Raw genomic sequence first — 72,089 nt, 5'->3', positions numbered from 1 at the left:
TTTTATTGTGTTCAAAGAGTGTTCTCCTGCGTCAAAGTTGACATTTCTTCAAGTTCAGCACTCTGTGATAGCTAGCCTTGTTGTTGTGGAACAGGTAAGTTTTCCTAGATTTGGAGTGGTGGAGGATGTGGCTCGATTGAAAGATCGCCACTTTATTGATTACATCCCTCCCACATCTGCCCAAGACTTTCCAACTAGGAGATGTAGAGTCTGTTGGCGAAGAGGTTTTGCGGAAGGAGACTCGTCTTTTCTGCCCCGAGTGTTCTTCTGACCCAGGGCTGTGTGTGCCTGCTTGTTTTAGAGTGTATCACATGCAAAATAATTTTGTATAAAAAATCCTAAATGTGATGGTGGTGTGTGTAGGCTGGTGCTTGGCTGGCGGTGTGCGTGGACTGGCGCTTGGCTGGCGGTCTGCGCGGACTAGCGCTTGGCTGGCGGTCTGCGTGGACTGGAGCTTGGCTGACGGTGTGCGTTGACTGGTGCTTGGCTGGCTGTGTGCGTGGAGTAGAGCTCGGCTGGTGTTGTGCGTAGACTGGTGCTTGGCTGGCGATGTGCATGGACTGGCGTTTGGCTGGCGGTGTGCGTGGACTGGCGCTTGGCTGGCGGTCTGCATGGACTGGTGCTTGGCTGGCGGTGTGCGTGGACTGGCGCTTGGCTGACGGTGTGCGTGGAGTAGAGCTTGGCTGGTGTTGTGCATGGACTGGTGCTTGGCTGGCGGTGTGCATGGACTGGCGTTTGGCTGGCGGTGTGTGTGGGCTGGTGCTTGGCTGGCAGTGTGCATGGACTGGCGCTTGGCTGGCGGTGTGCGTGGACTGGCGCTTGGCTGACGGTGTGCGTTGACTGGTGCTTGGCTGGCTGTGTGCGTGGAGTAGAGCTTGGCTGGTGTTGGGCGTGGACTGGTGCTTGGCTGGCGGTGTGCATGGACTGGCGTTTGGCTGGCGGTGTGCGTGGACTGGCGCTTGGCTTGCGGTCTGCGTGGACTGGCGCTTGGCTGGCGGTGTGCGTGGACTGGTGTTTGTCTGGCGGTGTGTGTGGGATGGTGCTTGGCTGGCAGTGTGCATGGACTGGCGCTTGGCTGGTAGTGTGCGTTGACTGGAGCTTGGCTGGCAGTGTGTGTTGACTGGAGCTTGACTGCCGGTGTGCGTGGATTGACGCTTGGATGGCGGTGTGCGTGGACCGGCGATTGGCTGGCGGTGTGCGTGGGCTGGTGCTTGGCTGGCGGTGTGCGTGGACTGGCACTTGGCTGGTGATGTGTGAGTAGTGACTTAATGCTGGTCACTATACACACTGCTAGCTGAGCGCTACTCCATGCAATCCATCAGTTTGTGTAGTTGCTGTGTCAGGAATGTGAGCGTGTGAAAGTGATGGGCCCTTGAATGGCGCTGTCTTCTAGTGCGAGTGTTGTAATGTGATGGGCCCACGGCTGGCGGTGTGAATGTTTTGTATGTGCCACACGTATGAAAGGTGTATGAAGGGCCTGTAAAGAGGTTAGTGCCTTGTCGTGGCATCACAGCTCACGAGCTGTGAGTTTCTCGTCCTTTTAATTATTAACAGTTCATTTCATTTTTGTGAAATCACTCATTAATACAACTGTATATACTGAACCATCACTCACCCTCGTGCCAAATCCAACCATTATGGGTGTGCTTGAGGATTAGATGGCTGTGCAGTAATATTAGTCTTTTTTGTCTTCCTGAAGCAGGGTGTACCTTATCCCTTTTTGTGAATGTTTTAATGCGTTGGTTTTGTGCCTGGTGGTGTGAATGGTCTTGTGTGTATCACGTATGAAAGGTGTGTGAATGGCTTGTAAAACGGTTGGTGCCTTGTCGTGGCTTTACAGCTCACGAGCTGCGAGTCACTTGTTCGGTTTTATGTGCATTTAATTATTGACAGTGCATTTCATTTTTGTGAAATCTCTTGTTAATCACATTTTATGTACTGAACCATCACTCGCCCTCGTGCCAAATCCAACCAGTATGTGTGTGTGTTTGAGGAAAAGATGGCTGTGCAGGAAACTTTGTCTTTTGAGTCTCTCTTCCAAGGTGTACTTTCAAACTAAGAATAACGTACCGACTGTAGATATTAATGTTAATCCACGGAGTACATGGTGATGTCTCTCTTTTAAAAAAATCTTTTTATTGTTTCAAAACATCAAAAACATACCAGGGTCTCATATGACTCCAATACATCCCATACTTCCAAGTACATACATTGTAACATTGAGATACCCAATCCTACCTTACATAGTCCCCCTCGTTTCCAGGCATCTGCTCACCCACTCCCACTGTCTTCCATGAGCAAACTACCGGATTGACTCTGATAGCAATCAATCTTCCTTCACTTCCCCAAAATCAAACTTCAACTCCCACCCTCCCCCGGCTGCTGGTGCTGCTATCTCAGAAAATATATATCACAAACCTACCACTCTCGTGCCTTAATTATACAGGTTAACAGCTTATCTACAATAAAAGTACCCTGAACCTTCCATGCTACAGGGAACCCCCCTCCTCCTCCCATCAGCCACGTATTGCCCTCTACGCCTGCTCCTCCCCCGCTAAGGCTCCTGAATCCGAGTCAGTGTCCGTATCTACCATCCAGAGTTCCGCTACCAAGACCTCCCATGCCCTTGCCGCTTCTTACTCTCTATCACTATGGGACCTATGCACCTGATGCATCCTAAGCGTGCCCTCGCTACACGCCCACAGCAGCAAAGCAGTCTTCCACCTTTCATAACTAGGGCCGGCCGTAGCCTTCCAATGGGACGTTATTTCTCTCTTAGCCAAGATGAGTCCTAAGTCCAGGAACTTGCTAGTTATTTTATTTTTGCTAGTGTTGGGAAACCAGTGTAACAGGCACGCCCCTTGGTCCATATCAATCTGCCGCTCCGTTATCCCACAGAGTGTCCCGGTCACCTCCGTCCAGTAGACTCCCAACCGTGGGCAAGTCCAGAGCATATGCACCAGGTCCGCCCCTTCAGCTCGGCAACGGAGGCAGGTCGCCACAGCCCCTCGAAAATACTGATTAATCTTAGCGGGGTGAGATAAGCCCTATGCAGCACGAAGAATTGAATCAGTTGGAGCCTAGCGTTCCGAGTTCCCTTCCATGCTCGATGAAGAGTTTGGGACCAAGCTACATCTGGGATATCTTTTCCTAAATCTGCCGTCCATTGATCTCGCAATCTCTGCAGAGGGGTTAATCCTACCCCCGAACATTCTTTTGTACAAACATGTGATTGCCTTATGCGTACCCGCCGCCATCACCAAGTATTGACACGTTTTGTTAGTGGGGGGTTCAGAAAGACCAACACCCCAATATTTCTACAGAGCAGCACTCAATGCCGCATGCAATAGGAAATGCCCACGCGGAAGCCCAAACGACTTTTGTAACACACTATACGGCAGCAATGCTCCGTCCACATACAGGTCGCCCACCATCTGTAGACCCAGTTCCTCCCAGTCCGCCAGGCCAGCCCAGTCACCACCATGTGGCAACGATGTACACATACCCAATGGTTTCTCGGGCGCATAGGGTCGTGGCACCCCAATCCTGCTATGATATCGCTTCCAACAGTATCGCAGGGTACTCTCCGCCATAGACAACTCAGCTGACCTTAGTTTCTGCTGCAATACTATGAAGGACAAAGTGTGCCTCTGCACATCTGGCATGGTCTCCCGTTCTGGACCACGAAACTCCAGGGCCACTGCCTGGGTAAAGACCTGAAACTGTGCCACCAAATAGTACAACTCAAAGTCAGGAGCTGCGCGGTCCCCGTCCTCATGTGACCTCTTCAGCGTTACCAAGGCTACTCTGCGCCTCCCCGCTCCCCACACAAACCCACTCACCGCCGAACGGAGTGTTCGGAAGAACGCAACTGGTATCTGTATCAGCAAAGTCCTAAAGAAATACAATAGTCGAGGAAGTGCCACCATTTTCAGAAGCGCAACGCGTCTCATTACCGATAAAGGCAAGGATACCCAGAACCGCATACTATCCCTCGGACCCCTCATTGCCCTCTCAATATTACCTTCAAACAGATCCGCCTGTGTGTGATATATCCGTGTTCCCAGATAGGGAAGGCACCGAGGTTCCCATTCCAAACCAGGCGGCAACGTCGGCGGGCTGCATGTGCTAGACACGGGGAAAATACAGGTCTTTGTCCAGTTAACCCGCAGTCCCGAAATATACCCGAAGCGGTCCAGGAGCTGCCTTGCCCCGCTCAGCGCGTCCCCAGCAACCGCCAAGAACATAAGGAGGTCATATGCATAGAGCGAGATATGGTGGTCACAGCCCCTGAGCCGAAGGCCCTGGTACGCCTCTCCCAGTCTCGCGCGCACGGCTAACTGCTCTATCGCAAGAGCAAACAATAAGGGGGAGAGCGGCCAGCCCTTTCTAGTGCCGCATCCTACCGGATAGGAGGAAGAAACAGCTCTCCCCACCCGCACCCTAGCTGTAGCCGACGTGTACAATATTTTAGTCCAACCAATATACCCGGTGCCAAGCCCGAACGCCGCCATCACCGAGAACAGGTAGGGCCATTCAAGGCTATCAAACGCCTTGGCGATGTCGACCGAGAGAACGAGTGCTCCACTGCTCTCCTCACCCGCCGCGTCCAGGACCCCAAGCAACCTACGAACGCTACTGGCAGAATTACGCGCCGGGATATGGTGATGTCTCTCTTGTAAATTCCAACAAGTTATTTTATCCACAATGTCCTGCAAACTTAAAAATGTCTGTCACATTTTCCTTGCAATATTGTGCCAAAAATATCACGCTGCAAAAATAAAAACATAATTATGTCTAAACGATTTGGTTTTGCCAGGGTCGTCACCTGAGTTGTTGATCCCATGCTCGGTGGCCATCTAGGGAAACCTACCAAATCCATACACTTCTGAAAACTAGACACCCGGGGGCTTCCAGGGAGGTATAGCATTCCTTACCCAGAATCCCTTGCAAACATTTAGCTGAAAAAAAAAATGTTCACACATTTTTGGTTGGGAAAGTGTGGCATCACCCGGCACACACAAATTTCCTACCACCCAGTGTTCCCCCAGGTCTCCCAATAAAAATGGTGCCTCACTTGTGTGGTAGGCCCAAGTACCCGCGACAGGCAATGGCCCAAAACATATTGAGGTGACATAAAAATTGCCTATATCAAAATCACCTGCTTTGCAAGAGGTCATCTGGGTTTTTGACCCCGTGCTCGGCGTCTATCTAGGGAAACCTACCAAGCCCACACATTTCCTAAAACTAGACACCCAGGGGCTTCCAGGGAGGTATGGTTTGCGTGGATCCCCCAACGTTTCCTTACCCAGAATCTCTTGCAAACCTCAATTTTAGCTGTAAAAATCCGTTTTTTCACACATTTTTGAGTGGGAAAGTGTGGCATCACCGGGCTCACACAAATTTCCTACCACCAAGCGTACCCCCCGGTCTCCCAATAAAAATGGTGCCTCACTTGTGTGGGAGGCCCAAGTAACCTCGACAGTAGATTATGTAATCTTGCCAATTCTGCAGGTACAAAAATTTACCCTGATAAAACCTGCAACTAATTACCAGATAGTGTCGAACATGTGGACCCAAATTGTATTTTAACTGTAATAAATGTTTACAATAATATAGGGAAGGGCCAGCTGGGGGACATTTTGAGACAGCTTAGTGATGATATTGGTAAATTAAGGATTCCAAAGGATACAGATATGATTACTATTTGGGGGGGGGGGATTATATCGTTAACCTATGCTCAAAAGTAGACGTCTAGTCTGTGGCCTAACGTCAGAAGAGGACGACCCACTAACACATTTTGATCATTCGTACGGGGTCTCATGACTACGGTTTTGCAAACCGGTTGTGCTCCCCTAGAGTGGACTTTGATTATACCTTTATAGGTAGGAGCTTCCAATCTATAATAGATTTTAATTGTTCCAAATTGTTATGCAACCTGGGTAGCAAATTATAAAATCCACCCAAATGTTATGAGTGACCACTTGCCCCTAAGATTTGACATAGTACTGCAAGATGTCATTGATCAGCAAATAAATAATGGACTGGTTTGGACACAGGGAGTATCCCTTTCCCGCCAAAATGGATACACATTGCGTTGGGACAGTTGTGATTCGGTCAAGCTGAATAAGCAAATCATATCTAAGGCTTATGAATCAATCTTAACATGCTTGCAGGAAGGTACCTCACATGAAATAACCTTGACTGCCTTTTTAGAGATCACTACGACTATTCAAAATCTGCGCAGAGTTGGAAATAAAGGCACACAAGATCGCAAAAATGGGTGGCTTGACTCAAATTGCACAAAATCATATTCTCGATTAAAAGAGGCCCTTCATAGGACAGAGAGAGACCAAGGCGAGATTAGAGAATGTAGAAAGTCTTATAATTTGGCACGAAGAACAAGAAGGAAAGAGCTAAGAAATAAAGCATGGGTTCCACTCCACAAAGCATCACTGAGCAAAGAGTGCTCCTTCTCTTGACGGGCAGTGAAAGCGCCGACTTTTAAAACTAAGGATGTTACAATTGCAATAGACAAAGAAACATGGGTAGAGTTCTTTTCAAAGGTCTATAGCACTCAGGGGAACGAGGAAATTATTCCCGACTATTTGAATCAACAGGTGGAAAATTCTACTACTTTCACACCCATTGATCTCCAAATCACCCATTATGAGGTAATTGGGGCAATAAATGCAAGCAATGGTGGTAAGGTCCCAAGGTCCGATGGGCTCCCTATTGACCTATTTAAATCTATCCCACTACTCTGGTCACCGCTGATAACAAGGGTCCTTCAAGCTAGTTGCGTGAAGGGATTTATGAAGACCTGGTCGGAGTCAGTAATAATACCGATTTTTTAAAAAAGAAAACGAGAAAACCTGACGTGTTATCGCCCGATATCCCTACTTGATTCTTTAATGAAGGTAATGGGAAGGGTCGTCCCGAACAAATTACAAACCTAGGCAGACGAGAATAATATAATAAGTGATGTGCAATATGGTTTTAGACAGGGGTTAGTGACAAATGAGCAGGTTATAAATCTTAATATTTTAATTGAATAGTACACTCAGGCAAAGGTTGGGAAACTATGTGGCATTTGTAGATCTCACAGTCGCATTTGACTGCGTCATATATAATAAACTGTGGAACGATCAGGTACTGGTCAAGTTTTTAAAACAATTATAATCTGGGGGCACTGCTAAGCTGTGATATGGTTCCAAAGGGGAATGTACCATGCCATTTAATCTGGATAGGGGGTGAGACAAGGCTGTGTTCTTGCGCCATTCCTTCACTTTATATACCAATGCTCTGGAACAGGAGCTTGAAGGAACAGTGCAAGATCCCCCGTATGACAACAAACGGCCAATAGTTTATTCTCCTCCACGCAGATGATGCAGTACCTATGGCCTGCACACAACTAGGTTTGCAGAAAGCCCTTACTAAATACATAAGCTTTATGGATAATTTAGGATTAAAATGATATGCAAAAAAAAATCTTCGTTATGACCTGCTGGCGAGGGAGAAATAAATGTAACAGCTTCCCCATGTTGGATAAAAGGTAGACTCCACAAATATCTTTACCTACCTGGGCGTCTTATTTTCAAAAAGAGGCTCTTGAGGCCCAGCGGTGAAGAGTCGGAGTCTACTATTTATGAAGTCGACTGCCGCTGTTGTTAACTTCTCCAAAAACATGGGAAAAATGCCCCCTTGTATACTTCTTAGGATTTAGCAGGCAAAGTGTATACATTTTGTGATCTTTGAGGCGTGAGTGTGATGAGTCCTCGATCCAACGTGTGGAAAATGCCTTTTTAAGGTTTATTTTAGCAGTACCAGCAAGTTCCTCAGTTTTTAACTGTCACAGCGAGTTGGGTATCTCTTACGTCTCTGATATTATAAAAATGCAACCTGTAATGCTTTGGCATTGAATATGGACCTTTAGTCGTACAGGACTAAATAGAGAGATAATCAAGGACTCAATGAATCTGGACCACTCCAGTAAGATCACTATGCTGAATTATGTTTAATAATTCATGATTGATATCAGGGCATCCAGATTATTACACTTCCCCAGAGAAAATGAATGTTATTTCCAGGAAGGAGATTAAATTGATCTGCTTGACCCATTCAGAGTCACTTAGAGCTGCCCTGGAGATGAACAAAGGGATGGTAGCCCAACGTCAACTGACTTTTTTTTGCAGAGTTTTATATAGCGCAAACTTGACCCGAACCAAATCAGGTATCAGATTATATAGCACCAGTTACGTTACATGAGGACACACATTCATTTTTGTTAGGCACAGGGAGATTAAGTGATTTGCCCAGAATCACAGGATGTTTATCGTCGTTATCGAGACTCGAACCCAGGTCCCCAGGTCCGAGGTCCAATGCCGTAGCCATTAGGCCAACTGCTCTCTCTTTGATCATGTAAGATATCCAACCGTATCTCCTATGCTGTACCAAGGGATATGACAGATACCTTTTAACTCGATTTAGGTTAAATAGCTTCCATCAACTGGTTAGCTACCCAGGGAATATTGATTGGTCCAGAGAACTCTCTCCTTGCCCTTGCGATAATGTGTCACCACAATCATGCAAGGGAAGAGCTGGATGGATCCTATGATTGCTAAAGCAGGTAGGTTGGAGGCGATATAGACCAGCCTTTTTATATTTTCAATTTTTAGATAGTACTTTATCTGTATGTGCCATGTCTGGATGGATACATTTACTTTGAACAAAGTCTCATTTGTCCTAACGTCGTAGGTTATTTGACTTTTCTTGAATGCACTTTACGCACTTTGTGATACTTAATGTACCTTTTAAACTAATGTATATATCAAATGTTCTTACTTTTTTTTATGAATTTGGATGCTTTTGTGATTTTAAATGACTAAAATCGAATAAAGTTTATTTTGACGTTTGACTTTGAACTACTTTTAATATGCAGCCCTATCTTAAAATTGTTTTAAATGCATGGCATAGGTTTGTTCTGACATGTTTAAGACTGGACATATTCCATCGATTATGTAGTTTCCCTACTATGAATGACTGGTCCACAAAAATGATTAACTGTCCTTGCAATGACAGAACACTATGAACGTGGTTCTTTTTTGTAAATTTTATACCCAATATAGGAAACAGTATGTCTTTCCGATGAGGATGATTTGAATGCTAGGAAGAATATGTAATTAGTTACTACCTAGAACTCGGCATAAAGAGTATACACTTGAGGGGCATAGGTAGTACGAGCCACAGGAGTAAGAGAATTTGGATCAAATATGAAAAACATCATAGTTCTGTATTTATTAACTGTAGGAATATATTTTAAAAACCGTTCAATGAAAAATCAGGCAGGTATATGTTTTATTAATCTGAGCTCATGTCTATATTGCTTTTCAATGTACATAATTGTATTTTATCAGATGTAATGAAATAAAATGTATGTATGTTTTCTCTTTGTACAATTTGTTTTATGGATGTTTTCTTATGAATCTGAATAAAGATAAATATGACTATGACTATGTTATACTTAGCTTGTGTGGCTTCCCTGCTGCTCAGCTGGTGTGGGTATTGGAGTGCCTGATGTCATCATAGAATCCGGGGTGCCTGGCTGGCGTGTGGAGAGGCAGTTGATGGCAGGCAGGCTGAGTGGCAGGGAGGCCACTCCTGGTGGGGTTATTCTTATCTTATACTCAAATACTTGGAACTTAACCTGGAACTAAGCTTAATTAAATCCTGCTTATTAAATGTACCTGGCTCAAGGACTTCGTTATTTACAACATTTTTGGCGACGTTGGAGAATCTTCAGCCTAAAAAAGGCAATACATATAAAAGAACCTACAGCGTGCAGGCAAGAGAAACAAGTAAGGAAGCTACTAAGAGAAGAGACTGGGTATATTAGAGGTTCGACGCTTTCATGAAGGAAGACTGAAACTAAGGAAAAAGGCATTTTTAAAGCACTGTGAAACGCCCTGGAATACCCCACCAGTGTCCTATTCAATCTGGACAGCCTGAAGTAAGGGCGTTTTAGTGTTAACTGCTCTGATTTGAGTCAAATAACGTGGGATGTTTGACATATCTCATGAGTGAAGTCTGTGACTGATAAAAGTGGAGTTTTCCTATGAGTTCAGAGGTGCATGCCTTCGACCTAATAGGCAGCTGTCTGGAGCGACAAGCAGCCCGTAAAGGAATAGCTCATTTAAGAGGAGTGTTTTCATGAGACGGTGGAGAGCAGCACAAGTTATCAAAGAAAGTGGAGTTTTCCTACGATTTCAGATGTGCCGTTTTCAAGTTAATAAGCAGCTGTCTTGAGCGAAAAGCAGCTCGTGATGGAATAGCTCATCTAAAAGGATTGTTTTCATGAGACGGTGCAGGGCCGGCCCAAGGCATGTGCAAAGTGTGCACCTGCACAGGGCCGCCAAACTCCAGGGGCCGCCACGACAGGATCGAATCATACACATATTCGTGGCACTGGCGCCCCCTGGCAGTATTTGGCGGCCTCCGATCCCGGCTGCTTTAGTTTCAGTTTTTAACTGTACAGGCACTGCAATCATATAGCGCTTGGTACTGGAGTTGGCTAGTTTTGATGCGCTCCCAGTTTTAGCCTGCAACGCATGCAGCGGGGACAGGATTTAAGCGAATTTTGTGGGATCTCGTTTTGATCGGGCATTTAATAATTGATTTCATCGGAGGGCTCTGTGTTTAAATGCGTTACGTGTACATATAGTGCGGTGTCATTAATAGCATGGTCATGTACGCTGTACTTGAAAATTTATATTACATTACATGATGCTGTTTCTATAGCGCTCTGATAATATAAAAATACTTGGCGCTTTGAAGAGGTGTGCGGATTGTGTGAGACTGGAAATAAAGGGGCAGGAACACTTCTCTTCTTTTGGGGACATGACATGATGACTTCGGGATGACGTGTTTTAGTCAGAGGCTGAGCGCGTGCAAAGACCTGTGGAAACAACTTCTTAAACGCAGCGCACCCTTCTCACAACAGCCGAGCTCAGATCTCAGACTGGGGTCTTGCGCGGATGTTGCTATCACCTCTTCACACACCACAAACCTAATGGAAGGATATGTGTTTTTATTGCCCGATTTATTGCTGATCATGTTATCAGTCCAAAGCGGGTGACCTGCTGAGTTACAATTGTCGGGAGATTAAAGTGTAGTTAACAAGTGATATCTAACTCTCTGCAGCATGCACCTATCCTGCTGAGCTGTTTAACTGAGCGGTTGGGACTGGTGCTAGCATTTTAGACAACAGACTGTGGGTCCTGATGTTTTTAAATCCCGGCTCTCCCAGTAGGCCATATTGTGTGTGTCATCCTGGGCAAACCATTTATCTCTCACGTCTAAATTCCCATAAATACCAGTTAGGAGGGTGTAAACAGTTGCTTATATTAGCAAATGCTTGCTGGATCAAAATTTAAATAATTGGTCATTTTTTATAGGTGTTACTAGCGGAACATTACCTCATAGCAGGAGATGAGAAAGAACTGGGGACGGAGACCCCTAGAATGTGACAGCAGACAGGAAAACACAGGTCCCGTGTCATTGACCCCCCGGCCGCTTACTCTCAACGCAGCCCAGCCTCCAGTTTTACACATACCCGATACCCTACACTCCTACCCCTTCCTCCCAGCCTCCCTTTCAGACTTCATTTCATTCATTCAGGGTTGTTATTTCCATGTTTCCTCTTGGGATACCCAAAGTAGTCTCGCTCTACTAATTGCTATGTTTATCTAGCGTGCAGTATCCATCCAGGAATGTCTAGGCGCTTCACTAAATTTACACCAAGACTGATAGCGGCAGCAGACATGGTCATATTACAACCCTCCGAGGGCAATGAACTGCTGAGCCCATCAGGCAGGATTCCTATCCGTAGCACGGAGGTTACACGCAGATCGTTGCTGCGTGAGCGTTAACCCACTGAGCTGTCTCCGGGGCTCAGTGGACGGCCAAGCTAAGGTCAAGTCAGGGGCAGTGTGGGTTACAGAAGAGTTTCAGGCGCCGCCAGAACACATCTACTCCGCTCTCCCGCGGCGTGAAGTGGCCTGAGACACCCTAGGCCTGGCTCGGTGTTCAGGGGCCCCAGAACACATACCCCACTCTTCCGCAGGCGTGCTGCAGTTTGAGGCAGCCCGAGCTGGTCTAGTGCTTAGAGGTCTCCAGTACCTATATACCCCAGGAGGCTGCCGTCTGAGACAGCAGAGAAATGGCCTAGTGTTTAGGGGGTCTCCAGTACACACGTACCCCACTCCTCTGAGGGGTACTGTTGAGTGAGACCGTCCAGCCCTGGCACGGCACTCAGGGGAAGCCCAGCACACATGTACCCCTCTCTTTCGAGGGGTGATACGGCAGCCAGAGGTGGCCCGGGGCGCTGCGGGGCCCATGGCACATGTACCCCACTCTTCCAAGGGGATGCTGGCCCGGTGCGCTGCATGTTTGTCCCTAAGCCCCCATTGTGCACTGCTTGAAACACGCACCCTTCAGTGGAAACGCATGTGTTGGAACAATCGGAGGTGCCTGATGGTTTCCTGCCTCTACTCCTGCCTCTGCCTGCCTCAGATCCTGCTCCAGAGCCCCCCCCCAAGAAAGAGTCCTTTAATAAGAAATGTGTAGGTTTTATCGCACCAGTGGGGCTTTTAATCCGACTATACGAGCTGTCTCTAATTAGCCCTGCGGGGCAGTGAAAAGATGGGGTTCTGCGTCCTTCAATTGTAGTGTTTTCGGTATAACCGTGAGGTCTGTACAGTGAGCCTCTGCTGGGGTGGTCGGTGGGCGCGGTGCTGGGACCAAGGCAGGGCACACGCGACCCGTTATCCTTCGAGGTAGAGAACTCGAAGCTTGTCCAGATGGGTAATACCACACACCCTGACATCATGAAATGTTCACCGGGCGCAGATGCAATCCAATAACTGCAGGCGCTTTAAATGAATAGCGCCTACCTTTAAGTAACACGTAACCCACAATCCACATAGTCACAAAGCGCCTGGAGGTCAGCAGCGAGCGCTACTCGAGAAATCTAAGCTCCAACCCCGGTTTACTCATTCCCTCAGTCACAGTGAATCGTGCACCCACCCATTCTCTGGAAGCCCACTCAGTTCACGGAATCCCGTTCAGCCGCACACCATTAATTCAGACATTCAACCTTTTCACTAACATAACGCGCGCGCACACACAGTCACCCCAGACCATTAACACACACCTTCACTCACCCATATTCACGTTGTTTCAGTCAGTTATACCCCTACTGTGTACGCTGCGCACCTGTCCTGTGACCTGGCAAGTAAGGGCAGAATGATCATGTTATGTACAAACGTCATGTACTGAAAGATTCATTTGATTGATTATATTTCATTGTCTGGACTGGATTATTTGTTTTTTGACATTTGTTGCACTCACTTAATTTATGTACAAGCACAAGTGTGGTGGTGCTCGACGTGCTGCTTGTAAACTAACTACTAGGCAGCCCTTTGCCCAATTTCGTGTCATGGCATGACAGGCCCGCCTGGCCGACTCATGAGGCCCAAGTACGACCTTTTGAAATCACACGGGAAATAAAGTCAACGGTAATCATAATCATATGCCTTTCATGCCAGTCTCACTTTTAATGTGGTGTGCCTCAATTAACAACAAAGGTGTCTCTTGTGGCAAGGTACCTCTACAAAAGGAGAACGGCAATTGTGAAATGTCTTTCTTAGGAATGAAGGCGAAATGCTTTCCTAGCAGCACTCTACAATTTTATAGATTATAGGATCAACGTATTATTGAATACCGCCTTTAGCACTGACAACTCATCTGATGGCGTCTGTGCAATGGTGGGACGGTAGTGGGACAGGTGCTGAATTAATGGGATGGGCTTGGGGCCAACAGTCCAGCCAAGTGAAACAAACACATAAATAGGTCGGCTAACAATCCAGCAATCACAATTCACTATTTCCTCAAATTTGGCATATAAACATAGGCCAGAAGCCTATTATCACACACTCTGCCTTCAGCTACTAGTTGCCCTAGCTATATAAAAATACATATAACATGGCATACTGTGCACTTGCTGTTGCTAAAGCCAACATATTTATCTATGTATACTTCATTTAAACCAAAAGCAAAAATGCTAAGAAAGAAATCCCCTGAAGACGGAAAACGAAATGAATAAGGTGGTTTTCCTAAAGCAGCATGTATTCTAAAAAGATGCTTTAATTATAAAAAACCTTCCCGAGCTCACCCCCGTCCGGACCCCCTCTTCCGGGGCCCCCACCTACGCTCCCTGCACAGGGCCACCATGAGCCTGGAGCCGGCCCTGGACGGTGGAGAGCATTGTTCACCAAAGGAAGAAACTGGCTGGTAATGAGCGGATAGAGAGTGTTGGACTGTGAAGTTGTTCCCACTACAACGGAGACGCAGAGAATTGGCTCCGGATTACATTGTTCTGGATCGAAATTAGTGCGGAGTGTAAGTACTCTGGCAGATACTCACGCAGAAGTGTGACCTCAGAGACTTCTACGGAGGTCATAGAGGAAAGCTGTTTGTCACTTACGTTGTTGAAAGAACAAATTTAACTTAGTTTGACACTCCGGAGTGAGACTGATGCGGGGAGAGCGTTGTGTTGTGGAAAAGTCGGCACAATATATGTGTTATGTGGACAGTTTGAGACGCAAAACTTAAGTAGCAGGTGTAATACTGTTCCCCGCTGAAACGGAAAACATTTGACAGTTGTTATTTCACTTTGAAAATGTTTGAAATGCGGCGCATGTTGTGTATGACGCATGCATTCTTACTTGTGGATGCAGCCCTGCAGACCTCTTGTGGAAGCTTCTGTGACGTCTGCAACTCTTTTATTTGCCCAGTCACGCTTGCATGCAGCAGCGCGCTGCGAGCCATCCGGCGCCATCATGAAACGTGCCTACATTTTGCAATTAGATGTCTTCGCCCTTGGTTACTTTCATTCCGGCAGGTATTCTTTTTCAACTGCGTCGCTAATGTTGCCCGGTGGCGAACTCTTCAGTACCACAAGAGGAGTATGGACATTGGGCATATCCTTTAGGTGGGGAAATGAACTTTTGACTCTTGTCCTGTTATTTTCAAAGAATGAAGTTTTGGGACTGCAGTGTTATGGCGGTGTCCAGTCTCAGTTCTCCACAGGTTCTCAGCTGATTGATCTACACTACCCCACATGAGTTCTTTGTCGCAGTGTGGAACACTGAGAGGACACATCGGGTGAGAGATCGCTCACCGGTGTCATGAACATTAAGGATTTGCAAGAATAATTATAATTTATGTTTTCTTATGATTTTCACAATCGAGTTGTGTGTTGTGGGAAAAAAAATTAGGGTGGTTAGTGCCCTATTGTGCTTTGTTTTTAGGTTAGTATGTGCCCAAGTTTAGTGTATTTTTGGGTTGTTGTAGGGTGGTGAGTGGTGTAATTGGGAGGTGGTGTATATTTTTAACTTTTGGGAATGGTGATGAGTTTGTGGGGTAGTAGGTGCCCTTTTGTTGTTTGTTTAGGGTGGTGAGTGCCCCACTTTGGTATGATTGTAGGGTGGTAAGTGCCCTATAGGGTGGTTAGTGCCCTATGTTGTTTGTCTAGGGTGGTAAGTGCCCTATGGTGGCCAGTTGTGGTGTGGTGAGTGCCCCGTGCAGTTGTATTAGGATGGTGAGTGCCCTATATGTTGTTTAAGGTGGAGTGACTTGTATGTTGTTTGTCTAGGGTGGTGAGTGCCCTATAGGGTGGTGAGTACCCTATGTTGTTCGTCTAGGGTGGTGAGTGCCCTATAGTGGTCAGTTTTAGGGTGGTGGATGCCCTATGTTGTTTGTCTAGGGTGGTGAGTGCCCTAGTGCCCTGTGCAGTTGTATTAGGGTGGTGAGTGCCCTATATGTTGTTTAAGGTGGTGTATAATTTTAACTTTTGGGAATGGTGATGGATTTGTGGGGTAGTAGGTGCCCTAGTGTTGTGTATTTTAGGGTGGTTTGTGTCTTAGGTTAGTGAGCTTTTGGGGTGGTGAGTGCCCGTGCGGTTTGTTTTAGGGTGGTGAGTGCCCTATGTTGTTTGTTTGGGGTGGTGAGTGCCCTACTTTGGTATGATTTTAGGGTGGTGAGAGCCCTATGTTGTTTCTCTAGGGTGGTAAGTACCCTATAGTGGTAAGTTGTGGGGTGGTGAGAGCCCTGTGCAGTTGTATTAGGGTGGTGAGTGCCCTATATGTTGTTTAAGGTGGTATGACTCGTATGTTGTTTGTCTAGGGTGGTGAGTGCCCTATAGGGTAGTGAGTGATCTATGTTGTTTGTCTAGGGTGGTGAGTGCCCTATAGTGGTCCGTTTTAGTGTGGTGGATGCCCTATGTCGTTTGTCTAGGGTGGTGAGTGCCCTATAGTGGTCAGAGTTGGGGTGGTGAGTGCCCCGTGCAGTTGTATTAGGGTGGTGAGTGCCCTATATGTTGTTTAAGGTGGTGTATAATTTTAACTTTTGGGAATTGTGATGAGTTTGTGTGGTAGTAGGTGCCCTATGTTGTTTGTTTAGGGTGGTGAGTGCCCTACTTTGGTATGATTTTAGGGTGGTGAGTGCCCTATGCTGTTTCTCTAGGGTGGTAAGTGCCCTATAGTGGTCAGTTGTGGGGTGGTGAGTGCCCTGTGCAGTTGTATTAGGGTGGTGAGTGCCCTATATGTTGTTTAAGGTGGTGTGGCTCGTATGTTGTTTGTCTAGGGTGGTGAGTGCCCTATAGGGTGGTTAGTGCCCTATGTTGTTTGTCTAGGGTGGTAAGTGCCCTATGGTGGTCAATTGTGGTGTGGTGAGTGCCCGTGCAGTTATATTAGGGTGGTGAGTGCCCTATGTTGTTTGTCTAGGGTGGTGAGTGCCCTATAGTGGTCCGTTTTAGTGTGGTGGATGCCCTATGTCGTTTGTCTAGGGTGGTGAGTGCCCTATAGTGGTCAGAGTTGGGGTGGTGAGTGCCCCGTGCAGTTGTATTAGGGTGGTGAGTGCCCTATATGTTGTTTAAGGTGGTGTATAATTTTAACTTTTGGGAATTGTGATGAGTTTGTGTGGTAGTAGGTGCCCTATGTTGTTTGTTTAGGGTGGTGAGTGCCCTACTTTGGTATGATTTTAGGGTGGTGAGTGCCCTATGCTGTTTCTCTAGGGTGGTAAGTGCCCTATAGTGGTCAGTTGTGGGGTGGTGAGTGCCCTGTGCAGTTGTATTAGGGTGGTGAGTGCCCTATATGTTGTTTAAGGTGGTGTGGCTCGTATGTTGTTTGTCTAGGGTGGTGAGTGCCCTATAGGGTGGTGAGTGCCCTATGTTGTTTGTCTAGGGTGGTGAGTGCCCTATAGTGGTCAGTTTTAGGGTGGTGGATGCCCTATGTTGTTTGACTAGGGTGGTGAGTGCCCTAGTGCCCTGTGCAGTTGTATTAGGGTGGTGAGTGCCCTATATGTTGTTTAAGGTGGTGTATAATTTTAACTTTTGGGAATGGTGATGAGTTTGTGGGGTAGTAGGTGCCCTAGTGTTGTGTATTTTAGGGTGGTTTGTGTCTTAGGTTAGTGAGCTTTTGGGGTGGTGAGTGCCCGTGCGGTTTGTTTTAGGGTGGTGAGTGCCCTATGTTGTTTGTTTATGGTGGTGATTGCCCTACTTTGGTATGATTTTAGGGTGGTGAGAGCCCTATGTTATTTCTCTAGGGTGGTAAGTGCCTTATAGTGGTCAGTTGTGGGGTGGTGAGTGCCCTGTGAAGTTGTATTAGGGTGGTGATTGCCCTATATGTTGTTTAAGGTGGTGTGACTCGTATGTTCTTTGTCTAGGGTGGTGAGTGCCCTATAGGGTGGTGAGTGCCCTATGTTGTTTGTCTAGGGTGGTAAGTGCCCTATGGTGGTCAGTTGTGGTGTGGTAAGTGCCCCGTGCAGTTGTATAAGGGTGGTGAGTGCCCTATATGTTGTTTAAGGTGTTGTGACTTGTATGTTGTGTGTCTAGGGTGGTGAGTGCCCTATAGAGTGATTAGTGCCCTATGTTGTTTGTCTATGGTGGTGAGTGCCCTATAGTGGTCAGTTTTAGGGTGGTGGTTGCCCTATTTCATTTGTCTAGGGTGGTGAGTGCCCTATAGTGGTCAGTGTTGGGGTGGTGAGTGCCCCGTGCAGTTGTATTAGGGTGGTCAGTGCCCCATATGTTGTTAAAGGTGGTGTGTGTCCTATGTTGTTCGTCTAGGGTGGTGAGTGCCCTCGTTTGTTTATTTATTTATTTATTTATCGGATTTTTAATGCGCAACTAATACCCTAGGGTGTCTAGGCGCAGTGAGATGCTCTAGGATACACAAAATTCAGGGCACAAACTTATTGATTGAATAACCAAGTCTTCAGGGCCTTACGAAAGGCAATGAGTGTTGGTGCTGTTTTAATATGCAAGGGGAGTGTATTCCACAGTATGGGGGTCGCTACCAGGAAACGTCTGTCTCCCCATGTGGCCGTTCTTGTTCGGGGAACATGCAATAGACAGCTTGCTGCTGATCTTAGATTCTTTCCAGGTATGTACACCTGAAAAGCTTCCTTTAGGAACTTCGGTCCAGTCTGATGGATGGCCTTATTGGCGATGCAGAGAGCCTTAAATTTGATTCTTCTCTCCACTCTTAGCCAGTGTAGATAGCGTATGGCTACTGAAGTGGAGTGTCGCCAAGGAATATTAAGCAGTATCCGTGCTGCCATATTTTGCACAGACTGCAGTTTGTTCAGGATGTATTTGTGTGTGCCAAGAAAGAGTGCGTTTCCATAGTCCAGCTTCGAAAACACTAAGGTGGTGATCAGTGTTTTCCCTGCCGAAGCAGGTAGGTATGGCATGAGTTTTTTTATTTTCTTCAGCACGAAGAATGCAGCAGAGACCACCTTGTTGACATGATAACCAAAAGATAACCTGTTATCAAAGATCACTCCCAAATTCCTAACCTTAGCAGCTGGAATCGGGGGGGAACCCATCTGACTGGGCCACCATGTTGGGGACCATTCGGGAGAGATCTTACCGAAGGTCATGACTTCGGTTTTCTCTGCATTAAGTTTCAGGCAGTTACTGTGCATCCATGATTGTACATCCAGTAACCCCTCCTGAAACTTAGCTGCTACCACTGGACCGTTCTTGTGTACCGCCAACACAAGCTGGGTGTCATCCGCGTAGGTAGTTAATCGCATCCCATGTGATTTAATAACCCTCGCTAAGTCCGCAACATAGATATTAAAAAGCGTGGGACTTAGCGAGGATCCTTGAGGGACCCCACAGAGCAGTTCAGAAGTGGGCGAGTAGTAGTTGCCCAATTTGACTGCCTGTTTGCGATTAGCTAGGAAGGAAGCTATGAGATCTTTAGCCAGATGACTAATTCCAAGGGCTGCGACACGGTCGACCAAGATGAAGTGGTCGACCGTGTCAAAAGCAGCTGACAGGTCCAACAAAAGGAGCACTGCAGCACCTCCCGAGTCCATGATCTCTCAAATTTCATCCGAGGCCTTTATCAATGCTGTCTCAGTTCCGTGTCCCTTCCGGAACCCGAACTGAGTGTCATCTAGGAGTTTATGTTGTTCAATAAACTCAGAGAGCTGTTTTTTAATTATTGCCTCCACTATTTTGGCAGGGAAGGGAAGGCAGGCAATTGGCCTGTATTTGGAAGTAATGGTAGGGTCTAAGGATGGCTTCTTAATCAAAGGTTTAACAATAGCCTTCTTCCAGATCTGTGGATAGACACCTGTCTTGAAGCTGGAGTTGCATATGTTGGTCAGCGGCTGGGTAACAACATTGTGTAGTTGGTTCATTATGGTTGGGGGACATGGGTACAATGGTTTGTTGCTTGTCTAGGGTGGTGAGTGCCCTATAGTAGCTAATTTTTGGAGTGGTGAGTGCCCCGTGTAGTTGTCTTAGGGTGGTGAGTGCTCTATTTTGTTTGTCTAGGGTGGTGAGTGCCCTACAGTGGTCAGGTTTTGGGGTGGTGAGTTCCCCGTGCAGTTTATTTGGTTTCTTTGATTTTTCATGCATTAATTGTTATATAACTAGTGTTATTTATGCATGTTTAAATTATTATTTTTTTTATTTCTCCTGAGGGAGGGGATGGGCAATGTAAATATTAAGTTTGAAAATGCTTTGCTTATTTTGGGAGATTATGTTTTCTCTTTAGTATGCAATGTAAATGTGTTCTTTTCACAATGCTTGGTATATTTTCATTGTATATTTTTATAGTTGTTCACATTTCCTTCTTCCACTCCTGAATGTTGTTTCTCCAAGGAAGGGGGATATGTTATACTTAGCTTTTGTGACTTCCCTGCTGCTTAGCTGGTGTGGGTATTGGAGTGCCTGATATCATCATAGAATCTGGGGTGCCTGGCTGGTGTGTGGAGAGGCAGTTGATGGCAGGCAGGCTGAGTGGCAGGGAGGCCACTCCTGGTGGGGTTATTCTTATCTTATACTCAAATACTTGGAACTTAACCTGGAACTAAGCTTAATTAAATCCTGCTTATTAAATGTACCTGGCTCAAGGACTTCGTTATTTACAACAGACTAAATAGAAACAACTTTAAAAAAAAAGGCGTTTCCAAACACCATAGAGCAGATACTGCATGTCTCTACGAGACAGCGCATGTGCAGCCCAGGCGAGACTTAAAAAGGAGCACATAAAGGTTTTTAAAATTGTGTAATTACGTCTGGTAGTGGGTCTTTGATTAAAGCAAATGTATTGCCCCCTACGCGAGGCCATAAAACAGGGAACACTGACAATAGAAATGTGACGTGGAAGCTCAAGACGCACAGTACCTTCAGTAAACATAAAACAGAGATAACGTGCTCCCCTGTGCTAGGGACACCTGACTATAAGAGGTAACAACTGTGGCAGCTCGAGGCACCACTCCAGAATATTCCTGTGGAAAATTGAAAGAGAACTGGACCTGCTGTCTGAGACTTGAGAAGAGAATAGTAGTTTGGAGCTTCTCTTCCCATTGTGCCCAGAACAAAGACGTAAACTCTAAGGTCATAAGGCCGACCTCCTGTTAAGGCCACAAGGAGAGAAGAATCTTCAGGAGGACTTTTTTCCGCATCTGCCCAGCTGACCAGTGCCAACTAGACCTGTACTGGACCCTTCTGTTTGGCCTGTGCCTGACACACTGTGACTTTCTGAGTGCCTCCCTTCAGGTCTTAGAGGGCTTTAGGAGTGTACTCCTGTGGTAAATTGGGACTTCAATGACTAAAGGTCAGAATGTAACATCTTTGACAAGGGTGAACTTGGTTAGTGTATTCGACCGGTGATCCTTTTCACAATCTTCAAATTGAGCAATGGTCCTGTTGCTAATTTTGCTTGAAACCTCACCTTATAAGATATTATTGTCATTTTCTTGTCATTTGGTTTATTAAATTTACTTTTTATTTTCTAATTCCATTTGGGATTTGTATTGCTTTGCTTTTTGACTTTATTATTGGTTTAGTAAATACATACTTTACACATTACCTCCAAGTTAATCTTGTCTGGCAGGTACCAGGCGGTTAAGCTCAGGTTAAGTTAGTGACTTTCATAACTCCTTACAGTTAAGAATAGGTAATGCTAGTTCTGCTGGTACAAATCATGCTCCGCTTCTTAAAGTAGTACAGAGGCCATTGCTTGCTACTGCATCCAAACAGAAGGTGGTGTACACACTGAGAGACGTTGTGTCCCTGCCAACGGTTCTGCCCTGTCTGACACCTGTTTGCCCGTGAGTCAGTTAGCGCCAGGATGCCTGCAAGGTGACAGTGCGCTTTATAAATAAATGAAATAAATTAAATAAACGGCTCTAAGGACGACATGTCCCCGCTGGTGGCACACAGGATGCTCTGTCCATACCAGCGGCACTGAGGATGACATGTCCCTGCCAGCGGCACTATTGATGACTTATTCCTGCCGGTTTCACTAAGGATGCTCTGATCTGTACCTGGTAATGACAGATGAAAGCAAACAAAGCAGAGTGGATTTGCCTGGTCAGTGTGTACTGTACAGGACACTACTTGCACAATGCGGTATGGAGACCAGAATATTTCTGCACTGAGATCAGTGCTGTGCAGCTGGTGAACCATATTGGATAGGATCTGGGCACACAAATCACCTGTATCGATGGATTGAGTTTTTAGACTTGAATAAAGCATCTGAGCATGGAATTATCACACTTGGGATTAATCAGAGTAATTTCAATAATCTCGCATTACTCTAGGAAGGCAAAAATAGAAAAATTACATAAGAAACAAGCAAGAGTAATCAATAGTAATTTGGGGAAATAAATCCTACTGCAGGAGCTCAGGAACAATGTTCTAAGAGACCCTGTCCTGTAGCATCTAGTGCTATTTTCTTAGGGCGAAATGCATCCTCTGACCCATATTGGAAGCAAGGGTGCATTTATGCCAATTGTTGGAATGTGCTTCTCATGTAATTGCCTACAATTATTTGTAATTTTGCTGTGTTCACGAGGAATTAAACTATAGAGAATTACACCAGTTATGCTCATCTCTACGTATTATCTGAGCTCCAATGCCCGTACCTGTCATTAACTCTATAATTATTTATTTTACCTAGGAGTGGCTTCAGGTGCAAGCAGAATTGTCTGTATTAAAGTATACATTTAACAGCCATCTTTCAATCTGTTATGTTAATCTAAAGTGGAAATTTCCAAATAAAACACCCATGCTCAGGTTTACATAAAATGTATACAAACAACCTAAAAAACCTATGGGTCTATCATCTGAGTAATTTATCAGGGATAGAGCTATTGTCTCAGCCGCGGATTGGTAAGAGTACTAGCTCAAGGCGTCATCCAGAAGATGGTTAACCCTGTGTTAGCAACGTGAATAACTATATTGGATTCCCATCAATATCATGTATGGTCAATATTCTCATGTGGTCCTCCGTCCTAGGTCTAATGTCTCTAGATCATTGAGACAAATATGGTACCATCTACGGACTCATAGTTTACACATACCAACACTTGGACAACCATAAGAATCTGATAAGACGGGTAAGTGCAGTGCAGAAAGAAAAGTGCGTGAAATATTAAAATAGGATAGAGAATCTCATTCCAATTTTTATTCTACCAAGACCTCTTCCTGACTAAAAACAAGGAACAGCGCAAAACAATACTCCTGCAGTTTAACAAATATCTGCATAGGGGCCGACATGTTTCAGCCTTAACGGGAAGTTGTCCCTAGGCTTTCTTCAGGGCCTCTGTTCTCATAACAATGCGACTGCAAAAATAGTGTTGGTACAAAACTCAATAAAAAATGAAAATGTTACTGTGATGTATTTTAAACAGTAAAGGATATAAGTCTCCAAATACTGTAGCTTCACTCCTCCATGACACCTGGTAATTCTATTAAATCTGTAGAGGAAGAAACAAATAAAACACAGAGAAAACCATCTGTAAACGAAGGACTAGATTTGCCTTAAATATATGTCTTACTTCAGTACATATAATCACTCACCCAGTGTGCCCGGGGAAGGGACCTCACCTCGTCCTGGACCTGGCTCAGGCGTAGTGAGACCCCGCTCTGAAAAAGGAAAGTACACTGGAACTGAATATAGGCTGCAGGACTAGTTAATCCAGTGCAATCCTAATTCCTACATGTGCCAGTGAGTTTACTCCCCTTTGTTTAAAAAAAAACCTATGTTAAAACAAAGGGGAGTAAACTCTTCCCCGGGCACACTGGGTGAGTGATTATATGTACTGAAGTAAGACATATATTTAAGGCAAATCTAGTCCTTCGTTTACAGATGGTTTTCTCTGTGTTTTATTTGTTTCTTCCTCTACAGATTTAATAGAATTACCAGGTGTGCAACAGGGTGTCCTTTGGACACCCTGACACCCTTGAATTAGCCTTCAAGCCCATAGGAATGAATGGCTAGGTATTCCTTAATAACGAATCTCAATTACCGATTTGTTATTAAAGAATATTATGGAAACGCTAATATTTTAGCGATTCCTATCTACATTCCATTTACCGAGTCCTTAATAGTCTTAAAATCGCTATTAAGGAATCGGTAAATTGAAGTTACCTACATCTGGCCATCAGTTTCTTCTTATGAAGCCAACTTTGAATTTTGAGCCATTTCTGGATGAAGTGCAGCCACAGTCAGCAAAATCACTATACATTAAAATTCGACGAGGTGTTCTTCAAACCAACACATCGAAATGGGTCCGTAAATAAGGGGAGTCCAATAGTGAGTTCTGTGTATCATGCAAATCTCCTACTCGAGAAAATGACTTACACATATTATTCTTTTGCCCTGCTTATGCTAAACCTAGGAAGAAATAGATCAAACCCATTTGCCGAAATATGGGCATTACGTCCTGTCTTGAGGCAGCAAGAATACGGAAAACTGACACCTCTCAAATAATTCAGGAGATTTCAATAGTATTCTCACAAAGAGCAAACACTCCAGAAGTAAGAGGAGGAATGCCCCAGGAATTAAATCAACAATCCAAGAGCCGGAAGCTTTAGGTTTAATCACCTTGAGCGGTAACGGTAACAGTAATGGTAACATAACTGGAGACAGACCAGCGGCCACCACGTTTCTGAGTTGAAAGAGCCAATAAATTATAGACTTCACCATCATCAGTAATAATCTCTTTCCTATGATAAATTGCTTCCAAATCTGCCCACGTCCAGAAAGTGATCATTTTCCTCAGATTAAAAAAATTAACATTACTCTACCCAAACACTAATATTAAAGTCTCTGGCACAATATCCAGAAAAATATAATCTGAGGAAACTGAAGTGGTGAGGACAAGATACAAATATAATATTGGACACAATCCAGGATTATGTGAAGACACAAGGGATACATAAAGAAGAAGAAGCACACACAAATTGGGAACTCTTGGGGCCGGTTCTCATTCAAAAATTCCCATCTATTCCAGGAAGACAAAAGAAGATAGAAACTAGGAGGGATCCATGGTTTAATAACCAATTGGGAGATCTTAAAAGGAGCATTGCCAGCGAGGTGCGCCTCCTAGCAAAGGCAGCAAGAATGGAAAACAAATCTGACAATGGCAGCCTCAAGGAAAACGTCAAAATTATCCTCTTTGTCTCCAGGTGTGTTTGTGTTTATGTGGCCCAAAATATGTGTCATTAATTCCATTTATTTGAGTTTGTACCTTTAGATGCATATGCATTTGTTTATGTCTGTGGTGCATATTGTTGTGGGTAAATGAAGATATAAAGTAGATGGTAGCCAGGTAATTAATCCAAGTAAGATGTTTATTAGTTGGTTTCAATAAGATAAGTATTAGGTCCCACCAGGAGCTTGATGGATGTTGCTCAGCCCTCACTCACCAACTGACATTCTCCACACACACACCAGGCACACACACATTCTATTCACTCTGCCATCACGCACACCAACATTCCACGCAGACATCTCACTCATTCTGGCTGAGCAACTCAAAAGAGATAAATCTAGTTACAACATATCTCCTTTTCTTCAGAGGAATTAAACAGAATTGCTTGCAACATAAAGCATTAAAATTTTGAAAGATACACAAGCAATAAAGCGGACAGTTCATAATAGAAAAGAAAAGAAGAATAGGTAAAGCAAAGAAGCAATGTAAAAGGATAAACCCTAGAACACATCCCCTTCCCTTGGGGAATATATACTATAATAATATACTGTTAAACTAACACATCTAAGTAAACTAATATACTAACGCATCTAAAATCCTTGCTCGCTAAACAAGCCATTTAAAAAAAATTAATCTAACGCGTCTTAATACCTGCGCCATTTAATACTAAGTCCAACGCGTCTTACTACTATTATACTAATGCTAACTAATAACTAACTTTAATAAACAATGTAATGTGTCTTACTAATTGCTCTTTAATATTCAGAGTAATGCGTCTTATTAATTGTGCTTTAATAAAATGTAATGCGTCTTACTAATTGCGCTCTAATAATCAATGTAATGCGTCTTACTAATTGAGCTTTAATAATCAATGTAATGCGTCTTACTATTAGCGCACTTACAGTTACAAAGCCAATACTACCCCATTAATACCTAACTCTTCACCACTCCAAGGAGACCAAATAACGTCACTTATCGCTAACCAGCTACAATACTCTAAATTACAGAAACGGGCACTCATCACACACCAGACAAACCACCACAGGGAAAATTATATTGACCAGCAATAAAATGTTATCAACAGTCTCGTGGTCTGATGAGCGGTCTCTCACCCGAGGTGTTCAAAGAAGTAGAGAAGTCTGTCCTTAATTTGCAGGTATCTATAACAAACCAAAGACCATAGAATCCTTCAACAAGTCTGCTGAGAAACATACCCTCCATCGATAGTAACATCTTCTCCAGAACGACTTGCCCGTGCACATGGTATCATTGTGGGAGATGTAAACAAAACAGTACCTTTTCCTGTAGTGTCCACGTCGAAGCACGAAGGATTTGACACTTTAAAACTCTCACTCCGCGTTCATGCTGACACTGCTCAATTATAGTGCTGTCTCCCTGAAATGCGCTGCAGCTCTGTTCTACAATGCAGGCGTAAACTGAACGGTGTAACCTCATGGCCCCGCCTTCAAAATACACTATTGACGAACTATGCGTGGTTTCAAATAGCTGCACCAGACCCAGAAAATGGAGGCACGCAATTTACGTTGTGCCGGGTGGCTACCAGCACGTTGATGCTTCAGTGTCACTTCCACCTCCCACGACGTCATAAGGAGACGAGAGAGTTCTTCGCGGTAAACACACGGTAAATTCCATGCTACATTGCTCGTGCACTTCTTTTAAAACATAAGCATGACAGTTGAAATTGTTTGAGCATTGCGCAGTGAAAATAAAATGATTCAAGTAATACCCCAATACTGAAACGTGCCCAGCTTCTTTTAAAATGGCACATTTAAAAAAAAACTGTACTCGGAATGACTCAAAAAATTTATGACAGTTAAAGAATCTGTGGCTCATTTCCAGTTGCGCATTCCCCGTCGCGCAATTATATTAAATTTGTTTAAAAACAATCGCAAAGTACGTGTTGACATTTATTTTTGACATGACTCCGCTCTGCCTTTTTAGAAAAGGGGGTGATGATGAACAGAGTGTCTGAGTTAAACAGACCACTCTTACCCAGTCCAAGGATCAGGGCTTGATCCATCACCGTTATTTATCTCACTGCCCCATCCCAGCTCAGAACCTGGCTATATGCAAATCAGTCTGTCCCTGGCCCAGTGCATCATGGGAACAGGGAAGACTAAACTACCAAGCCAATTCTTCACCAGATAGGAGACAAGCTACCGGGGACCGGTTTCTGGCATTTCAGCCTTCTTCGGCCCGGCTTGCTTGAATCCTGATGGAGCAGTGAGAAAGGGACTCATGTCTGAGTATTCCCTGCCACACCTATAGTGGCCAAAAACAATTTAGAAAATGGGGTGGTGATGAACAGAGTGTCTGAGTTAAACAGACCACTCTTACCCAGTCCAAGGATCAGGGCTTGATCCATCACCGTTATTTATCTCACTGCCCCATCCCAGCTCAGAACCTGGCTATATGCAAATCAGTCTGTCCCTAGCCCAGTGCATCATGGGAACAGGGCAGACTAAACTACCAAGCCAATTCTTCACCAGAAAGGAGACAAGCTACAGGGGACCGGTTTCTGGCATTTCAGCCTTCTTCGGCCCGGCTTGCTTGAATCCTGATGGAGCAGTGAGAAAGGGACTCATGTCTGAGTATACCCTGCCACACCTATAGTGGCCAAAAACAATTTAGAAAATGGGGTGGTGATGAACAGAGTGTCTGAGTTAAACAGACCACTCTTACCCAGTCCAAGGATCAGGGCTTGATCCATCACCGTTAGTTATCTCACTGCCCCATCCCAGCTCAGAACCTGGCTATATGCAAATCAGTCTGTCCCTGGCCCAGTGCATCATGGGAACAGGGCAGACTAAACTACCAAGCCAATTCTTCACCAGAAAGGAGACAAGCTACCGGGGACCGGTTTCTGGCATTTCAGCCTTCTTCGGCCCAGCTTGCTTGAATCCTGATGGAGCAGTGAGAAAGGGACTCATGTCTGAGTATACCCTGCCACACCTATAGTGGCCAAAAACAATTTAGAAAATGGGGTGGTGATGAACAGAGTGTCTGAGTTAAACAGACCACTCTTACCCAGTCCAAGGATCAGGGCTTGATCCATCACCGTTATTTATCTCACTGCCCCATCCCAACTCAGAACCTGGCTATATGCAAATCAGTCTGTCCCTGGCCCAGTGCATCATGGGAACAGGGCAGACTAAACTACCAAGCCAATTCTTCATCAGAAAGGAGACAAGCTACCGGGGACCGGTTTCTGGCATTTCAGCCTTCTTCGGCCCGGCTTGCTTGAATCCTGATGGAGCAGTGAGAAAGGGACTCATGTCTGAGTATACTGTGCCGCACCTATAGTGGCCAAAAACAATTTAGAAAATGGGGTGGTGATGAACAGAGTGTCTGAGTTAAACAGACCACTCTTACCCAGTCCAAGGATCAGGGCTTGATCCATCACCGTTATTTATCTCACTGCCCCATCCCAGCTCTGAACCTGGCTATATGCAAATCAGTCTGTCCCTGGCCCAGTGCATCATGGGAACAGGGCAGACTAAACTACCAAGCCAATTCTTCACCAGAAAGGAGACAAGCTACCGGGGACCGGTTTCTGGCATTTCAGCCTTCTTCGGCCCGGCTTGCTTGAATCCTGATGGAGCAGTGAGAAAGGGACTCATGTCTGAGTATACCCTGCCACACCTATAGTGGCCAAAAACAATTTAGAAAATGGGGTGGTGATGAACAGAGTGTCTGAGTTAAACAGGCCACTCTTACCCAGTCCAAGGATCAGGGCTTGATCCATCACCGTTATTTATCTAACTGCCCCATCCCAGCTCAGAACCTGGCTATATGCAAATCAGTCTGTCCCTGGCCCAGTGCATCATGGGAACAGGGCAGACTAAACTACCAAGCCAATTCTTCACCAGAAAGGAGACAAGCTACCGGGGACCGGTTTCTGGCATTTCAGCCTTCTTCGGCCCGGCTTGCTTGAATCCTGATGGAGCAGTGAGAAAGGGACTCATGTCTGAGTATACCCTGCCACACCTATAGTGGCCAAAAACAATTTAGAAAATGGGGTGGTGATGAACAGAGTGTCTGAGTTAAACAGGCCACTCTTACCCAGTCCAAGGATCAGGGCTTGATCCATCACCGTTATTTATCTCACTGCCCCATCCCAGCTCAGAACCTGGCTATATGCAAATCAGTCTGTCCCTGGCCCAGTGCATCATGGGAACAGGGCAGACTAAACTACCAAGCCAATTCTTCACCAGAAAGGAGACAAGCTACCGGGGACCGGTTTCTGGCATTTCAGCCTTCTTCGGCCCGGCTTGCTTGAATCCTGATGGAGCAGTGAGAAAGGGACTCATGTCTGAGTATACCCTGCCACACCTATAGTGGCCAAAAACAATTTAGAAAATGGGGTGGTGATGAACAGAGTGTCTGAGTTAAACAGGCCACTCTTACCCAGTCCAAGGATCAGGGCTTGATCCATCACCGTTATTTATCTCACTGCCCCATCCCAGCTCAGAACCTGGCTATATGCAAATCAGTCTGTCCCTGGCCCAGTGCATCATGGGAACAGGGCAGACTAAACTACCAAGCCAATTCTTCACCAGAAAGGAGACAAGCTACCGGGGACCGGTTTCTGGCATTTCAGCCTTCTTCGGCCCGGCTTGCTTGAATCCTGATGGAGCAGTGAGAAAGGGACTCATGTCTGAGTATACCCTGCCACACCTATAGTGGCCAAAAACAATTTAGAAAATGGGGTGGTGATGAACAGAGTGTCTGAGTTAAACAGACCACTCTTACCCAGTCCAAGGATCAGGGCTTGATCCATCACCGTTATTTATCTCACTGCCCCATCCCAGCTCAGAACCTGGCTATATATAAATCAGTCTGTCCCTGGCCCAGTGCATCATGGGAACAGGGCAGACTAAACTACCAAGCCAATTCTTCACCAGAAAGGAGACAAGCTACCGGGGACCGGTTTCTGGCATTTCAGCCTTCTTCGGCCCGGCTTGCTTGAATCCTGATGGAGCAGTGAGAAAGGGACTCATGTCTGAGTATACCCTGCCACACCTATAGTGGCCAAAAACAATTTAGAAAATGGGGTGGTGATGAACAGAGTGTCTGAGTTTAACAGACCACTCTTACCCAGTCCAAGGATCAGGGCTTGATCCATCACCGTTATTTATCTCACTGCCCCATCCCAGCTCAGAACCTGGCTATATGCAAATCAGTCTGTCCCTGGCCCAGTGCTTCATGGGAACAGGGCAGACTAAACTACCAAGCCAATTCTTCACCAGAAAGGAGACAAGCTACTGGGGACCGGTTTCTGGCATTTCAGCCTTCTTCGGCCCGGCTTGCTTGAATCCTGATGGAGCAGTGAGAAAGGGACTCATGTCTGAGTATACCCTGCCACACCTATAGTGGCCAAAAACAATTTAGAAAATGGGGTGGTGATGAACAGAGTGTCTGAGTTAAACAGACCACTCTTACCCAGTCCAAGGATCAGGGCTTGATCCATCACCGTTATTTATCTCACTGCCCCATCCCAGCTCAGAACCTGGCTATATGCAAATCAGTCTGTCCCTGGCCCAGTGCATCATGGGAACAGGGCAGACTAAACTACCAAGCCAATTCTTCACCAGAAAGGAGACAAGCTACCGGGGACCGGTTTCTGGCATTTCAGCCTTCTTCGGCCCGGCTTGCTTGAATCCTGATGGAGCAGTGAGAAAGAACTCATGTCTGAGTATACCCTGCCACACCTATAGTGGCCAAAAACAATTTAGAAAATGGGGTGGTGATGAACAGAGTGTCTGAGTTAAACAGACCACTCTTACCCAGTCCAAGGATCAGGGCTTGATCCATCACCGTTATTTATCTCACTGCCCCATCCCAGCTCAGAACCTGGCTATATGCAAATCAGTCTGTCCCTGGCACAGTGCATCATGGGAACAGGGCAGACTAAACTACCAAGCCAATTCTTCACCAGAAAGGAGACAAGCTACCGGGGACCGGTTTCTGGCATTTCAGCCTTCTTCGGCCCGGCTTGCTTGAATCCTGATGGAGCAGTGAGAAAGGGACTCATGTCTGAGTATACCCTGCCACACCTATAGTGGCCAAAAACAATTTAGAAAATGGGGTGGTGATGAACAGAGTGTCTGAGTTAAACAGACCACTCTTACCCAGTCCAAGGATCAGGGCTTGATCCATCACCGTTATTTATCTCACTGCCCCATCCCAGCTCAGAACCTGGCTATATGCAAATCAGTCTGTCCCTGGCCCAGTGCATCATGGGAACAGGGCAGACTAAACTACCAAGCCAATTCTTCACCAGAAAGGAGACAAGCTACCGGGGACCGGTTTCTGGCATTTCAGCCTTCTTCGGCCCGGCTTGCTTGAATCCTGATGGAGCAGTGAGAAAGGGACTCATGTCTGAGTATACCCTGCCACACCTATAGTGGCCAAAAACAATTTAGAAAATGGGGTGGTGATGAACAGAGTGTCTGAGTTAAACAGACCACTCTTACCCAGTCCAAGGATCAGGGCTTGATCCATCACCGTTATTTATCTCACTGCCCCATCCCAGCTCAGAACCTGGCTATATGCAAATCAGTCTGTCCCTGGCCCAGTGCATCATGGGAACAGGGCAGACTAAACTACCCAGCCAATTCTTCACCAGAAAGGAGACAAGCTACCGGGGACCGGTTTCTGGCATTTCAGCCTTCTTCGGCCCGGCTTGCTTGAATCCTGATGGAGCAGTGAGAAAGGGACTCATGTCTGAGTATACCCTGCCACACCTATAGTGGCCAAAAACAATTTAGAAAATGGGGTGGTGATGAACAGAGTGTCTGAGTTAAACAGACCACTCTTACCCAGTCCAAGGATCAGGGCTTGATCCATCACCGTTATTTATCTCACTGCCCCATCCCAGCTCAGAACCTGGCTATATGCAAATCAGTCTGTCCCTGGCCCAGTGCATCATGGGAACAGGGCAGACTAAACTACCAAGCCAATTCTTCACCAGAAAGGAGACAAGCTACCGGGGACCGGTTTCTGGCATTTCAGCCTTCTTCGGCCCGGCTTGCTTGAATCCTGATGGAGCAGTGAGAAAGGGACTCATGTCTGAGTATACCCTGCCACACCTATAGTGGCCAAAAACAATTTAGAAAATGGGGTGGTGATGAACAGAGTGTCTGAGTTAAACAGACCACTCTTACCCAGTCCAAGGATCAGGGCTTGATCCATCACCGTTATTTATCTCACTGCCCCATCCCAGCTCAGAACCTGGCTATATGCAAATCAGTCTGTCCCTGGCCCAGTGCATCATGGGAACAGGGCAGACTAAACTACCAAGCCAATTCTTCACCAGAAAGGAGACAAGCTACCGGAGACCGGTTTCTGGCATTTCAGCCTTCTTCGGCCCGGCTTGCTTGAATCCTGATGGAGCAGTGAGAAAGGGACTCATGTCTGAGTATACCCTGCCACACCTATAGTGGCCAAAAACAATTTAGAAAATGGGGTGGTGATGAACAGAGTGTCTGAGTTAAACAGACCACTCTTACCCAGTCCAAGGATCAGGGCTTGATCCATCACCGTTATTTATCTCACTGCCCCATCCCAGCTCAGAACCTGGCTATATGCAAATCAGTCTGTCCCTGGCCCAGTGCATCATGGGAACAGGGCAGACTAAACTACCAAGCCAATTCTTCACCAGATAGGAGACAAGCTACCGGGGACCGGTTTCTGGCATTTCAGCCTTCTTCGGCCCGGCTTGCTTGAATCCTGATGGAGCAGTGAGAAAGGGACTCATGTCTGAGTATACCCTGCTACACCTATAGTGGCCAAAAACAATTTAGAAAATGGGGTGGTGATGAACAGAGTGTCTGAATTAAACAGACCACTCTTACCCAGTCCAAGGATCAGGGCTTGATCCATCACCGTTATTTATCTCACTGCCCCATCCCAGCTCAGAACCTGGCTATATGCAAATCAGTCTGTCCCTGGCCCAGTGCATCATGGGAACAGGGCAGATTAAACTACCAAGCCAATTCTTCACCAGAAAGGAGACAAGCTACCGGGGACCGGTTTCTGGCATTTCAGCCTTCTTCGGCCCGGCTTGCTTGAATCCTGATGGAGCAGTGAGAAAGGGACTCATGTCTGAGTATTCCCTGCCACACCTGTAGTGGCCAAAAACAATTTAGAAAATGGGGTGGTGATGAACAGAGTGTCTGAGTTAAACAGACCACTCTTACCCAGTCCAAGGATCAGGGCTTGATCCATCACCGTTATTTATCTCACTGCCCCATCCCAGCTCAGAACCTGGCTATATGCAAATCAGTCTGTCCCTGGCCCAGTGCATCATGGGAACAGGGCAGACTAAACTACCAAGCCAATTCTTCACCAGAAAGGAGACAAGCTACCGGGGACCGGTTTCTGGCATTTCAGCCTTCTTCGGCCCGGCTTGCTTGAATCCTGATGGAGCAGTGAGAAAGGGACTCATGTCTGAGTATACCCTGCCACACCTATAGTGGCCAAAAACAATTTAGAAAATGGGGTGGTGATGAACAGAGTGTCTGAGTTAAACAGACCACTCTTACCCAGTCCAAGGATCAGGGCTTGATCCATCACCGTTATTTATCTCACTGCCCCATCCCAGCTCAGAACCTGGCTATATGCAAATCAGTCTGTCCCTGGCCCAGTGCATCATGGGAACAGGGCAGACTAAACTACCAAGCCAATTCTTCACCAGAAAGGAGACAAGCTACCGGGGACCGGTTTCTGGCATTTCAGCCTTCTTCGGCCCGGCTTGCTTGAATCCTGATGGAGCAGTGAGAAAGGGACTCATGTCTGAGTATACCCTGCCACACCTATAGTGGCCAAAAACAATTTAGAAAATGGGGTGGTGATGAACAGAGTGTCTGAGTTAAACAGACCACTCTTACCCAGTCCAAGGATCAGGGCTTGATCCATCACCGTTATTTATCTCACTGCCCCATCCCAGCTCAGAACCTGGCTATATGCAAATCAGTCTGTCCCTGGCCCAGTGCATCATGGGAACAGGGCAGGCTAAACTCCCAAGCCAATTCTTCACCAGAAAGGAGACAAGCTACCGGGGACCTGTTTCTGGCATTTCAGCCTTCTTCGGCCCGGCTTGCTTGAATCCTGATGGAGCAGTGAGAAAGGGACTCATGTCTGAGTATACCCTGCCACACCTATAGTGGCCAAAAACAATTTAGAAAATGGGGTGGTGATGAACAGAGTGTCTGAGTTAAACAGACCACTCTTACCCAGTCCAAGGATCAGGGCTTGATCCATCACCGTTATTTATCTCACTGCCCCATCCCAGCTCAGAACCTGGCTATATGCAAATCAGTCTGTCCCTGGCACAGTGCATCATGGGAACAGGGCAGACTAAACTACCAAGCCAATTCTTCACCAGAAAGGAGACAAGCTACCGGGGACCTGTTTCTGGCATTTCAGCCTTCTTCGGCCCGGCTTGCTTGAATCCTGATGGAGCAGTGAGAAAGGGACTCATGTCTGAGTATACCCTGCCACACCTATAGTGGCCAAAAACAATTTAGAAAATGGGGTGGTGATGAACAGAGTGTCTGAGTTAAACAGACCACTCTTACCCAGTCCAAGGATCAGGGCTTGATCCATCACCGTTATTTATCTCACTGCCCCATCCCAGCTCAGAACCTGGCTATATGCAAATCAGTCTGTCCCTGGCACAGTGCATCATGGGAACAGGGCAGACTAAACTACCAAGCCAATTCTTCACCAGAAAGGAGACAAGCTACCGGGGACCGGTTTCTGGCATTTCAGCCTTCTTCGGCCCGGCTTGCTTGAATCCTGATGGAGCAGTGAGAAAGGGACTCATGTCTGAGTATACCCTGCCACACCTATAGTGGCCAAAAACAATTTAGAAAATGGGGTGGTGATGAACAGAGTGTCTGAGTTAAACAGACCACTCTTACCCAGTCCAAGGATCAGGGCTTGATCCATCACCGTTATTTATCTCACTGCCCCATCCCAGCTCAGAACCTGGCTATATGCAAATCAGTCTGTCCCTGGCCCAGTGCATCATGGGAACAGGGCAGACTAAACTACCAAGCCAATTCTTCACCAGAAAGGAGACAAGCTACCGGGGACCGGTTTCTGGCATTTCAGCCTTCTTCGGCCCGGCTTGCTTGAATCCTGATGGAGCAGTGAGAAAGGGACTCATGTCTGAGTATACCCTGCCACACCTATAGTGGCCAAAAACAATTTAGAAAATGGGGTGGTGATGAACAGAGTGTCTGAGTTAAACAGACCACTCTTACCCAGTCCAAGGATCAGGGCTTGATCCATCACCGTTATTTATCTCACTGCCCCATCCCAGCTCAGAACCTGGCTATATGCAAATCAGTCTGTCCCTGGCCCAGTGCATCATGGGAACAGGGCAGACTAAACTACCAAGCCAATTCTTCACCAGATAGGAGACAAGCTACCGGGGACCGGTTTCTGGCATTTCAGCCTTCTTCGGCCCGGCTTGCTTGAATCCTGATGGAGCAGTGAGAAAGGGACTCATGTCTGAGTATACCCTGCCACACCTATAGTGGCCAAAAACAATTTAGAAAATGGGGTGGTGATGAACAGAGTGTCTGAGTTAAACAGACCACTCTTACCCAGTCCAAGGATCAGGGCTTGATCCATCACCGTTATTTATCTCACTGCCCCATCCCAGCTCAGAACCTGGCTATATGCAAATCAGTCTGTCCCTGGCCCAGTGCATCATGGGAACAGGGCAGATTAAACTACCAAGCCAATTCTTCACCAGAAAGGAGACAAGCTACCGGGGACCGGTTTCTGGCATTTCAGCCTTCTTCGGCCCGGCTTGCTTGAATCCTGATGGAGCAGTGAGAAAGGGACTCATGTCTGAGTATTCCCTGCCACACCTGTAGTGGCCAAAAACAATTTAGAAAATGGGGTGGTGATGAACAGAGTGTCTGAGTTAAACAGACCACTCTTACCCAGTCCAAGGATCAGGGCTTGATCCATCACCGTTATTTATCTCACTGCCCCATCCCAGCTCAGAACCTGGCTATATGCAAATCAGTCTGTCCCTGGCCCAGTGCATCATGGGAACAGGGCAGACTAAACTACCAAGCCAATTCTTCACCAGAAAGGAGACAAGCTACCGGGGACCGGTTTCTGGCATTTCAGCCTTCTTCGGCCCGGCTTGCTTGAATCCTGATGGAGCAGTGAGAAAGGGACTCATGTCTGAGTATACCCTGCCACACCTATAGTGGCCAAAAACAATTTAGAAAATGGGGTGGTGATGAACAGAGTGTCTGAGTTAAACAGACCACTCTTACCCAGTCCAAGGATCAGGGCTTGATCCATCACCGTTATTTATCTCACTGCCCCATCCCAGCTCAGAACCTGGCTATATGCAAATCAGTCTGTCCCTGGCCCAGTGCATCATGGGAACAGGGCAGACTAAACTACCAAGCCAATTCTTCACCAGAAAGGAGACAAGCTACCGGGGACCGGTTTCTGGCATTTCAGCCTTCTTCGGCCCGGCTTGCTTGAATCCTGATGGAGCAGTGAGAAAGGGACTCATGTCTGAGTATACCCTGCCACACCTATAGTGGCCAAAAACAATTTAGAAAATGGGGTGGTGATGAACAGAGTGTCTGAGTTAAACAGACCACTCTTACCCAGTCCAAGGATCAGGGCTTGATCCATCACCGTTATTTATCTCACTGCCCCATCCCAGCTCAGAACCTGGCTATATGCAAATCAGTCTGTCCCTGGCCCAGTGCATCATGGGAACAGGGCAGACTAAACTACCAAGCCAATTCTTCACCAGAAAGGAGACAAGCTACCGGGGACCGGTTTCTGGCATTTCAGCCTTCTTCGGCCCGGCTTGCTTGAATCCTGATGGAGTAGTGAGAAAGGGACTCATGTCTGAGTATACCCTGCCACACCTATAGTGGCCAAAAACAATTTAGAAAATGGGGTGGTGATGAACAGAGTGTCTGAGTTAAACAGACCACTCTTACCCAGTCCAAGGATCAGGGCTTGATCCATCACCGTTATTTATCTCACTGCCCCATCCCAGCTCAGAACCTGGCTATATGCAAATCAGTCTGTCCCTGGCCCAGTGCATCATGGGAACAGGGCAGACTAAACTACCAAGCCAATTCTTCACCAGAAAGGAGACAAGCTACCGGGGACCGGTTTCTGGCATTTCAGCCTTCTTCGGCCCGGCTTGCTTGAATCCTGATGGAGCAGTGAGAAAGGGACTCATGTCTGAGTATACCCTGCCACACCTATAGTGGCCAAAAACAATTTAGAAAATGGGGTGGTGATGAACAGAGTGTCTGAGTTAAACAGACCACTCTTACCCAGTCCAAGGATCAGGGCTTGATCCATCACCGTTATTTATCTCACTGCCCCATCCCAGCTCAGAACCTGGCTATATGCAAATCAGTCTGTCCCTGGCCCAGTGCATCATGGGAACAGGGCAGACTAAACTACCAAGCCAATTCTTCACCAGAAAGGAGACAAGCTACCGGGGACCGGTTTCTGGCATTTCAGCCTTCTTCGGCCCGGCTTGCTTGAATCCTGATGGAGCAGTGAGAAAGGGACTCATGTCTGAGTATACCCTGCCACACCTATAGTGGCCAAAAACAATTTAGAAAATGGGGTGGTGATGAACAGAGTGTCTGAGTTAAACAGACCACTCTTACCCAGTCCAAGGATCAGGGCTTGATCCATCACCGTTATTTATCTCACTGCCCCATCCCAGCTCAGAACCTGGCTATATGCAAATCAGTCTGTCCCTGGCCCAGTGCATCATGGGAACAGGGCAGACTAAACTACCAAGCCAATTCTTCACCAGAAAGGAGACAAGCTACCGGGGACCGGTTTCTGGCATTTCAGCCTTCTTCGGCCCGGCTTGCTTGAATCCTGATGGAGCAGTGAGAAAGGGACTCATGTCTGAGTATACCCTGCCACACCTATAGTGGCCAAAAACAATTTAGAAAATGGGGTGGTGATGAACAGAGTGTCTGAGTTAAACAGACCACTCTTACCCAGTCCAAGGATCAGGGCTTGATCCATCACCGTTATTTATCTCACTGCCCCATCCCAGCTCAGAACCTGGCTATATGCAAATCAGTCTGTCCCTGGCCCAGTGCATCATGGGAACAGGGCAGACTAAACTACCAAGCCAATTCTTCACCAGAAAGGAGACAAGCTACCGGGGACCGGTTTCTGGCATTTCAGCCTTCTTCGGCCCGGCTTGCTTGAATCCTGATGGAGCAGTGAGAAAGGGACTCATGTCTGAGTATACCCTGCCACACCTATAGTGGCCAAAAACAATTTAGAAAATGGGGTGGTGATGAACAGAGTGTCTGAGTTAAACAGACCACTCTTACCCAGTCCAAGGATCAGGGCTTGATCCATCACCGTTATTTATCTCACTGCCCCATCCCAGCTCAGAACCTGGCTATATGCAAATCAGTCTGTCCCTGGCCCAGTGCATCATGGGAACAGGGCAGACTAAACTACCAAGCCAATTCTTCACCAGAAAGGAGACAAGCTACCGGGGACCGGTTTCTGGCATTTCAGCCTTCTTCGGCCCGGCTTGCTTGAATCCTGATGGAGCAGTGAGAAAGGGACTCATGTCTGAGTATACCCTGCCACACCTATAGTGGCCAAAAACAATTTAGAAAATGGGGTGGTGATGAACAGAGTGTCTGAGTTAAACAGACCACTCTTACCCAGTCCAAGGATCAGGGCTTGATCCATCACCGTTATTTATCTCACTGCCCCATCCCAGCTCAGAACCTGGCTATATGCAAATCAGTCTGTCCCTGGCCCAGTGCATCATGGGAACAGGGCAGACTAAACTACCAAGCCAATTCTTCACCAGATAGGAGACAAGCTACCGGGGACCGGTTTCTGGCATTTCAGCCTTCTTCGGCCCGGCTTGCTTGAATCCTGATGGAGCAGTGAGAAAGGGACTCATGTCTGAGTATACCCTGCCACACCTATAGTGGCCAAAAACAATTTAGAAAACGGGGTGGTGATGAACAGAGTGTCTGAGTTAAACAGACCACTCTTACCCAGTCCAAGGATCAGGGCTTGATCCATCACCGTTATTTATCTCACTGCCCCATCCCAGCTCAGAACCTGGCTATATGCAAATCAGTCTGTCCCTGGCCCAGTGCATCATGGGAACAGGGCAGACTAAACTACCAAGCCAATTCTTCACCAGAAAGGAGACAAGCTACCGGGGACCGGTTTCTGGCATTTCAGCCTTCTTCGGCCCGGCTTGCTTGAATCCTGATGGAGCAGTGAGAAAGGGACTCATGTCTGAGTATACCCTGCCACACCTATAGTGGCCAAAAACAATTTAGAAAATGGGGTGGTGATGAACAGAGTGTCTGAGTTAAACAGACCACTCTTACCCAGTCCAAGGATCAGGGCTTGATCCATCACCGTTATTTATCTCACTGCCCCATCCCATCTCAGAACCTGGCTATATGCAAATCAGTCTGTCCCTGGCCCAGTGCATCATGGGAACAGGGCAGACTAAACTACCAAGCCAATTCTTCACCAGAAAGGAGACAAGCTACCGGGGACCGGTTTCTGGCATTTCAGCCTTCTTCGGCCCGGCTTGCTTGAATCCTGATGGAGCAGTGAGAAAGGGACTCATGTCTGAGTATACCCTGCCACACCTATAGTGGCCAAAAACAATTTAGAAAATGGGGTGGTGATGAACAGAGTGTCTGAGTTAAACAGACCACTCTTACCCAGTCCAAGGATCAGGGCTTGATCCATCACCGTTATTTATCTCACTGCCCCATCCCAGCTCAGAACCTGGCTATATGCAAATCAGTCTGTCCCTGGCCCAGTGCATCATGGGAACAGGGCAGACTAAACTACCAAGCCAATTCTTCACCAGAAAGGAGACAAGCTACCGGGGACCGGTTTCTGGCATTTCAGCCTTCTTCGGCCCGGCTTGCTTGAATCCTGATGGAGCAGTGAGAAAGGGACTCATGTCTGAGTATACCCTGCCACACCTATAGTGGCCAAAAACAATTTAGAAAATGGGGTGGTGATGAACAGAGTGTCTGAGTTAAACAGACCACTCTTACCCAGTCCAAGGATCAGGGCTTGATCCATCACCGTTATTTATCTCACTGCCCCATCCCAGCTCAGAACCTGGCTATATGCAAATCAGTCTGTCCCTGGCCCAGTGCATCATGGGAACAGGGCAGACTAAACTACCAAGCCAATTCTTCACCAGAAAGGAGACAAGCTACCGGGGACCGGTTTCTGGCATTTCAGCCTTCTTCGGCCCGGCTTGCTTGAATCCTGATGGAGCAGTGAGAAAGGGACTCATGTCTGAGTATACCCTGCCACACCTATAGTGGCCAAAAACAATTTAGAAAATGGGGTGGTGATGAACAGAGTGTCTGAGTTAAACAGACCACTCTTACCCAGTCCAAGGATCAGGGCTTGATCCATCACCGTTATTTATCTCACTGCCCCATCCCAGCTCAGAACCTGGCTATATGCAAATCAGTCTGTCCCTGGCCCAGTGCATCATGGGAACAGGGCAGACTAAACTACCAAGCCAATTCTTCACCAGATAGGAGACAAGCTACCGGGGACCGGTTTCTGGCATTTCAGCCTTCTTCGGCCCGGCTTGCTTGAATCCTGATGGAGCAGTGAGAAAGGGACTCATGTCTGAGTATACCCTGCCACACCTATAGTGGCCAAAAACAATTTAGAAAATGGGGTGGTGATGAACAGAGTGTCTGAGTTAAACAGACCACTCTTACCCAGTCCAAGGATCAGGGCTTGATCCATCACCGTTATTTATCTCACTGCCCCATCCCAGCTCAGAACCTGGCTATATGCAAATCAGTCTGTCCCTGGCCCAGTGCATCATGGGAACAGGGCAGACTAAACTACCAAGCCAATTCTTCTCCAGAAAGGAGACAAGCTACCGGGGACCGGTTTCTGGCATTTCAGCCGTCTTCGGCCCGGCTTGCTTGAATCCTGATGGAGCAGTGAGAAAGGGACTCATGTCTGAGTATACCCTGCCACACCTATAGTGGCCAAAAACAATTTAGGAAATGGTCTGCTCTGCCTTTAACACCTTAGCTGCGTGTAAACATTTCTCCCCAGTGCTGCGCTGTCCATTAGAACTAGTGCTGAATGGACGTTCAATGGTCGTGCGCAGCACTGGGGAGGTAGCGCTGCTGACGACCATTGGCCGTCAGCAGCACTTAAGGGGTTAATACAAGGGCTGCGTGTTGTTCATTTTAATATTCCAGGCTCACGATGTGACAGCTGAATTTTCCCTCATTCCGTCACAGAGCTTTTCCATCGCACCTCTTGGAGCTTTTGCACTTAAAATCGTGTCTCAGCTGCTCAATTGCAGATAGTGATTTATAGCCCTGAACAGCACAGCCTGTCTCTGTTGCTCGATAGCTTTTCACTCTCATAAGCACGTAAAATGTCTGTCTTACATCTGTTTTACATCTACAGCGTGCTGATCCTTTCCAATTCTCACAAGGTCATCATTGGACAGAAAAGAGAAGCAAATGTCTCATCACGGGGCTTTCCACTTCAAAGCAAGTTGAGATTACAGCACTGTAAAACGTTTTTTGAATTAACATAACACACAGTCTAATGGGCGTAGCGCTATCTGTCACAATAATAATTTCATTCAGATTAACACCCTGGATTAGTAGGCTGTCCGTTGGAAAGGGACACTGGTGGGATTTACCAGGGTTCTTCATGTGGTGCTGTGGGAATCAGTGTATATGCACGTGTATGTTTGTGTGCATGTTTCTTCCTGTGAATGTACCTATCTATATGTATGTTTATGTGTATCTGTTCTTATGCGCACACACTTGTGTAAGTGTATGTGTGTATGCTGTTCTGTGTGTGTGTCTTCGTGTGCGCATGAAAATACTTTTTCTCCAGGTAGGTAATGCTTGGATGAGATCCACATCTGCAAACAGATGTAGGTGGGTGGAGTTGATGTCAGCCATTAAGCTGCAGAGGATTGAAACAAATAAGGAATATAATTGGTCGCTGGAGGAGTGACAGATCCCTCCCCACGTGCAGAGTCAGGTATACAATGGCAGTCTGCCTCAAATAAAGAATAGAGCACCCCAGCCATCACTGTACACCTGTGGGTACCGTCCAGACCTGTAGAGCTCCGGAGAGTGAGTATGTGTTTCAATCCTATAGGATGAGATGGAACTGGGAGAGATTAGAGAGACAACTCCAGACAGGGAGTGAGTTTAACCCCAAGGAAGAGATCTGGATGTACAGAATGTCCCACACTTCACAGTGTGAGCAAGAGATGAACATGCCAGATATGACTGGAGATTCTCAACAGTGCATCTGGAGTATTAACTCGATAAGAAGGAGATGGCAGAGGGGAGCTTTGGAGGTAAGGCAGGAGATTTCAGACGGTGTGTATGGGAAAGGAGATTAGTGAAGGTGAGTATGGGATACAAGAGAATAGAGGCTGTGAACATGGGGTACACAACGTGCTTAATTTGAGCCGGTGGTTTCCTGTGCTTGGCGCCAGCGCCTGATTGTCAACACCAGCACTTATGGCAGCTGTAACATGTTTGTGTAATATAGAGGTATGCACAACAAGAGTATTTTTTATTAATCAAATAGACATTAAAACTACTAATACCTGCCTCCCAAGCCATTTTCCTTGCTTTGGAGGCCTTGAACAGTTTGAATTGCCACAGTGTGATGGCTGGTAGTTGTGCATGTACTGTCATTGGTTGCTCCTCTGGCAGTGGCAATGAGTGGTGCAATCTGGAGTGTCCTCCTGATGAGTGCCCCAGAGCTTATTTATTTTTAACAAAGTATGCACTGGGTACAGGTGATTAGAGACAGTCAGTATGGGGTATTTAACTCAACAAGAAAGAGATATTAGCAATGGGGCTTGGGGGGGACTACAGACAGTGAATATGGGGTACAGGAGATTTGAGACAGTGAGTATGGGGTACAGGAGATTAGAGACAGTGAATATGGGGTACAGGAGATTTGAGACAGTGAGTATGGAGTACAGAAGATAAGAGGCATTGAGTATGGGGTATTTAACTCAGTAAAAATAGGATGGTAACAATTTAGGTAATGTGGGGCACAGCTGGCAGTGAATATGCGGTACAAGAAATTAGAGACAATGACTATGGGATAGAGGAGATTAGAGATACTGAGTATGGGGTACAGGGTTACAGACAGTGAGTTTGTGTAAAAGAGATTAAATATAGTGCGTATGGGGTATAGAAGGCTACAGACAGTGAGCATGGAATACAGGAGATTAGAGGCATTGAGTATGGGGTATTTCACGTGTTAAGAAAGATATGGCAGTATCAGAAGAAGTGCACAAGACCAAGCACAGTGAGTACAGGGTACAAGACATTAGTGACAGTAATTATGTGGTACAAGAGATTACAGACAGTGAATTTGGCAGACAGTCGCCTTGAGAGAGTGAGTATGAGATACAGGAGATTATATACAGTGAGTATGGGGTATCGACTAGAGAGAGTACGTATTTGTTATTTAACACAATAAGGAAGAGATGGCAGCATTGGAGGTAGTGCAGGAGATTAAAGACAGTGAGTATGGGGTACAAGAGATTGGAAACACTGAATATGAGGTACAGGACATTGCAGATAATAACTAGGGAGAACAAGAGTGTAGGGAACGTGAGTACAGGGTGGAGGAGAATAGAAACTGTGAGTATGGGGTATTTGACTCAATAAGGAAGAGATTATAGCATTGGGAATAGTGCAGGAGATTACAGGTAGTGAGTATGGGGTAAAAGAGATTAGAGGCAGTGAGCATGGGGTATATAATGTGATAAGAAATGGGAGAATTGCAGGCAGCAACAAAGAAAAAAATCCCTGTTTAGACAATAGTAAGCAAGAGTGGCTTGACGAACAAATGTTGGACAGGGAAAAGGCTATGAATATAGTTCTCCCTGTAATGTTTTTCTCATGACGAACTATATGAACAGGCAAACAATTGAGCACATATATATAAAATTAGCAAAAGGGGTCAGTAGTTGTTGGTTGCAAAAATTAGTGCAGTTTATTACCTCCCAACATGGGTTACAATCTAAAACAGAAATAAAAACATTACAATTAAAAACCACCAACAGTGGTAAGACGGTAAATATATTTGAATCAAAGGTGAACAAAAACAGTCGACGCGGCGTTTCGGTGCTTTTTAAGTCTTCACACCTTCTTCAGGACTTTTGTTACAGATTGATTCAATATCTATAAAATTAAAAACATACATTTTACTGTGTGATTTAATAATTGTTAAAAACCAACAACCCTACTTGACCATTTCCTTCCTAGATGGTGTATACTTTATTCAAATACTTTAATCCGTGTCTTGTCTTCGGATCCTTGCCAAAAAGGATTTGTTATAGACATCAGATATCTTTACCATATAATCGCGACATCCCGCAGAGTTGCTTTATGTGCGTTCTATTATTCTTAAAAACTATTTAAAAGATCATTCTATCATCGGCAATTCATTTATATTACCTGTCTTGAATGTGCCAAGGGGTTTAAAATTTCCTTCCATCCATAACGGAATTGCTTGGACTATCGGTATTTTCACAGGCTGTTTAGAAATAAGTTTAAAGTACTGTTAGGTAATAGTGCTCTCTTGTGACATTATCTAAGAAACCATTATTATTATGCATCAGTGAGCCAAAATTACCTTTGCGGTCAATGGAATGAAGCCTATGTTTTTGCACGGAGGAACCACCGTCAATGTCAGGGTTGGGTCCTATGTCTCAATAGATCTGAAAAGGTCATATAGATTCAATATTATTTATTCAGCTGTGTATGCGGGCTGTTTTTGCACTATTGGCGATATTCTGACTACCATATACTGACCTGTTTGTGTTAATATAGATCCAAGGTGCGACACTTTCGTTGTCACAGATTTCACCTTTTTGCTTTGGTGAAGAGATCTATAAAGAGAAGAATATTGCTTAGGGACCTACCTCCTATCAAAATATATTTTAAGTAGAATTACACAGTCTTGAGGACGGTATCCTATTGGTAAAAATGTATCTGATTTCAATGTGATTTTAGAAAAATTGTCCTTTATTCTTATGACAGTTGATTAATTTACAGTTATATGTCATGATTCCCCTTTATTTATTTTATCATTATTTTTGCTATAGTAGTTATCTGTTGGTACGGCCGGGTTCCGGTAAAATAAGTGCCCGGCTTCCGTTAGTACATATTGTACGTCCACAGTTCTTGACAATTTTAAGTCAATAAAAATTCACAGCCCCCATTGTCTCTGTATTATCAAACGCTCTATCTAACATTATTAGAATACCGAGGGTATTTGGGAAGGGATTGGCGTTATCCTAATTTGCGCGGGCAGAATGCCTACCTGGTTCTTAAAATCCGGCCTCCCTGTTCCTCCGTGCTGCTGTCTTTATGGCAATTTGAAGTAGAATGAGACAGGGGAAAGCCCGGTTTTTTATGCTGCCGATGCCTGTGATAACCCGGAAGTAAATTGGGTAATTTCACAGATTCAGTCTGTGTTTTCAAATCATTCCCGGATAGCGACGTCTATGTATAATACTAATATTCAAAATCACGTAGTCATCTGCATAATATTTGTAATAACATGTTTTTGTCTGTATATCTATGTATGCAGGAGGGCCGAATATATGTTATCGTCCCGGAAAGCTGACCCGGAAGTTCATTTAGTTCACTTTTTGGTATAGCGCAAATTCAACAATTTATTTGCCCCCCGTGGACCGTGTGTCCCTACGACTGGGGTGATATTGACATATTTTCAAAACTATTGCAATACTGCCTACCCTGTAACTTATTGTCGGCACACGCTAGTAATGTGTCGGCCATTTTTTAATTGGGCGCCTACATTTTAGGGCTTGATTGAACATAACACCTCGGCTATTAAGGATAGGAACCCCACTCGGGTTTTCTTTCTAAAGTTTTTTTACCTCACTGTAATATCCATGCAATTATTACAGAGAAATACTATCCATACATTTTTTTACAAAAGGCGACAATATTTTTGTAAAGAAAAAAAGCAACAATATATTGCGCAAAGGATGCCCTATACATTCTGGGCAACATTTTAACACCTTACAATCTGTGCTAAGATCCTGGATTCACTTTCTTCTTGCCCACTTGCTGTATATTAATAAAGATATCACATCTCAACATATTTTCAAACAAAGGGCAATGTCTTACTATAATCAATATTTATCGGCATTCTAAGTGTTTACTCAAATTTACATAGTATTTGTTACCAAAAATACACTCGATATAATTGCAAAAAAGCATACACAAGTGACATTATATGTTGTGAAATTATTCAATGTCTACAATTAAACAGTTCTAAAATAACAATTCATACATAGAGTTCATTCGTTATATACATGTGCCTCTGATATGACTAAACAAACTGATACCTGTGTCATATTGCTTGGAGGGGAACCTTCAGGCTGTAGTTCTTAATTCAGATTGGTACTGACACGGGTCTAGCATGTCTATGGTCTCCATGTATCATCCTAGAATTCATTATATAATATTTTTTTAAAATGGGAATACCTATTTTGTAAACTCTATCCCTTTCTTTTACTCATTCTTAAATCAAGAACGGAAGGATGTCTAACCTGATTTTCGGTAATTTTATATATATGTGCTCAATTGTTTGCCTGTTTATATAGTTCGTCATGAGAAAAACATTACAGGGAGAACTATATTCATAGCCTTTTCCCTGTCCAACATTTGTTCGTCAAGCCACTCTTGCTTACTATTGTCTAAACAGGGATTTGTTTCTTTGTTGATACCAATACCCCCTTCCCTGTTATACACTGTTATACACACCAGGGGTACCTCCTTTTCTTGAACTACAGAATTGCAGGCAGTGCAGGAGATTATAGACAGTCAGTTTGGGGTACAAGAGACTCAAGACAGTAAGTATGGGGAACAAGAGAAGAGAGGCAGTGGAAATGAGGCATTTAATTCAATAAGAGGCGATAGAAGAGTTGGATATATCACAGGAGATTAGAGAAAGTGAGTTTGTGTCATTTAACGCCCTCAGACAAACATGTCAACATTAGATACAGGAGAGGACACAGCACACATTTAGCACCATTGAGTACAACCTAAACAGCAGTTTTTCTTTTCTTACACTCCCTGAAAAATGGATAAACAAGTGGTCTGCATCATTGTGAATTTGAGACATCAAGTATTGGTTATTTAAATCTTTGCAAAGAAATGAAAGTGCCTGAGATGATGCAGATTCCCACACAGTGTGTAGGAGTTATGTACCTCTCTGCAGGAGCAAAAGGAGAGTGATTGGGAGTTTTTTACTTCTCTGTGAGAGAAACAGCAGAGTGACTAGGAGGTACTTAACTTCTAAGGAAATGAAAGCAGATTGAGCAGGAGATATTTACCTCTCAGAAGGAGTGATAACATATTGAGGGTCAGATGTAGCAAGAGAAATAGCGATCGAAAACGCTGAAATTCGCAGAATATCAGCGTTCCTATGGGCTTCTTGGCCCATAGGAATGAATGAGAAGCCATTCCTTATTTGCAACTTGCAATTTGCGAGTCGCAAATAAGGATTGTGTAGGAATCGCTAAAAGTATTGCGATTCCTACCTACGTAGCATTTTGCGAGTCCTTAATACCAATTCCCTACAAATCGCAATTAAGGACTCGCTAAAGTGCTTTTACCTACATCTGGCCCTTAGCATGGTGCATGTACCTCTTCGATTAAGCAACGACAGAGAAATGGACAGCGCAGGAGAATCCTGCAAAGTGAGTTGCTGTATTCACCTCTCGGAGTGGTGACAGCGGTGACTGCAGTGTATGGAGAAAGCAGGAGATTAAGTCATGGACATTTAACTCTGTGAGCAAGATATGCTAGCAGTACGACTCAACATTATATCCCAGCATATGGTGAGCCAGTGTATACATTAGGTGTAATTCAAAAAGATGTCTAAGGCCAGTCTAGGCATGCAAGAGTGAGTTAAATTTATGCAATATATTATATTGCTGAGTACTTAATGAAAATAGTCTATGTAGTCTTTACATATAAGTATATTAGTGTTTATGTCATATAATGCAAGACTGAGGCAGCTTTATATTACGATTTTAATGCTCAACAAATGGATGCACCAAAGACGGGTCAGAGAGGCTGTCCTTCAAAAAGGCTGTATCCACTTTTGGATTTACTTACAAAACAAATATAGGGCTGTCACACCTTTTAGGGGTGTAATATATGAATAACTATACTGACCATAATTCCAGTATTTATAACTACTATAACGATAGTAGTAGCAGGTACAAATACAGTGATGTAGATAATGAATAGATTAGAGGAGAGGGGACTAAAAAATTTCATTCACTACCATAAGGGTTAGTGCACAAAATATAATGCAATTCTAATACATCATACATGTATTAGCTGTTATTATAACATATTTATAAGTAATTTACCCCTATGAACACCTATGTACATATAACTAATGCCTAGGAAACACCCACCTTCTTACCCCTTATACCTACACACGCCAAAGATGTCAATTAGCCTTGGTATGTGTAGTGTGCATGTATGCCTTGGCTTTGTGCTTGTCATGTCTGTATTTATGGACCCATGTAGTCCTTGGCTCCATCTCAAATCTCAGAGTCCATTGGCAGACATGAACCGTGGACTCCAAGGGCTGAGGATCATCTCACACAGTGCACGTCCCACAGCACTGGACACTCTCACCGTCACCTCATGCTTCCAAGTCACTAGGATTGTGCAAAGGCAGGAGAGGAGAAGTGTGCACCTTGATATGAATGATAACCACAATTATTCAATCTATGACTTCACCAATCGAGAGTCGCTAAGACGCAGGTGCAAACTGCGACATTCTCACTAACAATGCCAACGTGCGCCCTCTCTTTCAGATCTTCAAATGTTGGGGTACGTTGTGTTTCTGCATCTTGCCCTGAGGGCATCTGCATTGCTGTGCCTGGACTGTGGTGAGTGCTGTTTGTCTGTCAGGTCACTGCCACTGTCTGATGATTTGTGCATGTACAGCTTTAAGTGCAAGAGTAAAGTGAGGCTCTACTGTGTGTGTGTCTGTATTGTTAGGTTTGTGCAGCAAAAGCATTTGTCACCTCACGTCCTCTGCCGGGCACCAAAAGAATCAGGACAAGTGTTCAATGACTCTAGGACAGTGAAGTTATGTTATGTTATGTTATGTTATCTGTACACTTCTATAGCGCACGGCCACTCCACTGGAGTATCCCGGCGCTTGTAGTAAAAAATGCTGGTGTGACATAATATTGCATAACACATTATGACTTACCATAACAACAAACCACAGCACAGAATGACATTACATTATATTGCAATTGCATAATATAACGTATTATAATACATAGGTATCTATACACAGTCACTGAAAAAAACAAAGGTTAAAATGATGTTATAGTTAGGTGAATATGTCAGTGACTTCCACCCCCACCATGCACTACATATGACCTCACATATTACATCACTGATGACATCATTTATAACATCACACACAGTCATATGTTAGGAAGACATTGTCTAAATGAGACAATTCTGTTGAATAGCTCAAAGTTGCTTAAAGCACTTTAAAAACATTTTTCAGCTGTACCAAAAAAACTTGCGTGGAACATAGAGAACACAAATCATCGCCGTCATACAGTGTTTCCCTTCAAAACAAAGATACAAACATTCTATAATGCCACACACTTACATCCATTAGCTGGACCCAGACTGAGCAAAATCAGGTAGAAATGTACTATGGTACTTACCTGCAGATATGTAAACTATAAAACAAACTAACACACTCACTGGATGAGATCATCAGTGAGGTCATCAATGATGTAATTTGAGATATCATCAGTGATGTCGTAAATGATGTCTTAGAACATGTCATGACTTATGTAATATGTGAGGTCATAAGCAGTGCATGATGGAGGGCAGAAGTAATCAGGAATCTTTCATTCAGTTTCTTTACCACCAAAGTTACAAAACGTCCATAAACATATGACATTAATCATCATCCTTCTATCATAAATATGTTAAAAAACCCTAACATTCATACAACCTGCTGTAGACTTCATGTAAATGATGCTTATATTACAATTGTTGCTGGTCAATAAATACAGAGATGCTCCCACATGTCAATAACTGCTGATAAAGTACCCCAATTAATTATTAAGACTATCACACGATCTAAAATGTGTAAAACTCATCTATACAATATCATATCATAAAGGTAACATTGCACTGAGTACAAAAAGGTGCCATCATGAAGATTGTACCAATAGCTATTAAAGTTATCAATAGAACAGAGCCCAACAGTGGACGTTCCAATCTGCCCCCACGCTAGTTTAGGTTTTTTGTGAATTGTCCTGCGCACAATTACTCCGGCACCCACTGTTGTATGACGCCCCTGTTTTCCAGTTTTTTAGTCCATAAAGCAATGGAAGGTGTTTCAGGTGATGAAATCAAGGCCGATTTTTCCCGTTTGGCAGTGTCAATAAAGCGGGCTTTGGTAATATGCTTGTCATTTAACCCTTTTGATCTGGAACATGATTACTTTACTTGTGAGGACTATGATTGTTTATACTACTTCTTAAGGTGAGAACACCATGAACTAAGGGACTTTTGGATAATTATATCACCTGTTGCTCTAAATGCTGGTCTCAGCCTATTCTCGTTTTTTTCCCCCTTTCTTCCGTTATCAATCAATTTTTCTTGTATCTTTTTTTATGGTCTGTCCCTCAGACTGTGCTCATCCTGTGAAGTTAATAGGAAGTCGAAGTTATATCAATAAAAAGCACAAATTCATTGATACATGATTCCGTCTTAATATCTTTTAATCACATCTGAAGATTGGACACGTCATTGTATACACATACCCAACTAAGGCTTTTACTTAATGTGTCCCACATTTGGACTCTTTTATATGTTTTGGGTGCACTGTACAAATCAGCTTAATCTTTCCTTTTGAAACCCTTACGGTGGAGGTCAGGAACTCCTTTGCTCAGGGGATGAAGGCGATGGCACACTGGATGGCATGTAACCTCCTGCAGTGTAATGTTGCAAAAACGGAGGTGATGCTGCTCGGTGAGGCCAAACTTCTGTGGACCCCAGACTGGTGGCCTCAAGATCTTGGCCCGGCTCCAGAGCCCAAGCAGGTAGTGAAAAACCTCGGCCTCCGACTTGATCAGGATCTTTCCTTAAAACATCATGGCAATCAAGTGGTGGGCTCCTGCTTCCATATCATCGGGATGCTACGAAAGGTATTTCCTTTACTACCAGACTCTACTAGGAGAACTTTGGTGCAGGCCCTAGTATTGAGTCGCTTGGACTACTGCAATGGATTGCTGCTGTCAACAAATGAAGCAGTAATCTCTAGACTCCAGGTGGTCCAGAATACTGCTGCCCGTCTGGTTTTGAACCATTCCTCTCGTACCCCCTCTAAACCCCTTCTGGAGAAACTACATTGGCTATCCATCAAACAGAGGGTGAAGTTTAAGATCTGCCTTACAATGCATAAGTGTCTACAGGGGAATGGCCCAGCATATTTGATTAATAAATTCTCCTGGTACACACCGACACGCTCCCTGAGATCTAGTGAGCAGGCATTGTTACAGGTTCCAAAATTTAGAAAAGTAAGACAAGGGGGAAGAGCTCTTACGGTTGCTGGTCCAACTTTGTGGAACAGCCTCCCACTGTTTTTGAGACAGTGCAAGTACCACTTTCCTTTTAGGAAGCAATTAAAGACATTCCTTTTTCAAAATTGATCTATGCTTATGGTTAGGGTCCGCTAGTTGCTTTTTTAGCTGCCAAAGGCACGGAGATACTCCTTCGGGAGGTGATCCTAGCGCGGTACAAACATGCAAATAAATAAATAAATACATTTTAACGGTGCCCACTATGTATCTTTTTGTATGGTCTGTCCATCACACTGTGATCACCCTGTGAAGTAAATTGGAAGTCGAAGTTTTATATATATATGATGGATGCAATAAGAACAATAAAAAGCCTGAACTAACGATACCCTTCTACGAGTGCCGGATGATTTCATGTAAATGGAAATGAAAATCTTATCTTGAATACATATATATATATATTTTTTTGTTGGTTTTTTTCGCCAGTAGGTAGTTATAGTTAGGAACTAATTTCCATAGGAAATCCGCAACATTCTATTTACGGTCTACGAATCTTCATGTAATTCTCCGAGAAATTGGCCTGCTCCGCTCCTTCCCTGAAAGTTTGGGACTGATTCGTCAAGCGGGGGCCGAGAAAAAATGGGGGTCCCAAAACGTGTTTTCCCCATGCAATTTTCCATAGGGACCTTTAATTGAGGCTATAGCCCGAAATGCTGATCGGAATTACACCAAATTTGGCAAAAAGGTAGAGTTCGGTTCGCAAATTACGCTTTTTGTTAAATGGTGTAAATCCGTTCAGTAGTTTCTTAGAAAATCAAAAGTAAAATCATAGATATATCTATAGACGAAGTACCATACGCGTAGAGTACGCGTACCTTCCCGAGCACGAGCTTTATGCTAATTGGCTGTCAACACTCCAAACCAGGAAGTGTTGGCAGCCATCTTGTGCCTCGGTAGAACCGAGGCCTTAAGTGGTCTGAGGAGGGGGGCTATGCAGCCCCCTCCTTGAAAATATGAAGAAAAATGTGGCTATGCCCCAGGGGATGGGGTCCCCGGGGCCTGGATTTGCCACGGGAGGGGGGCCACGCGGCCCCCTTCCCGTTAAAGACATTAAAAAATAATTGGGGGTCAGGCCCTGGGGGATGGGGTCCCCAGGGTCCCAAAAAAAGAAAAAGAAGGGGGCTACACAGCCCCATCTTAAAAAAAAATTCAAAACACCGGGATTTTTAGAAAATTGTAGTTTCTATTTTTGAATGTGTGTATCAAAGGTTATATTAGGGTGAGAGGAGGTCTGCCACTCTTTCACAAGGATGATGTCATCAGTGATGTCATCAGTGATGTCATTTGAGATGTCTTCAGTGATGTCATGAGTGATGTCACTGACCATGTCATGAGTAATGTAGTATGTGACGTCATCAGCAGTGCATTGTGGGCGCGCAAGTTATAGTTAGCTGAACTAACTATAACGAGGGAATTTCAATGGTTTTGTATGAGTGAAATGTCCAGCTAACTATAACATGTGTGAAACCTATGTTTTTTTCAATGAATTTCTAAGGTTTTTTAAATGCTAATTCCTAACCATAACGTGGCTGAAACCTATGGTTTTTTCAGTGAATTTGTAAGGTTTTGTAAATGATAATTTTTAAATGTATTAGTTGTTATATTGTTTATATTTTTATACTGATTTTCTATATTGCTTTAAAGTATTTATTTTTAGATATTTTATTTTTTAAATTCCATTACACATTTGTATTTTTTTTTCAAATATTGAAATTGTAACATTTTTGTTTTTTTATTTTATATTTTTTTACTTTATATATATTTTTTATAGGAGGTAATGATATCCGATAGAAGGAAATTCAAGTTACTGGTAAGTACGGTTAAAATTACTTTTCAGGGACAGTAGTGAGCTGAAAGATGCAGCACTGAGGTATCTCCTGATAACAGGTGAGTAAATCAGAATTCGAAGTTCGGCTGATTTTAGAGGAATTTTTTAAAGTTCCAAAATTCCACACTTAGAAGAATTTTCAAGTGAAACCAGTCAATGTTAGCCTATGGAAGGAAATTCAAGTTACTGTAAGTATGGTTAGAATTGCATTTCAGGATCAGTAGTGGGCTGATAGATGCAGCACTGAGGTATCTCCTGATAACAGGTGAGTAAATCATGAGTCATGAGTGATGTCACTGACCATGTCATGAGTGGTGTAATATGTGATGTCATCAGCAGTGCATTGCAGGCGCGCAAGTTATAGTGAGTCCAACTAACTATAACGTGGGAATTTCAATGGTTTTATGTCAGTAAAATTTCCAGCTAACTATAACTGGTGTCAAACCTATGGTTTTTTCAGTGAATTTCATAGGTTTTTTAAATGCTAATTCCTAACTATATAAGGCTTGAAACCTATGTTTTTTCAGTGAATTTCAAAGGTTTTTTTAATGCTAATTCCTAACTATATAAGACCTGAAAGCCCCACCAGGAATCTCCAGTATGCGCCAGGGGACTGCATTGCAGAGAGGTGTAATGAAGCCACGCCCCTTTTTACAACTCTCTGCAATGCAGCCCCTGTGCATGTTTGAAGAGGGGGAACTAATTTCCCTTGCATACTGGGGGCCCCCGGGTGCCGACTAGCCCACCTGGAACCTCCAGTATGCGCCAGGGGGCTGCTTTGCAGAGGTTTAATGAGGCTATGCCCCTTGTTACACCTCTCTGCAAGCAGCCCCTTGCCGCGTTTGCAGAGGGGGAACTAATTCCCCTTGCATACTGGGGGTCCCTGGGGGCCAACTAGCCCACCAGGAGCCTCCAGTATGCGCCAGGGGGCTGCATTGCAGAGAGGTGTAATGAGGCCACACCCTTTTTTACACCTCTCTGCAACGCAGTCCCCGTGCATGTTTGAAGAGGGGGAACTAATTCCCCTTGCATACTAGGGGTCCCTGGGGGCTAACAAGCCCACCTGAAACCTCCAGTATGCGCCAGGGGGCTGCATTGCACAGACGTGTAATGAGGCTATGCCCCTTTTTACACCTCTCTGCAATGCAGGCCACTGGCGCGTTTGCAGAGGAGGGACTAATTCCCCTTGCATACTGGGGGTCCCTGGGTCATATCTGCCCAAACACCGATATTCCGAACGATTGAAAATGACTTTTCTTGAGAAACATTTGGATTTGGATTATCATGTCCTATACTTTGGGATTTTTGAAAGACTGACTTTGAGGATGCTATAAATTACTCAAGTCTGCCCGAATTGTGTGGGTAAAATTGATACCTAGTCACTTTGAATAAGAATGTACTTACGTCTCGTCTAACATTTGGAAGAAATATCTAGTTATATGACAACAGGATACCGACATAACTTGAAGGAAATAAGAACGCCCTGAAGAAGTTCTGTTGTACAGAACGAAACGTTTCGGCTGGCTTTGATACATAAACTTAAGGAAAATAAAAGCATTTGAATATACACCAAGATTGAGCGCTTCAATAAGGACTCTAAGTGATATGATTTGATTGGACTTATTGTGCAAGTGGTGCTGTGCCAAACTTTGGAATATTCTCCACTACTCTCTACTACTTACTCTCTCCTACTCCACTACTCTCAAATACTCACTCTCTACTACTCATTCTCTACTACTCTACTACTCTCTACTACTCTCTCTCTACTACTCACTCCCTACTACTCACTATCTACTACTCTCTACTACTCACTCTCTACTACTCTCTCTCTACTACTCACTCTTTACTACTCACTCTCTACTACTTTCCACTACTCACTCTCTACTTTTCACTCTCTACTACTCTCTACTACTCACTCTCTACTACTCTCTCTCTACTACTCACTCTCTACTACTCACTCTACTACTCACTCCCTACTACTCTCTACTACTCACTCTTTACTATTCTCTCTCTACTACTCTCTACTATTCTCTCTCTCTGCTACTCACTCTCTACTACTCTCTACTACTCACTCTCTACTACTCACTCTCTACTACTCTCTACTACTCACTCTTTACTACTCTCTACTACTCACTCTCTACTGCTCTCTACTACTCACTCTACTACTTACTCTCTACTACTCTCTACTACTCACTCTCTACTACTCACTCTCTACTACTCTCTACTACTCACTCTACTATTCACTCTACTACTCACTCTCTGCTATTCTCTCTACTGCTCTCTACTACTCTCTACTACTCACTCTCTACTCTCTATTACTCACTCTCTACTCTCTACCTCTCTACTTCTCTCTCTACTAGTCTCTACCTCTCTACCTCTCTACCTCTACCTCTCTATCTTTACACCTCTACCTCTCTACCTCTCTCTACACGCACACATATACACATATATATATATGCATATGCATTTATATATATGTATGTGTATGTGTATATATATATATATATATATATATTCACTGAAAAAACCAGAGGTTATAGACCATATATAGTTAGGGATTAGCATTTACAAAACCTTATTTTACTCACACAAAACCATTGAAATTCGCATATATAGTTAGTTGCACTAACTATATATCGCGCACCCGCAATCCACTGCTGATGATGTCACATATTACATCATTCATGACATGGTCAGTGACATCACTGATGACATCACTGATGACATCTCAAATGACATCACTGATAACAACATCCAGTGACTGTATGTTTCTGTAAAGTTAAAATATGTCTTACATATTGAAGAATGAGTGGATGTATAAGTGTATGGATGAAGGATTTAGTAGGTGCATGACTGACTGTATGAGTGAGTACTTAAATGTGTCTCACTGAGTGCATGGGTTAGTGACTAAACTGTCTTAATTTGTGCATCATTATGTCTAGCACTAGAGGTGAATATCACCGAGAAACAATGGCTAGACCACTTTGAAACCATCTATGGAAGTAAGATCATCACTACTCCATTTACCCCTATAGATTCCTTAACCACAGACACTCCATTAAGGGTAACGGTTAAAGAAGTACTAAATGCCATAGAAAATACTGCTGGCAGGAAAGCCCCCGGCCCGGATGGGGTTCCCGCTGATATGTACAAAGCACACCCTTATATATGGTCCATAGTACTTGTAAATGTTTTTAATTTAGCATGTATGAATACGTCTGACATACCGATTTCTTGGTCACACTCGGTCATCATCCCAATTTTTAAGAAGGGGCAAAGGGGTGATCCCAGGTGTTATAGACCGATATCGTTACTTGATTCGTCATTTAAGATTCTTGGCAAGGTCATTTTAAATAAAATTAACATGTGGGAAAAGGAAAATGAAATTTTATGCAATACCCAATATGGATTCAGAACGGGGAGGGGTACTGAGGAACAGTGTCTTAATTTATACATGACCATCTGTAAATATACTGTCGCTGCTAGGGGGTCGGTCCATCTGGCTTTTATGGACTTGTCCACAGCGTTCGACCTAGTAAATAGGTCGAAGCTGTGGACGATTCTCTCAGAGTTGGGTTTGGACCCTGCATTGGTAAACTTTCTAGCCTACCTGCACAGTGACTTGACTGCATCAGTGCGTATGACAATAGACGGTAAATGCACCGCTGGGTTTAGATCAGCAAGAGGGGTTAGACAGGGGTGCATTTTGGCCCCCATGTTATTTTCATTGTATATCAACTCTCTGTATTCGGTTTTATCAACAGCTACCCCAGATATACCTAACATGGGTGGGTCACCCCTGCCTGTACTGATGTATGCCGATGACACGGTCCTCATTGCCAGAACCCCTAATGGTTTACAGTCGCTCCTTGATTCCTTTGGGGCTTTTATGCAAAAAGTAGACCTGGTTGTAAATATGGAAAAGTCGCACGTTATGTCTATAGGGAAAGGAAAGAAAACTACAAAAACCCTGCGATGTAATGGAGTGATATTGACCAAAGTTAAAACATTTACATACCTTGGTGTTATTTTTGATGATTTGGGCACTTGGACCCCACAGATTGTAAATAAAGCGATGGCTATACGAAGGTCATTTGCAGCCATATTGGGCTTTGCAAAGAGATTGGGGGGGAAACCTACTGAAGCCACACTCACCCTGTATAGAGCCAAACCCCTGGCCCTGGCTAGATACGGGGCTGGGATTTGGGGATATAGGGACCTAGTCCTGAAACAGAAAGAAGAGAATAGGTCCATGCGCTCTTTATTGGTCTACCACAGTCTACACCCACTTTCTCTGTCCTGTCGGAATTAGGGCAAGGATATATCGAGGATACCCTTAACCTGGCCCCACTACTTCTTTGGGTGAAACTATGGCTGAACCCCAGCTTGACTCTAAACCGCCTAATCATCAGTGACTGCATGGGGAGAGATAGAGTTAAAGACATAAAATGGCTGATCTATATCAAGTCTGTTGCTACTCAATTGGGCCGCACTGAATTGTATAGTAATCCGGAAAGGCTGTGTAAAGATGATGTTACATGGATTAAAGCTCAATTTTTAAAATTTAGAAACATGCATCGTGAAGCCCAGGAAATTGAGAAAAACACTGTAAGGGCTCACTACACTGTAATCTCAACCATGTCCATTCAACCTTATTTGATGGTAGTGAATAGGCCATATCACCGGTGGCTTCTCACGAAATTCCGTTTCAATCAGATACATCTCCTTCTGGGTGAATACCCGAAATGGAATAGGCCAAGTGATCATGCTCCATGCAAATGTGATGCTTTTACTGACCAAGACCTGACTCATTTTGTATTTTTCTGTCCTTTTTTGCGGAGGGGAGAGAAAAATATATTCTACCACTTTTGAGGAAAAGGGATTTATGCAAGTGAAACCCGCCCTGTTGTTTCTACAACTCATGGAGACCCCTATTGTAATGTTTGGGGTTGCTAACTTTTTGGTAGCAGCGATGAGAGCCAAACGGCTTAGATTACTGAATATCTCAATCACTGAATGTACTCTGTAAATAGCCAAGGTTTAGATCAACCTTTTCCCGTATGTGTCGTACATTTTTTTTCCCTGAAGAATCAAAGTAATATGGGAATGGCAATGAAATTATCTATAGAACCAAAAGTGATGGACCTATTGTTTACACGAAAAAAGTATTAATTGACCCTGACTTTTCCCTGCACAAATGTTCTTAACCGTTTTTAACGTTTTTATAAATGCTTGCTATGTATTGAACAGTATTGTCTTATGAATGTATGTATGTCTTTTATATTTTAAATGTGTCTGTAGTATACTTTTATGAATTTAAATTAATCGAATAAAGTATTTTTGACTCTGACTCTGACTCTAATTCCTAACTATATATGGTCTATAACCTATAGTTTTTTCAGTGAATTTCAATGTTTTTTTATTAGTAAATATCATAAGCTGTAAAATGTATTCTTCTTTTTAAGGAAAAATATATTTTATATTTTTTTAATATAATTTTTTTATGCATCTGCTAAACGCTGACCTCTTAATAGTGCACTGTGGTGGAAATGATTTTGGCACTATGACTGGGGTTGGTCTGGAAATGCTTTTAAAGGACACCTTTGATCAATTGATAACACTTTTTCCACAAGCTGCCTTGGTATATTGCAATATATGCCAAAGACAGAAATGGAAGTGGTCCAACCAATTTTGTCCACAATTTGAGAAAGCACAGAAACATGTGAATAAATTTGTTTCTGCTTACATGAGAGACTATTGAATGGGTTCAATATACAACAATAACTTGCGTTACAACATGCAAGATATCTACAGAAGAGATGGTGTGCACTTCTCAGATGAGGGGAATAGAATATTCCTCCTGAATTTAAGACTGTGCATTTGACCTAAATCAGCCACAGAACCCAATAGCTCTTTTCTGTGCTACCCTACCTCTGATCATTCAAAATGTTTTTCTTTTTCTTACTTTTTTACTATTTTTCACCAAAGTATGCTCCCCGGTACGCTTACCGGTGCGCGAACCGGGCGCTCCCCACGCACATTTTTTAATTTTTTTTGCCTATATGAGCGTCCTAAGCCCCCCTCAGAAAACCTAGAGGGTCAGGAATTGTCTACCGTGCCCCCTTCTACCCATTCCGAACATTGTTTGCCCTCCATCTTGTGTCTCAATTCTACCGAAACACAAAATGGAGGACTCCCGTAACGCTGCCGGTACGCGTACCGGGGCGCGCACCGGGAAGCACTCGCTTAAAAAAGGTGGGAAAGTAATTTACAGAAAAACCACTGGAGACACTTTCATCACATATATAATAAGCCCTACTACATAGCAGTCCCTACCATTTACCCAAATTTGATGGAATTCCATTGAGACATTTATGCTGTAGGCCCAACTAAATATTCTGAGGTAAATTACATGACAAAAACACATATGAAGTGTTAGATTTGACAACCAATTAAAATGTTACTTTCATTTTCTACTTTTATTTCATGACATTTGATTGGTTATGTACCTGAATATGTATAAAGAAAGAGAGAGAAACACAGCTATTTTGACTACTACTTCCTGAAGTACATTTCAAGAGCATTTTCACTGACAACTTAAACTTCTTTTTGAAAGGTAAGATGTTATTTTAAAAATTTGAAAGGAGAACTATGTTTTGCACTTTAAATTAATTTGGGAAAACGTTTTCAAATAGTTATATACTGTCCCTCTGTCAGAGTTAGACATTGATGGATTGATTTAGGCTTCTGTGGTATAATTATGAATTTACTTAGGCTTCTTCACAGGCACTTTTTAATAGTTCTACTTCCTGCCTGAAACCATACAGTGCCCAAAGATAACTTCTCTGTTATAAACTCACAAGTACCTGTCTGAACTTAAACCCAACAGTGCCCTATCTCTACTGATATATTTATTTTTTATGCAATTTACAGCAGGAAAATGGAAGCACAACAGAATGAAAATAACATTTCATTTCAAATTAAGATTGAAAGCAATCCTAACGAAGAAAAAGAAGAAATAGACTTTTTGGATGACACTGTAGACGAAGAATTAATTAAATGTGTTGATGAATGTGAATCATGGAATGAAAAGGAGGACATACCAGATGAATTAATGTTACAAATTCTTTTAGATTTTGAAAAATCATAACAATAAATTTAAAATTTATAAGTTAAAATTGTTTGAGACATTATTCTTTTTTATTTGAAAATGCTGAAAAAGTACCCCAAAAGATATAACATAAAGTGAGACTTAAAATATACTGTGCAACTTTTTTGTGTTACATAGTAAGTTTGCTCATAGTTACTTCCTTTCTCCAACTATATTATCTCCAATGTGTATTTTACATCTCTTCATCATCTCCTGCCTCCATATTGTTTCTGCTTTCCTGACACACTATGGTATGAATTCCATATACCACAATAACTTCTGAAACAACATGCAAGATATCTACAAAGGAGACGGTGTTTATTAATTTTTTGACTCTGCATTGGTACCTACATGTTGCTACTTAAATAAAAAAAACAAAAAAAACAACAAAATGAACAATCAATAAACATACAATATTTGAAAAGTCTATCATTCTTTTTTCCCCATAGTACGCTCCCCGGACCGCTTCCCGGTGCGCGTACCGGGCGCTCCCCACACAAAAAAAAATGAACTTTTTTTTTTGCCCCGCGGGGCCCTTTTAAAGCCCCCACATCAAACCTAGGGGGTCAGGGAGGATCTACTATGCCCCCTTATGGTCATTTCCCCCTTTGTTTTGGCCACCTCTTGTGTCTCGATCCTACCGAGACACAAGATGGCGGCCGCTCCGGACTGCTTAGAATGTTTACAGACACCCGAGAGCCAATCCGCTTCTCCTCGCAAAGTTCCGTTACGCGCCTGGTACGCGAACCGGGGCGCTTACCGGGACGCTGTCACAGATATATATATTTTTTTTAACCTAAAATACTCAAAATCCACTTGAGCACATATCTTGAGACCTAGCAAAGGCACATCGAACTACCAGTCCCTACAATTTTGCCAAATTTGGTGGAAATCCATTCAGCCGTTCGAGCTAAAAGTGAGTCCAACCGCCCTATGGAAAACTCAATGTTAAAAACATGTTTTGGGACCCCCCTTTTTTCTCGGCCCCCACTTCATTAAACCCCCCCCAACTTTCAGGGGACGTTCAGAAACAAAATGTGCCATTTTCCTAAAAATTTCAGCCAATTCCATCCTTCAACGCTAAAGTTATTCAACATAGAATTTTCAGAAATCCCTATTCAAAAAAATCCTAACTATATATACCTACTGACGACCGCCAGTAGGTAATATATATATATACATACATATATAAACATATATAATCTGCATATCTATATAAATACAAATATAAATGCATGCATACATATACATATATGCATACAGATGCATGTTATTTACATGAAAGTTTAAAAAACACTAATGAAAGCAAAGCTAAAAAGCCACCTCATTACAAACAGAATGGCTTTAACTTAAACGAGGGCAAGATCTATTGCATTTTCAATGCTTGTTTACTTTAGTTCCATCAAGAAGGCATTCAGATGTGTCACACATTTGCCATCAATTCTGAATGTTAGCACTCTAGTTGCTCATTAGATCACTGTAGTAAAGCTACTGCTCACCAGGGAAGTCTGCTGCTGGTATTCAAAGTGCATGTTTCAGTCTGCATGTCAGAATTTTTTTAATGAAATAGAAGAGGATTTGAGAAGTCACTCAAAACGATCCCTAATTTTTCTTTCTGAAGCACTAATCGTACTTTCTATGGCAAAATGAACCCCCTCATTTTGTCCCTTTTTAAATTAAATGTTTTCAGACTTACCACTTCATTCTAATCAAGATGGCTTCTGGTGTGCCATACTTTTGTCATATGGCCGAGATACCCGCCACCCCCTCTCAACACAATCCCCAATGATGGGAAACTGGAAACGAACTGGACTTTTTGGAAGACGGGAGGGAGTGACCCTCCCGGCCGTATTTATTAAAATATGAAACAAAATTAAAAACGTTAAAATAACAGTTTCATATTAATGTACAATTTCATTTCCACATTTGATATTTGGCTAACCTTAACATATTCTCTAATACAAAGGTTCTCCTAGCCGATCTAACATCCTACAAACTTTAAATTGAAATTGTACATCCTAACGTTTAAGGGCCAACGGCAAGGTCATAACCGGTGTCAAGATCCCTAAACCAGACATGTCCCCCTCACTTGTGAGGGGCGACCGCACCGAGGCATACCTCAAGTGCATTTACCAATTTCCCTTGACTTGACGGGGGCCCCAATAAACTCGACGCCATTTAAAGGTCGTCCGAGGACTCGTGTGAGGTATCTAGAAGGTAGCGTGGACCCCCTCCCAAACCCCACACAACTTACCACATCTGCCGTCGCAGATGACCTGGCCCCAGGAAATTCCCCAGGAGGGGGCTGTAACCCCTCCTACCCAAGGAAGGGGCCTTGACCGCCTTTCCTTACCTTTCGGCGGCCCATCCTTAGACGGGACCGCCCCCCGTTGAGGGGCCAATGGCCACCTCCTTCGAGCGCTCCCATCCGTAATGGGTGACGCCCACCCCTAGGGATCTTCCAATTACTGCTCACCGATCATGACCTTACCGTCCGACCAAAATAAATACGACAATTCTAACTAAATAACTAAATGCTAATTCCTAATGACAGTAACAAATTACGACTTATAAAAAGGCATGATTACTGGTCAACAACAGTTCATTATCACTTTATTCGAAAAGAACATACTAGAATTTCATTCTTTATTGCATATTCAAAGGTATCACCATAATCCTTACAACCTGCAAAAAATAGTGTTATAACCTCAACTTTATTCAAAACAACCTGCTGTCCTCAGGGGCTGGTGGGTGGGTCAAAAAATGGCTCTTCGTTCCGTCTCGAGCTCACGTGCAGCGAGGAGGTGCAGCTTCAGAGCACAGGAACAAGAGGATGCTTTCTTGGCTTGTTGCTCCTTTTATCCGTCTTCAGGGCGGGAGCAAACCCGCCCCCGCCTGCCCCGAAGGGCGTGGTCGGCCGCGTCAGTGTCTAGGCCAGCCCACTCCAGGGCGGGAAAAAGGCGCGCCCCGGCTACGCCGCTTCGGGCATACCAGCCGAGACTCGCCTCCCGCCCAAGATGGCTTCCCGGGGGGATCGTGGTACTCCGCGATACGTTCGGGGGGACCGAATGGTCGCCCCTTTCCATATGGCCGAGATACCCGCCACCCCCTCTCAACACAATCCCCAATGATGGAAAACTGGAAACGAACTGGACTTTTTGGAAGACGGGAGGGAGCGACCCTCCCGGCCGTATTTATTAAAATATGAAACAAAATTAAAAACGTTAAAATAACAGTTTCATATTAATGTACAATTTCATTTCCACATTTGATATTTGGCTAACCTTAACATATTCTCTAATACAAAGGTTCTCCTAGCCGATCTAACATCCTACAAACTTTAAATTGAAATTGTACATCCTAACGTTTAAGGGCCAACGGCAAGGTCATAACCGGTGTCAAGATCCCTAAACCAGACATGTCCCCCTCACTTGTGAGGGGCGACCGCACCGAGGCATACCTCAAGTGCATTTACCAATTTCCCTTGACTTGACGGGGGCCCCAATAAACTCGACGCCATTTAAAGGTCGTCCGAGGACTCGTGTGAGGTATCTAGAAGGTAGCGTGGACCCCCTCCCAAACCCCACACAACTTACCACATCTGCCGTCGCAGATGACCTGGCCCCAGGAAATTCCCCAGGAGGGGGCTGTAACCCCTCCTACCCAAGGAAGGGGCCTTGACCGCCTTTCCTTACCTTTCGGCGGCCCATCCTTAGACGGGACCGCCCCCCGTTGAGGGGCCAATGGCCACCTCCTTCGAGCGCTCCCATCCGTAATGGGTGACGCCCACCCCTAGGGATCTTCCAATTACTGCTCACCGATCATGACCTTACCGCCACAGGCCGGATAGTTGACCGGCTATCCGGACCCCCCACAATACTCCTGCCTAAAGGTCATGTCATAAAGTCCTTAGCCAAGCTATCAGGTCTCCTATGAGTAGCTCATTCCCCACCCGGGACAAATGGACACCATCCCCCAAATACATATCGTCCCCTTTAATACAACCATGCGAAATAGAATGCAGTGTATTTGAACGGAACAATCTACTCACTTTATTATTAATTTTTCTTACTGAATGATTCAGAGCAGAAACCGAAAGAGCCCCTCGCCACACTTTCCGTGGGATCATATGGGACCATGCAATCGTGCACCCTGGAACTCTTCTCGCTAACCAACTTACAGTGGAAAGCATCGCCTCAAGAAGAAGTCGTCTACCAGTGGTCACCAAATCGTTGCCCCCAAGATGTACTATGACTATAGACGGCGGTGACCTCGTCCGCCCTAACAAACCCTCGAAAAATGATTGAAACTGGTCAATACAGAGCCCGCCCTTTCCGTAGAAGGACACACTGTACCCGTATTCCCCAGCCACGTGAATCATGTCAGCTGCTTTGAATACGTCCGCGGCACGCCTCACGTATGAGTGGCCCACGACCAACACCTCCTTTTTCACAGCCGGTGATGTCTGACCGCTGGCCCAGTGTTGGGTCGACTGCACAGTCCGCCCCGCCTCGTAGGCTTGCGCAACTGAAAACCAAAGAAAAACAAGAAGCGTGAGTACATCAATGCAGCTTCACAACATGTGCAACCGCACATACCTTTTATAACAATTGGAGGACCAACGCCCCACACGTTTAATTTGTTCGACATTCAAACCCCTGGCTGTAGCTTCTGTCGCAGCCCCTATCCGAAAGGAATGGGTCCCAAACTCGCCGGGGTTTAAGCCCGCGGCTGAAATCGACATCGCAAGCACCCGCTGGAACTGAAACCTCGTCAGTGGGGTGGCGTCAGCGTGTCTCAACAAGGTCCCCCCCCATGATGCCACCCTCTGTGCTAAATATTCCTCAACGCACCTCACCGGGCACATGGATGACCCGGGAATCCTTTGTATCAGTATGCAGTCCCCCATCGATCCCTGATCGGTCTTGGACTTGACAAACAAGACAGTTATTGTCTCCCCCCTGACCTGAACGTGCTCTCGGCACAATCCCCCCAGGGTATCCTGTTTGTTCCTTGCAACTAGCTCGCTTACCCGCATAGCCCCATAGAATGCTAACATAAAAGCGGCCCGGAATAAGACTGTTTCATACCGGGATGAACATGTTGCAGGCAGTACAGATAACAACAAAGCCAACCTATCCAAACCTATCGGGCGCCTTTCATCTACTCTGCGACCCTCAAGGCGTTGCCACCCGCGTAGTGCTTTTTGCACAACGAAAGATGTAGTCGGGTCCTGGATCCCATGAGCCCTTGCCATAAAGGAAATGGCGGCCCGATGCCTCTGGGCCGTAGCCACTGATTTGCCTGCCTGATGTAAGGATAGCAGAAAATCAACTACTAATTCCTCCTGACCCCAAAGCTCCCTCCTAGCCTCCCCCACAAAGGCCCAGTAGGATCGGAACGCCCCTTGGTATGCCTTCCTCGTCCTGGGGGCTAAACTCTCTCCCACGAGGTGCTGTAATTCGGGGCACCGAGAGACCAGAGAGCTTCGGGAAAGGGTGCCGCCACCGGGTCCGCTGTGGGCAGAAAACCCCAGAAGGCCTGCATACGAAAACGAGAAAGTGCATCAGCCGCCTTGTTCATTACCCCTGGCACATGTCTCGCTTTGAATAGGACATTCAACTGCATACACAATAATACAATTTCCTTAAGCAATCTCAGAATCCATTTGCATCGTGCTGCCTGGCTGTTGATACACTCAACCACGGTCATGTTGTCAGACCAAAACACCACAGAGTGATCTCTAAACCCCTCGGGCCAAGTTTTCAGGGCCACCAGAATGGGAAACAATTCCAAAAAGGCAATGTTACTCGTCAATCCACACTCATGCCACCATAACGGCCATTTCTGAGCCGACCATTGTGTGCCAAATATGGCACCAAAACCAGTACTCCCTGCCGAATCTGTCCACAGCCCCAGCTCCTCGGAGGACACCGCCGGTTTATTCCAGACCACTCGACCATTGAAATCCGCCAGAAATGCCAACCAAATGCGCATGTCCTGACGAACCTCTGCCGATAACCTTGTGCGATGATGACCCTCCTTCAGGCCGACCATGGCTTGAGAGATCGAGCGTGAAAAGGGGCGGGCCATCGGCATGACTCTCAGGGCAAAATTCAGCTGCCCCACCAATTGTTGCAACTGATGCAATCTGACCTTGGACTCCCTAATACACGCTTCTAAGGTTACTCTGAATTTTTCCACCTTCTCTCTAGGTAACCTAAAACAACCCTCCACGGAGTCGAGCTCGATCCCTAGAAACTCGAGGCAAGTCGAGGGTCCCACAGTCTTACCTGGTGCCAATGGCACACCGAGATGCGTCATTAAGGTACAAAATTCATTCAAAGCCTGTCCACATTCCGGAACCCCAGCCGCCCCCGAAAACAAAAAGTCATCGAGGTAGTGCATGACATGTTGGAAACCCGTCTTCTTTGTGAAGACCCATTGCAGAAAGCAGCTGAACTTTTCAAAATAGGCACAAGAAATAGAGCAACCCATTGGCATACATCTATCCATGTAATAGTGACCCTGAAACATGAAACCAAGGAGACGCTGATCGTCTGGGTGTACCGGGAGCAACCGGAACGCTGACTCGATATCTGACTTCGCCATCAGCGCCCCGGGCCCTAGGCGATTCAACATGGCGACGGCCTCATCGAAAGATGCGTACCGCACCGAACATATATCCTGGTCTATTGCATCATTCACAGACCGACCATGTGGGGCTGATAAATTATGTATCAGTCGGAACTCACCCGGGTCCTTTTTAGGGACCACCCCCAAAGGAGAACAAACAAAGTTATCACATGGAGGCTCGACAAATGGACCGGCCACCCGACCTCGAGCAACCTCCTTCGCAATCTTTTCCTGTACCACGGTCGTATGTTTCAAGACCGATATTTGATTTTTACATTGTCTTATACCCTGGAAATCCCCCACTGGGATGCGGAAACCATATGAAAACCCGTTCCGCAGCACCCCAGCGGAAGCATGATCCGGGTATTCGCTGAGCCAAGGAATCATTGCCATGGTATCAACCGGAGTAGGTAAAGGCGCCCCTCGGACTATTTCAGACCTGTTTGGCGCCTCCTTTACCCCCGTTATCACCCGTTTTGGCTCTGCACATGGACTCCGGATGTGATGATTGCCCGCACCCTCCACATTCGTGGCGGAATTTGCATGTCCCCTGGGGCCTCGAACATTTACCCCTGTTGAAGTTCCCCCCTTTTACCTGTGTTGCCGTTCGGCCTCGAGTGGTACTCGTTACCCAAACCTGATCGAAAGGGCGTCCCGGTATTTTGGCAGGAGGATTCCCCCCCACCGCTCCCTACTAGTGGCACCTTTAACATACCAGTACTTTCCATTTTTGACCATGACACAGAATCGTAACAATCCCAAGTTAAGTTTTTATCGTGCTCTTTTGCTTTCCTAAAAATGTTATCGTAACAGAACCACTGAGTGCCCCCATACGCTACGGAATATTCCATGATCCGTGTCTGATAAATCGGCAATTCGGACAACAACTCGGGTCTACGTTCGCCCACGATGGATGTAAAAATCCCCCACGCCTTGCCCCAATTGCCAATGTGTTCATCAACCTTAAAGGCGGCCATCTTTGCGCGCCACACACCCGGATGCATGAGCTCCTTTTGGCTCCTAACATGCTCCATCTCATAATGATCAGTAAGCAATGAAAAAATGTTCACATACTCATCTGCCCATATCTTTTCCTTAATAGGCCGAGGGACATGTTGACCCAACCTTTCCCTTCGTGAAGGTGCAGACTCATCCCTCGCAATCGGCAATGGCCGCTTACCTGAACCAGAGGCTGTATCTGTGGTTGCACCTGTTCCTGGTGGTTTTTCTACTGCCGCAACCGGCGTGATACCTGGCGATGATGCCTTCGCCGCCTCCTTCGTTTCACGCAACTGCTTAATCAAAGCCCGTGCGTCGTCAGCCGTGGTGCCCTCGCCATCTTTTCCCAACCACGCTGCTAATTGGGCTGCCAGCTCAGGAGGCATATCCTCCGCGGACACGGGGGTGACCACTACGGGAATCGGATTTCCCTCTGCTGGCACCGGAGTTGGCTCCTCGAGCGGAGCACCGGGAACCGGGATGTCCCCCCCAGCTGCTCCCCTTCTGGGCCTCTTGCCTTTTCCTCCCGGAGCTGCTCCTGCCAAAGGCCGTTTCGGTCCCTCTTCCCCATCTCTATCCGCCATCCGCTTCTTCAGATCGGTCACTTCCTTCATGAGTACCCGCAGCATCTGATCGGTAGTCATTTGCTTTCCGGCTTTCTTAGGCATTCTCCAACAGAGTTTCTGTAAGACAAAGAGAAAGATTACCACGCTCAAAAAATGGCTCTTCGTTCCGTCTCGAGCTCACGTGCAGCGAGGAGGTGCAGCTTCAGAGCACAGGAACAAGAGGATGCTTTCTTGGCTTGTTGCTCCTTTTATCCATCTTCAGGGCGGGAGTAAACCCGCCCCCGCCTGCCCCGAAGGGCGTGGTCGGCCGCGTCAGTGTCTAGGCCAGCCCACTACAGGGCGGGAAAAAGGCGCGCCCCGGCTACGCCGCTTCGGGCATACCAGCCGAGACTCGCCTCCCGCCCAAGATGGCTTCCCGGGGGGATCGTGGTACTCCGCCATACGTTCGGGGGGACCGAATGGTCGCCCCTTTCCATAAGTAAGACTGTTAGCGCTCTAGTTGTTCTTTAGAACACTCTGGGACATTCTGTCATTGGGCCATACTTGGGCTACATCTGGGTGATATTTGGGCTACATTTAGGCTCTTTTGTCTCTGGTGGCCATCTTGGGAGACTGTATGTCAGAATTGTGTAATGAAATTGAAGAGGATTTGAGAAGTCACAAAAAATGATCCCTGATTTTTCTTTCTGAAGCACTAATCATACTTTCTATGGCAAAATGAACCCCCTCATTTTGTTCCTTTTTAAATTAAATGTTTTAAGAGTTACCACTTTATTCCAATCAAGATGGCTTCAGGTGTGCCATACCTTTGTAATAAGTAGGACTGTTAACACTGTAGTTGTTATTTAGAACACTCTGGGACATTCTGTCATTGGGCCATACTTGGGCTACATCTGGGTGATATTTGGGCTACATTTGGGCTCTTTTGTCTCTGGTGGCCATCTTGGGAGACTGCATGTCAGAATTTTTTTATGAAATAGAAGAGGATTTGAGAAGTCACTCAAAATATGCCCTAATTTTTCTTTCTGCAGCACTAATAATACTTTCTATGGCATATTATACCCCCTCATTTTGTACCTTTTTAAATTAAATGTTTTAAGAGTTACCACTTTATTCCCATCACGATGGCTTCAGGTGTGCTATACCTTTGTAATAAGTAGGACTGTTAGCGCTCTAGTTGTTCTTTAGAACACTCTAGGAGGCTGCAGTAGAACACAAAGGAATCAACTGACAGTCTCTGTCCCTGTTGGATGTACATGTTTTACTGAGAATGTCAGACTTCATTCTCACATGACTGAGAAAGATAATGTGAATTTACAGAAAATATGCTTTCAGTTTAGCTTAAAGATCCCCTTCCAAACCACTGTGGGAAAATCATGAGATATTAGTTTTCTTTCAAACATGATTCATGATATCACAGCAGAAGGCTTTTTCACATGGTAAAATCACCTTAGAACACACCACAATTCCTAAAATGAGTATGGTACCATCAACAAATGATTTATAATGTAATTAAAGTCCTAAAACCCTCTATTAACTACAATTCTTTTTAATGAGGTGCTATCATGTATATTGGTCCCAAGATGGCTGCCAACACTTCTTGGATGAAGTGCTGACAGCCAATCAGATCAGATGTGTGGTTAGGCTCCGCCCAGATATATATATTTTTTTGAACCTAAATTACTCAAATCAAATCAAAATAAGCTTTATTCGATATTACAAAAGAATATCATATAAGCATACAGTAACAGAAAAATAATACAGTACATTTAGACAATTTCATTCAAGTAAAAGGGTAAAGAAAAAGATGCAACTTAAATAAAAGATTAAAAAGATTAAAAAGAGGAGTAAATTTAGGTAGGACCTTGCGAAGTTCAAAATCACTCCATGATAGCTACGGCCAATCTAATAGAAACCAATACAAAACAGCCTTATAGACAGCCAGAAACAGTAGGACAGGATCCCAAACATAATTAATTCCCTTCCACCCCCGGGTTGAGATGGTAAAATAGGGGTTAGAATTAGTTATTACCACTCCAAGTGTTTCCCAAAAAGATCATGATGTAGAGGGTATGATTTCTAAAAAGAGGGAAAAGCAGGGATTGAGGGATAGAAGTCATATAAGTCCCATATAGATATTGGGCCGTCTGTCTCTTGTGGCGGCCAGGTTTTCAAGTAAGGGACAATGTTTGTGGCTCTGAATCTCACGAGTACCAGGTCCCCAGGAAGATCCTTATGAAGAGAACCCAGCCAGTCCACCCTCCTGACGCTCCTTATTGCTCCATATAGGTGACGAGGCAGTGGCCTATTTTTTGACAGCCAGAATTTGGTTTTGTTAAGTAAGTCATGTTGGCTCTCAATTTTTCCAGGTGGAAGAGCAGGGACGCCTGAAAGTATGCACACGAATGGGGCCGCTTCTGGTGGTAGATGGATAGAGTTAGTCTTATCATGAACTGCTCTAGGAGCGGTCAACTGGGGAGAGGAGACACTTGGAGAGTGTTTGGTTACTTTTTGCCCCACTGTACTAGGGCCAGTTAATTGTATTTGGCAGCTTTTATCCCGTACAGATGGTTTAAAGCCTTCGTGAGTAGGAGGTGACTTTGGACGGTTGAATGTGTCACAGTGTTTGTCAGCCGACAAATTTGACTTGATGGCTGACTCTAATCCAGTAAGCCTATCCCCTAACATGTTAATTTTTTCCAACAACGGGGCTATCAGAGAGCTAAGCAATTGTTCAATGAGCGGTAATATATGCGGGTGTATAAGAGGGCTTAAGGGATCTTGGGCCTCAGCAGTCGGTGGAATCGTTGGAGAATTAACAAAGCGTAAGCCTGGAGGCGGTGTTTGAGTCCTTTTCACAGATGAAACCTGGGGGGGTGCGATATGTGGACTACAAGTTTTGTTGAGTAATGTGGGCTGCTCAGAAAAAGTGGACTTATCTGATAGTATGATGTCGCTTTTGGGCGAAAGGGGGGTTTCTGATGGTGCATAGGTGGTTTGACATAAGAGGTTTAGCTCGTCTAACCAAGAAAACTTTTGCCC

Source organism: Lissotriton vulgaris, chromosome 3_2 (assembly GCF_964263255.1).
Source record: "Lissotriton vulgaris chromosome 3_2, aLisVul1.2, whole genome shotgun sequence".
Taxonomy (NCBI): domain Eukaryota; kingdom Metazoa; phylum Chordata; class Amphibia; order Caudata; family Salamandridae; genus Lissotriton; species Lissotriton vulgaris.
Note: the sequence above shows the minus strand (reverse complement) of the source record.